General features: G+C 54.0%; 3 protein-coding genes across 3 annotated transcripts; 2 read left to right on the top strand and 1 right to left on the bottom strand.

Moving 5' to 3' along the window:
* Positions 1-13,811: 13,811 nt before the first annotated feature.
* M1AP (meiosis 1 associated protein) lies at positions 13,812-27,338 on the top strand (the record flags this gene model as incomplete). The annotated part of the gene is given in 8 exon segments (XM_080624905.1): positions 13,812-13,956; positions 22,845-23,073; positions 23,075-23,124; positions 23,738-23,888; positions 25,059-25,200; positions 25,883-26,089; positions 26,959-27,114; positions 27,198-27,338. Coding segments are annotated over 8 exon segments (1,221 nt in total).
* A 4,562-nt stretch (positions 27,339-31,900) lies between these two features.
* On the bottom strand, positions 31,901-39,867 carry DOK1 (docking protein 1). Its single transcript, XM_080631357.1, has 5 exons — positions 39,763-39,867; positions 39,087-39,380; positions 36,501-36,612; positions 36,180-36,352; positions 31,901-33,321 (listed from the first exon to the last, which is right to left on the bottom strand). The coding sequence occupies exons 1-5, from the start codon at positions 39,823-39,825 to the stop codon at positions 32,248-32,250; spliced, it is 1,716 nt and encodes a 571-aa protein (XP_080487483.1). The 5' UTR covers positions 39,826-39,867; the 3' UTR covers positions 31,901-32,247.
* A 1,694-nt stretch (positions 39,868-41,561) lies between these two features.
* LOC308228321 (protein O-GlcNAcase-like) lies at positions 41,562-58,528 on the top strand. Its single transcript, XM_080631611.1, is given in 19 exon segments — positions 41,562-41,675; positions 44,919-44,974; positions 49,335-49,428; positions 49,909-50,039; positions 50,396-50,452; positions 50,454-50,649; positions 50,961-51,059; positions 51,382-51,666; positions 51,946-52,074; positions 52,503-53,199; positions 53,356-53,605; positions 53,675-53,849; positions 54,059-54,115; positions 54,947-55,032; positions 55,296-55,400; positions 56,964-57,055; positions 57,417-57,609; positions 57,682-57,853; positions 58,194-58,528. Coding segments are annotated over 19 exon segments (3,051 nt in total). The 5' UTR covers positions 41,562-41,635; the 3' UTR covers positions 58,331-58,528.
* The last annotated feature ends 2,420 nt before the right edge of the window (positions 58,529-60,948 follow it).

Raw genomic sequence — 60,948 nt, forward strand, 5'->3', positions numbered from 1 at the left:
GAGCTCCAGCACATCACTCAGCAGTCCCCCATGACAACACGCTTTCTTCCGAGCATTCTTGATGGGTTTTATGGGTTGGCTGCATGTTCTGTAGGGGCACTTGGCCATATGCATTATGCATCAGCTTGTCCTTGGTTTGCTCTGTCTGTCAACATGCTGGTTGATGAGCATTCACAGGCATTTGCTGCATCATTTTTAGCGATTCAGAGTTAGAAAATGCCTTTTTCTAAAGTCCTGTAATGTTAAAATTCCTCTAATTTTAGGAAAACAAAAAACCATAAAGGGTATGATGAGTGATTTTAACACTATAATAAAGTGACTATTCTTACTGGGATTTAGTGATTTGTCAATAAAAGCACAAACTTAAGGCCACTTATTCATTATTGATTATAGCACTGATGTATAGAACAACATACGGTACCTTCTGTTGAATAATTTTGTTTTCATTAGCTTGATTTTGTGCTATTTTTTTGTTTGTTTTCATTCCCATGTTCACCCTGACCTGTTTAAATAAATGCCTTCCTGTCTAGGCTAGGTAGACAAAAATATGTACACCAGAGGCCACTGCACAACAGCTTCACAGCTCAGACTTCTCCTTGGCTTGCTGCTTTTTTTCTCTAGTAAACCCACTTATTTATGCAGCTTGATCTGTTTTGCATGTGAGAATATTCACATTTCCCAAGCCGGATCAGACAACGGCATGTTTGAAACTCAATGACAAACATGTGAAAACGGTGACACAGGGTGAGACCTAAGGTCCATCTCCTCCATGAACTTGTGGCCCACAGCAAATGCTTTGAGAGGAGTATAGGAAGAGGGTGAGCTCTCAATGCCTCCAATGATCAGGGACTTCCCCAGTTGAAGGTAACGCGAGCTCTTACCTTCTGCTACCTCTGCTGCTCCTGCAGCTAGCGGCATTTTTTCTAAATGCAGATCAGAATATTTATTGCACACTTATTCTGCATCATTCAAGAAAATCATACCCTTAGAAGCTAATAGCAGGTCTATACTATTTCAAGATTGTTTTCTGTTCTTGATGTGTTTAAGGAGTAGCTTTTATTTTTTCATAATTTACAGGGTTTTATTATAAAGTTTTTATTGTTCTCAAACCTGTTGACTGTCACTGTTTGTGCCTTTTGTTCACCATTTGGGTGCATTCCCTTGCCAACAGCTTGTATTTGCTTTTATCACATCTCAAGGTTTTCCTGGCTCTACTCCCTAGTTCTGTTGGGTTTAACTACCCAGCAAGGAATTCTATTACTCATTACTCACTTTTTGTGAGTAATGTTATTTGTCTTCTGAGAGTGAGGTTGGGTCCAAATTTTGCTGGTTCTTATGTTAGAAAGAAGATGGAGACTATCGTTAGTATTTTTTAACCCGTAACTTTGGTGCTGCTTCTCATTTACACGTTTTTAGACTTGGATATTCTTTAATGGTTTTGTATAATGGGAACAAATTAAGCACATAGGATAATATGCAACTGCAGAATGTCATCAGCACTCACAGGTCACTCAATGTGGCAAAGCTTTCCTTCCGTCCCTGTCTTTCTAGTTCTGCAAAATGTCTTCTGGCATTGAGCAAAATGTACACCAGCGCTGGCAACTAGCTCTGACAGCTGATACATTCGGTTGGATTGAGCAATAAGCTAATGTCTTATCAGCTGCTAGGACTAACAGTTTTCACTCATGCACACTGAATTATAGTGTAATCCCTTAGGCCGGGCTCTCTGTCAGTTACCTGCGGCTTAAATGTGAGTTTATCATAGCAACCAGTTAGACTGACACAGAATTTTCCAGTTACCCAGCCTCATCACAGCAAAGAGTAACTGGTGTAGGCTGCAAGAGAAGTGGGAAGTTTACCCTGTACAGCAGGGTTGGGACAAAGAACTGCATATAACTCCTAGCAATATTGCTAAGCAAAGATTCATTAAGATACCACAATTACAAAGAAATGAAACTCAGTCGCTAGAGAGCACAGCTGGTGAGGGATCCATTTTACTAAAGGCAGTTTGAAATAAGCGTAGTGCTGTACAGCATCAAGAACGAGAGAATTCATTCAAATGTGGGAAAACTGTGTCTTTTCCAGAATCAAGGCTCATTTTCTTCTCTGAAACTAATGCACATCCAAGACCCAAATTTTCTAGATTTCTGCCTGCTGGATGGGTTTTGTTTCCTTGCTCAGGAAAGCCCTGGGGGCTTGCAGAGCTTGGTGGTAAGCAGTCTCCTCACAAAACCCACAGACAGACAACTATTTCCCCAGGTTCAGTGGAGTAATTTAGTAAACTCTCCTCTAAACTGTAAGGCTCCAGAAGAGACACTGATTAAAGTGGCAGCTGGCAGGTTTTCATTTTCCAATGAAATTATATTGGGTTACTAGTCAAAGCAAGATACTTTCACATATCTGTGTGATCTATCTATCTATCTATCTATCTATCTGTCTATGTCTATCCATCCATCCATCCAACACATTTTCACCATTGTAACATGTTACAACAAATGTTATAACATTTCACCAGTGAAATGTTAGCCTCAAGTTTTGAAAGGCAATCTCTGATGAGCCTGTTTTGCCTTCACTGAAAAACATTCAAATCTTTTTTCTGGTGATACTTCAGTCAAATAGAAATGCATTTCTTGCTCTTTTCAAGACTCTCAGAAATTTGTACTCTGAAGTGCTGGAGGCAGTAGGAAATACAGTGGCTTGTCTCCTTGGTGAGCATAAAGGAGTTCTTTGTCTCAGCTGAGTTCCAGGAACGCATACTGGCCTGGGTTCTGAGCAGAGCCCAACTCTGTAAGCCCAGGGGCATATCAGACTTTTACCAAGCCTGCTGGGGATTTACACAGCTGTTGGAAGAAAGACTTCTTTCTAGTTCATGTTGAGAAGGTATGTGCAGTTATACAAGCACTTTCTGGGCACAGGTAGACCTGTATGGTTACACACTACTGTTATTATCAAGATCAAGACACATTTTTAAAGCGTCTTCTATATCCTCTGGAACAGCCCTAAGCGCTTTGTGCAGGTATGGTTGCATTTAGTGAAGAAGATTTTAGGCAGGGGCTTTGTTCATGAAGAAGGAAAAAAAAAAAACAACCCCAAACCAGTAAAATGCTGGCTCTTGTGCTTAGGATGTGTGCATTGAAGGGAAAGAGGGCGGGGAACAAACGTCATATTCAAGGGCTGAGAATGAGTGCATGTGAATACTTTGCCTCTAAACCTTTGCTCCTAGCTACAAGGTGTTGGCTCTGGGCTCAGGCTGAGTGGTTTCCTCTGTTCCGTATAGGTGAGTGGAGGAAGTGCACAAGGCCCAGCAGCACGTTCCTGTTTGCCCCTGGCTTCTCCTCTGCTTACCCTTTCCCAGAAGCAGCCAGATTTTCGTAAAGACTGTGGGGAATTCTCTCCATGCAGCACCAGCTGAGCCTTGTGCACACAGAGGTACGCAGTGGTGCTGCTGGGTGAAAGGCTGGCGGCTGGAAAGAAAAATACATGCACTCTGCTTGTGTGCTGAAGGGGCCCATAGTCTCGCAGGGCACTGCAGCAGGAACCACCTCTCTTCCCACACACACAGGGCCAGGAACTGCAGAGCCCTAATCCCCTAATCTTCCCTTTGCTTCCCTGAGCAAGCTGTCACCTGAACACTGACAGCACCATGGAGCTGAATCTCTGCATTGCCTGGCACAGCTCTGTGACATGTGAAGCACAAGCCACCTCTGTGCATAGCATTCCCAGCTTCTCCAGCCAGCTCTGGGAATCAAAGCTGATTTTGGCTGAAAATACTTTCTGTTAGTTTCTGGCATACAGATTTTTTCAGGCTTGCAGCCCTCCCATGTTCTTGAACAGTGTGAGATACTGGTGGCAGCCGTAGTGCTGCATTCATTGAGGCTTTTGGCAGAGCAGAGCCAACCCCAGATGTTAGAACCTTTGAAGGACGAAGGTCAGTTCTCCACCATCCTCAAAGTAAAATCTGTGTGTGTGCAGTATCTTCTTGCTGCATCATGCTGGCCTTTTCTGGCTATGACAGCTACTTGTCTCATGCTGGTCTTATGGACTGGGGGCTGTGTTCTCCTTGGGGTGTTTGGGTATAATCTTCTGGCCACTGCAGAAGTAGGAGTTCAAAGTCTTGCTGTCCACCTGCTGCTGGAGGTCACTCCTCTGCTGGAGACTGATGCCAGGCACTTGAGCCACACTGGCTGTGCATGTGAAGTGTCACAGCTCATCCTTGGGCTATGGCTAAGCTGTTAACACTTTCAGCTGCTCCAGTTGCATCTGTAAGAGAATATCTGCCATGCATTTTGTTTTCTGAATGGATGCATTTCTCCTTGTCTTTGTGTGAGTTTATCTTAGAGCATGGGCAATGATTGCTTTTGGAGAAAGCTGTAAGAGCCTTAATTCTTTACTGTCTATGTCTCAGGTTGCTTTTAAGTGAATGGGAAAATGCAAGCCTCGTTCACTGCTATTATTTGGGGTTTTTTTTGTGTTCAGATGCAGATGGATAACCGGACATCTAATGCACATCTTCAGAAGCCATGAGTTCCAGAAAATTACTCTCAGAAACACGGAGAACATTTCCTGCTACTAAAGTACACTGCCAGCAGCCATCGCGGATTCTCATTGTGGATGTCACATCACCTTCCTGGACCAACACTTGTTCTGTACTGTCTGAAGCTCTGGAAAACACACTGTGTTTGGCACACAGCTTGACTGGCCCCTGCCGTGTGCCCCTGCTGAGCCTCTACGTTGTGCAGAACCAGCAGGAGTGTCTGCTCCCCTTTACGGTAGGTGTGAAATTATGCTTGTTGGGATTTAACAAACATGAATGCAACAGATTGTTGCGGTTCAGTGAAGAAAGTTATGATTTACTCCAAATGTATATCTAAAAATCAGTCATTCTCAGAGAGCAGTTTCATAGACTTCATTGAAGAAGTGAATTTTTATGAAGAATGATGTTTAAAAGAAGTGTTATATATTTGATCTGTGAAGGTGATCGTGTGCAGAAGTTAGGTTTTGTGCTGTCCCCTCTCTGAAGCATCTGTTGTACCCCTCCCTTTCCTGTGCTGTTTTCTGCACTATCTAAACTGCTTGTCTACCAAAATTATCAAACACAGCTCTAAAGCTGTAATAATTCAGGTGGTGAAATGGTCAATAGACCTGTTGATGATACAAAAATTACCACTCTGGGAGAGGTTCCAGTCATTTAAGGGAAACGTTCAGAATTCAGAATATTTTTGCCAAAATTGAGAAATATCCTGAAATCATAGACTTGCAGAATATAGATCATTGAGGTTGGAAAAGACCCTTAAGTTCATCACGTCCAACTGTAAACCTAACGCTGCCAAGTCCACCACTAAACCATGTCCCCAAGTGCCACGTCTACATGACTTTTAAATACACAGATCTAAGGCAGTAAGAACAGGTATTTCATTCATCTGGGATATGCAGCAATATAAATATAGATGGAGAGTGACTAGCAGCTCTACAATAAAAGTTTGGAATTACAAAGCATCATGAAGTTCACAAGGGTCTGTGAATTCACACCACTATAAACAGCTGTGGTGAGCACTCTCATTTACAGCACACTGGTGTAAACACACAGGATTAACCCTTCCACTTGTGAGAACATTCTGAAAAACTCTGTCAAGTTTTCACATCTCAGGAAAGGTAGAGGCCAACTAGGAAGAAAAAAAACAGAGGCCAGTAGTAATTTAGCAAATGTGATCTGCGAGAGACTGTGGTTAATGGTGATGTTTGGTTTGTAGAATAGGTTATAGATAATGTGATAAGGAAAACTTCAGGAGATACCAAAGTGACATTTTCTGGAGATACTGTGAAGTCACTCTGATTAGGGGCTTTAAGAATAGACACTTGTCTTGCTTCCTTGCTTTTCTATTTAAGCAACAGTTTCTCATATGATAATCACAGTTTGTGCAGACAGAAGAACCCTTAGATCATTGTTTGGCTTCCTGCATATTACATATTTCACTGAAGTATCCATGTAACATTGAAGCACTTCCTCCAGAAAGACATCTAGTGTTGATCTGAAGATATTACAAGATGGAGAACCAAGCAGTTATCAAGAGAGAATTTCCTCCAGTGGTTTATCACTGTCATTGTGAAACTTGCATCTAGTTCCTAATTTGCATTTGTTGACTTCAGCTTCCAGGGATTTGTTAAAGTATTTTCTGTTTTGGCTAGGCTGAAGAACCTGCTTGTATTTTATCCTCCCTTCCTTCCTCTAAATAGAAGCAGGTTCCTAGCAGGTCTTCTAGCTGGTAAATAAAAGAGGACAAAGTCTAAGTCTAGTTGCAAGGCATTTCCATGGGCCCTTAATGATTTCCAACACTCCTCTGTTTTTTTGGATGCTACATTGATACTGCACTCAGCAACGCTGTATAGAGACCTAAAAAATACCCCCTCCTCCTCTTTGCATGACTGGTAATGACATCTTTTTTGCCAGAATATTGTGTTTCTCTGGGACTCGTCCAAGAAGCAAAGTTCCCACTTTTTTACTTCAGCCAGTAGCACACACTGGGCTGATGGCGCAAGCTCTAGCGTGAGGCCCTTCTCCTTTCTCCCCAGCTCTGCTTGGCTCTGCCTGGTGAGCCAGCTCTGTTTCAGGCAGGTGCTGAAGGCTTTTTCAGAACTGTTCTTTCTCCATTAGGAACAGTAAAGTATAGCAAGATGAGTATTTTCCCCAGTGGATCTAATTTCACTAATAACGATATCTGGTCCTCTGCAGCTTCTGGAATCGGGAGCAGTTTTACATCTGTCTGATAAAGATCTGTCCCGAGGGCTCTGTTGCTTTTCCTGCAGTCCTGAATTGCCCCTTTGTCTCAGCAGGGCATGCTGTTTACCACACTGATGTTCTCATCTAGCTGGAGGAAAACTTGATACTTCTCAGTGAGGAGCCAAGATAGATCTATATTAAAGGTTTCTTATTAGACAAATCATACTAAGTCAGGAGAGCCCCAAAGCTGAAAATAGAGACTGGGAGAATACAAGGGGAGGTGTCAGATAAAAGGTAATCCTTTTCTTAGTTTTTCCTGGGCACTTGTTTGTGGTCTCTGTTCCTGCTGGTCTCCTCTACTGGTCTGACTGACAAGTCCAAAGAGCTTTCTTGGAAAGAGCAGGGGGATGCCAAAGAAAAGGAAAGCAGGAAGAAAGTAAATAAATGTGGAAGACAACTGATGGTGAAAAGAGGGGAAGAGACCACTAAAGCACCAAAAATATAAGTATGGGACTGAGTAAGGACTCTGTGCACCTCCAGCTGATGGGTCCCGTTCCTACTGTTTTTCCTTGGGATGGGCAGCCCCCACGCACAACTCCCAGACACCGTCTGACAAAAAAGGCTAAAAAAGAAACAAGGGAGAAAGACATTAGCTACAGGGACTAGCAAACTGAGGAGGTGAAGTAGGTGAGGGTGCAACATGTGAAGGAGCCAGACGGGGCAGTGAACACAGTCCCTGTCCCAGCTCATGGCCAGCTTCAATCTCTCTTTTGGTAGCTCTTCTCTAGGAGCCATGTAGTTTTGTAGAATAAAATGTTTTGCTGTACATATGGTGTGAAATGATGAATTCTTGGAGTTCTGTACTGAAGGAGCAGGGTCACATGAAGAGACGTATCATGGCTGTGCGCCAAGGCTGGGTGTCAGCACCCAGAAGAGGGCTGCAGTCATAAATAGTTAACGCAGTTTGCGCTTAGAAGTTTAACTGATGTCCCAGGTACATTCCAGAGCTGAAACTGCAGCTTGCATAGACTCGCCTAAGTTAACATGTGAAGTAGCTGTGCATATACAAGAGAAAATACAACTCTGCTGTGCCAGCTCCAAATGACAAGTACTTAACTGGGCTTGAGGCTGCCTGCAGCCCATGCTGCGCCCTGTTCTGTCACAGTTAGGAGCAATACTTGACCTGAGAGTTCTGGTTTACATCTGTGAGAGCTGCGGCAGCCTCCTGGATTGCAGGAGAAGCATCTGTACTGCAGGGAATTTGGCTGTTGCCCTTTGAAGAGGCTCCTGGCTGCATCCACTTGGTGCATTTGTCAAAGATTGCTGAACCTCACAGCACAACTGACATACTGGGATGTCACTGCTTGCACTGTAGAGAACAAAGCGTGGTGACCACAGGTTCCAAAGGTCTACAGCTCAGTGAGTAAGGGAGTACAGATACGGCAGGGGTGACTATGGCCTGGGGATTCCACATGCCTGTCTTAAGGTCTGCATCTCTGCTGTGCACGGTCAGAGGAGAGGGCTGTGCTGAACCACTACATTTTGGCTAGCAGCAGGCAACGGGTAGGCAGCTGAAAATTGGAGGAGTGATCATGTGTGTTTTACTAGTATAAAAGCAGGCTGGTTTTAATTCCTGTCTGTGTTGCCTGCTTTATGACTCGGCTCCTGCCCCCAGTCTTAACTCAGTGCTGTGAATTCAAAAGCCTCCTTCCACATTATGGAAAATTACTTCATAGTGCTAGTTTGACACTTCCAGTCTTTCAGTTTCATTGAATACTGTTTTTACAGCAAGTGAAAGAAAACTTTGCACGAATCCAAGCCTGCATTTCGGAGCTCCGTTCGCTACCAAGAGAAGGCTGTTTCCCACAGGGGGGAAATGGAGTGGTACAAGCTGTGCAGGATGGATTGCAACAGTTCAAGCAGTACAGCAGACACACAGCAGCAGGAAGCTCAGCAAACAGTTCTGTTGAGGTAAGAAAAGATTGAGAAGGTAGCAGGAGCTGTCCACTAGACTTGTCTCTAGCCAGCACATTCTGATGACAGTCTGTGTGCTGTCAAGGTCCATGGGAGGGGGTCATGAAGAAAATAAGCCCTACCAAAAAGATCCCTCTGAGCGATCTCCGAATGTTCATGGAAAGTAGACAGGTTCAAGTTGGAGTCATTTATGGAGACTGACTTACTTTGCAGTTAGAAAAATGCATCTGATTTCAGGCATTTAGGATTGGATGTTTTTCCTGGTTTTGTTTTGCTTACTTTCACAGAACTGTGTCAAAGGCAAAGCCATTCACAGTACTTATGGACATGATTTTCCTTTCAGCCTACAGTGATATTCTGTGGTTACAGTATCAGGACCTTCCACTGATACAGCAGGACGCTTGTACAAAGGCCCACGCTAGTGGCTGTATTCGCAGCTGGGTGTGTGTCCTTGCCTAAGTGGGAGGGAAGTTGCTAAAAGCATGAGAACATTTGTGCAGATGTAGAAAGCAGAGCAAGGTTCACAGGAAGAAGTAGTTTTTTTAAAGTAGTATCGACTGATGTGAAAGGGCACAGTTGTCAAGAGGGGAGGGACTCAGAAGTGGTGTTTTCTTCTGGACGTAAGGAAACATCAACATCTTCCATTTCAGACTTCACAGGCTCAGGGTCCACCTGATTTTGGAGTTTTGTCAGTCCTATAAAGGAATCCAGACCCCCAGGAGTGAAATTTCCTCAGTCCTTCTGCTTTATTTAGATCCTTAAACCCTTCCAGAGTCATGCTTTGATTAGGCAGACTCTCCCAGCTGTAATTCAGACTCACTTCTAGTATCTACCCAGGAAGCCTCTGTGTTTTCTTAAGGCCTTGGGGTATTTTTTCCCAACTGTTTCAAATGCAATTTGTGCTTTAACTTCAAAGCTGGGGCTTGGAACAAACAGTACACTTTTGAAATCCACCATTTTTCAACACACAACAAAATCCAGGACCTCTTCTAGTATAGTTGAAGGAATGAAATGGCTACATTCAAAATTAAGTTATCCATGAATATAGAGAGTTTGTATCCACTAAGCGATCCTGTTCCTCTAGATTACGCAGCTATATTGTACTTCCCATTGCATGTGGATGCCAGACACCTGCTGCAGTGAGAGGCTGTGATATTAATATACTTATTTGAAAGGGTTGATCACCATTTGTATAACCTACTTTGATTTTCTCATAGGAACAGTGTACACAGGTGCAACACTTAATTCCCCCTCTTCTATTTACCAACTTGTATGTGCTCTCCTATACTTGGCTCAGCCTGGAAAATTGGATGTCCTCCACTCTTCTGGAATTAGTTTGACCACTTGCCACTTTGTTGATCATTTTGATAGATAACCAAATGTTTTTCTTCCTGGTACCAGAAAATAGTGAGCTCGTGTGGTTAGTCACTGCAAAGGTCCTGGATATACTCAGTTCCGTCTAAAGATGACCCCAGAGGAGAGGTCCTCATTTATTAAATGCTCAGGGCAGCTGAGTTGCCGAGCTGGAGCAGCAGTCTGACCCACATCTGTATGGTGAATTCCCCTGTACCTAAACCACAGAATGATGTAGCAGAGTTTTGTATGAAATAAAACCCAAACCAAACAAACAAAGCCCCCAAACGCAACAGCAAAACCACAACACTCAAACAAGCAGCAAACAAAAACCCACTCTCAAACATGCACAGATTCTAACTTTAGATTTCTTAGGCAGGACAAAAACTCTGTAACCCAGGAGATGTGGCTGTTCTTCAGCAGCTTCATGCAGCAAAGTGTACTTAAATTGCTGCATAGAAATCTCTGCCAGCAGACATCTCATACAGTAATAGAGAGCTCTTGCCGAGGTCAGCTGCAGGCAGAGGAGCTCCAATAGAAGCCTCTCACTGACAACTGAACACATGATCCCTTTCCCTTCACCACATTCAAACTAGCATCCACACTGGAGTTTTCCTGATTTCTATACAACAGCAAATACCACAGACATCCGTCACACTCGATGGCTCCAGTCCTCCCTCCGAGCTGCTCTATGCTAACTCTATTCAAGGCCAGGTTGGACAGAGCCTTGGGTGACCTCGTTTAGTGTGAGGTGTCCCTGCCCATGGCATTGGGGTTGGAACTGGATGATCTTAATGTCCTTTCCAGCCTTAACTATTCTATGATTCTATGATACTATTCTCTTCCCCATTTCCACTGCCTTACTTCCCTTTGAGCTGATAGTGACAGACATCAAATGTTTCTTCCAAGAAACCAAGCCTTATAAAGCAAAGGGAAAGAAAAATTAAGAATACCTTTTCTGTGGCTTCATTAGTGGGTACTATTTGTAGAGATCCCTTTTCATTTGAAAAATATCCAAAATAAAACTAGAGAGAATTCAAATAATGTAGAGACCTGAAGTACTATAGTACACTTGGTTCTAGCACAGGTACTGGAGAAGGTACTTCCAAAAGGCAACCCATCATACTTGCTTATCTTGGGGAAGCTTCAGCTCAGAGTTTAGTTCTGTAGAGAATCTCAAGGACAGAGGACTTCTCTCAAAGCTAACAATCCTTCCTGTTCTGTGTGCTGCAGAAATCCAACCTGTGGATGAAATTCACTCTTCTGGAAATCCCAACAACAGGTGTTTCAACAGTCCTAAATGGGATTTAAGGGTGGCCTTGGTATTTCGCATAAGAGTGAATAGGCACCATCAGATCACCAAGGAGCCAGGAAATGAGCAGAAGAGCACCTACAGTTCTCAGATCTTTGTTGAAAAATAAAAGCTGGTGATCTCAGAAAGGCTAAAGCATATTTCACCCTTGCAAAAGGCCAAGCCTCTTTTTTGCTTTTTGCTGTTACACTTCTAAAGCAACACAAGTTAATCCAAAAGCTTTCCACATGCTTCCATCCATGTGGAAGAGACCACTCCAGAGCTGTGCAAGGAAGACAGAGGCACTGCACTGCCTGTGGCACCAGCCCACTTGGCACCACAGTGGCGGCAAGCCAAGGGCAGCAGCCGTGGGGCAAGTTGCAGGGAGCTCAGTGGGCAGAGGCAGGATAGGACTATGAACAGCAGTCGGATGAAGAAATAGAGCATGGTGGAAGCTGTTGATGAAGTATGCTCATGTGTGAGCCAGCAGAAACACAAGCCCTTAAGGAGGTGCTAGTTATATTAGAAGCACAGTTTCTGTAGTGCGAGACAATGATAGACAATATTTATAACACAAAGGCACCTCTGGCAATTTGCTTGTGCCAATGAGATGTAGTCCTTTGGCAAATGTGCCTTTTCCTGACATTTAAACCACAGAGAGGCAAGAATATTCCTTCGTGACTAGTGAACATAGGAGGCAGGCTTTGTTACAACCAGCTGTTATTAAACCCAAATATTTGTTAGAAGTATTGAAAATACTTACTCTTTTGAGATCCTGACTTCAGAGGGAAAAAGCTGCCAGCATCAGCAAAGTCCCAGCAGCAGCTACAGTGCAGGAAGTGTGGCCAATCTGCAAGAGAATGAAAAGCATCTTTCAAGCCACCAGTAGCACATTTGTTGTTAGATTAGCAAGTATAGTGGCCTTAAGGGATTCTATCTAGAAAATGTAGTAATATGAAGGGAAGTCACAGCAGCTACCTCAGGTTCTGTATGTGTTAAAATATTTCTCCTGGTCTTTGTCTGGCATGTGCTAGTGTGACCCAGGCTGTGAAAAGGGTAAATTGGAGGTGATATGGTACAGGTGTAATGCAGCCATGGTTTTGATGATGGTTTTACATCAGTGTAGCGGATGCTCTGTCTATAGCTCTGCAAGAGATAATTGTATCTTTTAAACATCTCAGCTACCCCCAACTCCAGAACAGCCCCTGTTCCCCATTTTCATTAGTTTCTAATTAGTTCCTAGGTCAATACTTCCAATCCCTGCCACGGGCAGGGACCCCTTCCACTGGAGCAGCTTGCTCCAAGCCCCTGTGTCCAACCTGGCCTTGAACACTGCCAGGGATGGGGCAGCCACAGCTTCTCTGGGCACCCTGGGCCAGCGCCTCAGCACCCTCACCGTATATACACATTCATCTTCATATGTACTATGCGGATCCCTCCAGCAGCTGGGCTCAGACACTTGGTCAGCCCAGTAGCTGCTCCTGCATCCCAGCGTCCTCAGTTGCTGGCATCTGGGCATTCAGGCCCCAAGGCTGCAGCCCTACTCTCTGCCCTGAGAAGGCAATACTCCCTGCCCCATCCCAAGAAAAATCTTTCACTCTTGAACTGTCACTTCTGTTTGTTGGCATTAATATCTCTGGAATAGAGTTCATTTGTGAAGGTCTACTGTTAAGTTTGCCCAGATGCTCCCTACAGGATGTTTGTTAGCAACCTTGCCTAAAATACACCTTATTCTTTAGAGTTATTAGTCAGTCCTTTGGAGCAATGAGCAGATGTGCTGAGAAGACTTGGTACTTCACCATCACTAAGTAACAGGCAAGGTCAGAACTCAAAACTCTCTCAAACTACTCTTTTAGGGTAGAAGCTGGGGTCACACATGCCTGAGCTGTTTCTAGAAACTGATGCTGATTGTCAGTGATGAAGAAGGTCTTTGCAGTCATTTACTTACTTAGTATAACATCAAAACTGGAAGGTGGCAATCACACCTACTGTTGCTCTCAAGAAATATCTTTAGGATAAACCTTACTTAAAACCCCACCCAAACCCCAACCTATACACAAAAAAAAGCAACTCCCATTCAGCCCTCAGTGAGAAGGCCAGATTCATTCTACCTGAACTACAGTTGATGCAGTAATGGGAAGTGGTACTGTCCCTCAGAAAGTCTCAGGCACTAAGTCTCTCCTATACACAGACTCAATACCCTTACGCACAAAGCATAGAACATAAGACAGTTCTGGATTCTTCTTCCAGTAGTGGCACAAAATGGCACATGTTGGCTTAAATAGAGGCTAAAGAAAAATGCTTTTAAATCTGCTTTTGAATAGATATTTTAACAAGATTTCTCTTCATAGTGAGACCTGTGCTGTTCAAGCAAAGCAAGCATCATCACCTATCAAGAGAGCATTTGGGCAGAGGCAGCTCTTGCACTGATTTGTGTTTCAGATCACAGTTTTGACAAGCCAGTCCAGCCAAGAAATGGCAAAGCAGCTGGAAAAGAAGTTAAAAGATGTAGACCTGGTGAGTCTGCGAAGCATACAAGTAATTGAGGTTTTGAAGAGAGATTTTCTGCAGCCTGAGGATGTAGAACAGCAATTTCCAGCAGAAGAACCTGATAGCAATGGTGAGTATTAGACAGGCAGGATACTAAGGAAAGTTACAGCTATAGATAGCAGGGCAACCACTAGTTCTTGGTTTGGCCCACTTTCCTTTGTGCCATTTTGTATCACTCATGTAAGCAAAACTACTGTGCCTGGAGGAACAGCAACAAGTTACAAACTTGTACACTTGTTACAAACAGCACTTCTCTGAGGCTTTGTCACATTTGAGCAAAATTAGCATAGACTTGATACAGTAACTTGATACTGCATCTCTTACTATTGTCCAAAATGGATTTCATGTGCAATACAGCTTTATTGAGGGATTAAAGAGAGCCTGGAGTTTATGGGGTAACACATAAACACATAACACAGGCACACATACTGCTGAACATCACCTTGGGCAGCTGACTAGCAGATCAAAAGGTCCGTGGTGCAGACAGAGGCAACCAGAATCCTTGAAGCAGGCAGTAGGGGCAGAGAGAAGCAGGCAGGACCTTTACAGCTTCAGTGATCCTACAGAGGCAACCCCTTCCTCCCCTTGCACCAACCCAAGATCTTGTCCTTTTACAAGATGTTTGGTTCCTAGCCAATTCTTACCCTTCAGTCCTTTCCCTTAGACTACATATTGCACAATAGAGTTACATTCCCAGACCGAGCAGATACCCTGTTGATTACCTGAGCTTTGTTACTAACGCTGTTCTTAGCTGCTGCTGCTACTTCTTTTCTCTGTTCTTAGAACAGTGTTTCTTGAGCTCTTGAGGCTTTACTTCTTTAGAAACCAGTAGTTGCACACTGATAAGTTCTTTGTAGCCCTACAACCTCTACTTTTCCATCTAGGTCTCCATTTAAGAGGCCTTTACAGCTGACATTTAAACTCCCCAATCACAAGACACAGCTGGTACCAAGCTCTGATTCACACAGCAAGTCCTCAAAATGAGTTGATGACAACCTTAAATACCTGAGTCCCGATGCCTTCCAAAGTTAGCGTAAGATCTGTCACTAGCAATGACAATGTAGCTTTTACCGAGTGACAGTCAATGTTGGTTGGTGTTGGCTTACCTGTCTCTAGCTGTCCTTGGCTGTAGTAGCAAATTTGTGGTCAGCTGGCAGAGCAGGGGCTGGGAATGTTCAGGAATTGCAGGTTCCCTTTTGCCCTGTCCCTCATCTGACCATGTGCTTCATTAGTGAAAGAGCAAGTACACCCCAGACCCTGAATGTTGTTTTTCCTGGCCACATCTCTGAAAAACTCCTACCTTAATCTGACAGTTCTCAAAAGCAAGAATGTGAGCTACAGTGATGAGAAATTCAGAAACAGAAATACCTGTTAGTGCCTGGGTTGAGCCTTTTTGTTCTAAAGCAAAAGATGCTGAGCAGACTGGAAGTAAACCAGCCAGGCTGTGATTAAAAGTCCAATGCCACGGCAGCTCAGTGGTAGAAGGCTGTACATTGCAATGCTGCTGTAACTGCAACTCAAGCACTGAACTGTATAAGCGACTACGCAAAGGTTTATCAACCCTCTTACTACTTACTAAAAGCTTCCTGCCCTGAAGAGGCAGCTCCCTCAGTGAGACATGGCTGGTTATTCTGGACTCTGCCTGTTTGAAAACAGAAGCCTTGAAGAGTGCTCATATCTGCAGGCAGAAGTGCCTGGCTGAGGAAAACAAGTACCTTCTCTTCCTGTCCAGCACTGTTGCCACTAACACTGGGCTCAATGAGTCCTATGGAAGAGGATCAAGGTTCTGCTACTTTGATGTGACTTAAAATTCATTTAATACACCAAAACCACAAGTTACAAATTTGTGGAAAGAACTGGTGCCTCCAGCTCCAAGGCTGAGATGTTCTTTAAGAGCTCTGGTCATGTCCATGCGGGAGAGGGCAGTATTTTGGGTGATGCAAATGCTGGCTTCCCCAGTGAGGAGGATGGTCAGGACTGGCATAGAGCCAGTGTTGCACAGAACCCTGCGGTGGATAAAGAATTGGCTGGGTGGCCGCACGCAACCATTCTGGGTATTACTTTCCAAACAGCCTCCTGGCAGGCAGGAGGGTTGGTAGGAGGTATCTCTCCCCTTTCTTGGGTATGAAGGGGCCAAGTGCCTCAGTATCTGACTTCGGGCATTCACTGCAGTATCCTTACATGTTCTTCCCTAAGCCAAACATTCTCCAGAATCTTCTGTTAAAACAGACTTAAAATCAAGGTTTTGTTTCTCTCCTGACTTAATATCCATGACTCCTTGTTTCAGTAAGGAGAATGGGAACATGTTGTTTTCCAAGCTTCACCCATGTTTCATAAATATATTCACTGTCTGTAATGACCAGCCTGGACCTTGGTACAATAGACCAGAACAGTCTGTTTGGTGTTTCTCACTTCCTTCCCTGTTAACTTGGATGCATGAATCTTTCCTTTTTTAACAGACTGCATGTCATATTTCCTCTGGGAGACAACTCTCTCGGCCATGACAGAACTGAAGAAAAGGATTTTTTGTTTTGTTTTTTTAAATGTTGTCAGGCTTCAAGAATACAGCCTCATTCTGTTCCCTTCATAACGTGGGAGTACAGTTTTGTTAGATTTCTCAGCCAAGCCCACAGTGTCTGGAGAATAAAGACATGTAGGTTTCAGGTGAAGAAATGAGGTGAAGAAGTCTGTTACAGACCAGCAACAGCCACCTTTTAGCACAACCGCCAAGCGCAGAGGCAGCAGGGATGTGCACTGAGTGACAACGAGGGGCTGCAGCTCTTGATTATTACTAGAATTCATTTTTTATTCACCCAAGTTTTGTTGCTGGCAGAACCCCTGACTGGAAATACCAGGCAACTCCTCAGGCATAATGTTAGTGCAGTCAGTCAGTCTGCTGCATGCAATGGTAGCGGTGAGTTTCATCCTCTCCAAACCTCAAAGCCAAGCTGATCATTTCTCTCACTATGTGCGGCTACACTATTTAAGGTGACACAAAAGGGAAATTTTAAGCACAGTTAGCAAACATGCTTACAGTGTGAATCAGGAAGTGGTGAGCATCACATGTGTGTTTAAACCAAGCTGTAATAATTTAGTGACCTTCAAAATGGCACAGACTAAATAGATTAGGAAAAGGCAGGAAAAAAGAGAAAACTTACTGACAAATCCATGCAGGATACGAGATTTCCAAGAGTGGCTGATGCTGCAACATAGAGTGATTGAATTGGAAACAAAGCTTTGCCCTTATTACATTTTACCAGCACAGCATGATTCTCTTAAATGACAATTTGAAAAGCAGCACAAAGACTTGCTTTCAAAATGGAAGAGGCAAAACAGCTTACAACATGAACTGAAACATTTAGTGAACAAGCTGCTTCCCTGAAGAAACTTGCAACTGCTCCAAAATTATTTCAGCAAATCGAGCAAGAGATGTTGTGTTGCTTGAGAAGTGACTATCACAGTGCGATAGGGAAAACGAGTCCCATGCTCTCTGACGCTTATAACACAGTGGTTAAGTCTTTGATAACAAAACTAGTTATACCTATATACAAAAGCATACCGCAGGAAAACAGTTAAATTAAGAATAAAGGAGCCAGAAACTGTGTTTATGTTTAGATCTTCTGTGATCTTCTGTGTTTAGAAGATCACTGGAATAAATGCAAGTTTATGTTTTTCTATTTTAGATCAAATGATGTTTGGAACGCTGAGACTTGGTTACCATTAGGATGTGGCATTCAGGGCATGCTGGAATGAAAGAAGTTGCCAAAACTTCCAGGAACAACTAAAAATGTAATTTTGTGTAACTGTATTAAGCCGTTGTTACTGTAAGAAACAGTGCTAAATCCCTCCTCTCTATTCCATCCGTCTGTCAAAACTCTTCAATACCAGGAAGCTGGTCTGGGCTCACACTACCCTTGGGAAAGAAAAGATGAGCCTGTTTCACTTAACTCAAATCTGCTCTATAGGGTTTGTCATCCCTTTTTGTCTTTAAAGAAATCCTGCAGATCTGCAGAGCATTTATGTGAGTAACGAACGTATATAGAGATACAGCTGTTGGAATGAGATACTTGGCTTTTCTGCCTCCTCCTGCCCCAACTCTCTGAGGAATTTTGGAACTGAAATGTAAGGACATAAGACAAATTCTAATTAATGAACGCGAGGAAGAAACAGCTTTGGGGCACATTTGTGCAGCTGTTCCCTGTTTCTATGAAGCAGTTGCCCTTTGCAAATGCCAGATGCACAGGAACAGCCGTGTTAAACTGGGCTTGTTAAATACCAGGTTGAGGCTGGAAGTTTCCGTCTACACAAGAAAAAAACCCTGTGGTGTTGAATATGCTGCTGGATATTGTGTTCAAGACAGGCACCGGGGAAGGCACGGACACCAGCTGGAGGTGTTCAGCCATTCAGAGGCAGCAACTGTGGCACTTACCTCAGGCTTTCAGTGAGACATGTCACTTGCCAGATAAAATGGACTCATCTTCCAGGATTTCAGGATGTTTTTATGGATAATCCAGTGAGAAGCTTGTATTTTCTTCTTTAGACTCCCATGGAGTACATGGTATTACCCTTCTGCTTTCTTTTGGATCTTCTGTTGGACTGTAAGACCTTCAAGGCTCAGATCATCTCATTGCCTTGCTTATACTGCAACTACTGCAGTGAGATCCTAATCCACTGCAAGGGGTCGTACCAGACCATTAATGAATGTTATCCGTCTTTAGTGTACATAGCACTGGACTACAGCTTGCTTTTTCCAAAGCCCAGAAGATGTGGAGATGCAATACCTACATTCTGAGCAAGCACCTGATTTTTCAGCTCACCCAGATAATTTCCTCTCTCATTTACCACAGCAGGGGAAGAAACCCAAACCACACAGTTACAAGAAAGAAGGAAAGCAGGACCAGCATACCCCCTCTCATAGGCTCATTTCCAGGTTAATGCAGCTAGAAAAGACTCCAGTATTCTGAAGCCTCACAGTTGGCAAGTGTTAGGGTAGCTCTGAATGTGCTAAGAACAGCCTGTTGTGGATGAAAACTGCTTGCTGCTTTCCTCACAGGAGCAACCTCCTCAGGAGAGGTCATTTCTAGGCAAACAAGGGCCGTGTGACAAGCAACAAGGATTGCTTCCTCAAAACTGCAAAGCAGCTTCTCTGGGGGACAGAGACTCAATGTGCAATGTTTCCTTAATGATGAAACATCAGGGCTTGCCAGACTGCAGTCTGGAGCAGAGATCATGATATAATACAAATCCCATAGTGACAGCAAAGCTTACAGCACTTGTGGTGGGAATAGTGTGTGGGAGGAAGTGATAAGATGCAGGGGCCTCTAACTGATAACATGAGAACTATTATTATCTCCTTCCTGCCCCTACCCCATTACAAACACTTAAAGCGTCTGAGTGTTGCCAAATTATTTGCAAGTGCAGGTTAATATTTGTGTGTGACATAGATATTGGCTCTGTTTCTGGTTTGGAAAGCAAAAAGCAAGCACTGAAGATAAAGCAGTAATACATTTTTAATGAATGTAATCCATATTCTGCAAGTTTCAGGAAACCTTCCTATATGCACACTGCAGATTCCTGACCAATAAATGGCTCTGCATATCTGCTCTCCAGGAATTTTAAGACCCATTGCACAGTAGATGTTGGCATCCCAACCTGTTCTCCCTAAGAATGGACAGCAATGAATGAAGTTAATTTCTTTTTACTATTGCTGCATATTGTGCCAACTTAAGGCGTGTATTAGGCTACATATCTATTACAGAAGAGAAAATAACAAAATAGGAAAATATTTACTGAGGAAAGGACTAAAGCATTTACCAACCCCAAAAGGTTGTCTCTCAAAACACAAATAATTCCCCTTGTCACCTGTGTACACACTATTTGTCAAAGTAAATTACATGGATTTCCTGCTGCTTTGTCTTCTGAACTGTTAATGTCATCTTCAGTGCATATCCCAGGAGGAAACCCAAGTCGAATAAAGGGTAGGGAGTGTGTCACAGCGGAAACACAACCAGCATGTGCTCCAGGTACAGCGGGGCATTCCACAGGGATATGAGAGCAAGACTCACAGCATCAGTCAGAACTAACAGTAACTGACAGTGGTCACAGCTCCATGGAGAAGCAGGACATTCCCTTCTGCCAAAGAATCCTCCAGCATTGCTCCATGGGGGAGAAACTCTGATCCTCATAAGCACCAGGGAAGGCTGCGTAAGGATGGTAGCAGTGTTAAGGTACGTTTTAAAAAGCTGCAACAGAGCTAAATGAATTCTCACTTTCGTATTTAGATTTGGGAAGAACAGGATAAAATAGAAAAGAAACAAAGAAACAAGAGTGCAATGTCCTTGGCTGCAGGAGAGTCAGGCCAGACACTGGGGACAAGAGCTCAGTAGCAGGGACAGCGGGACAACAGCCTGCGTGATCTCACTGCCTTCCGACACTGGAAGGTGGAGCAGTCACAGTCATAGAATCATAGAATAGTTTGGGTTGGAAAGGACCTTAAGATCATCCAGTTCCAACCCCCTGCCATGGGCAGGGACACCCCACACTAAACCAGGTCACCCAAGGCTCTGTCCAACCTGGCCTTGAACACTGCCAGGGATGGAGCATTCACAACTTCCTTGGGCAAACCATTCCAGTGCCTCACCACCCTTACAGTAAAGAACTTCCTCCTTATATCCAATCTAAACTTCCCCTGTTTAAGTTTGAACCCATTACCCCTTGTCCTGTCACTACAGTCCCTAATGAAGAGTCCCTCCCCAGCATCCTTATAGGCCCCCTTCAGATACTGGAAGGCTGCTATGAGGTCTCCATGCAGCCTTCTCTTCTCCAGGCTGAACAGTGCCAACTTTCTCAGCCTATCTTCATACAGGAGGTGCTCCAGCCCCTGATCATCCTCGTGGCCTCCTCTGGACTTGTTCCAACAGTTCCATGTCCTTTTGATGTTGAGGACACCAGAACTGCACACAATGCTCCAAGTGAGGTCTCACGAGAGCAGAGCAGAGGGGCAGGATCACCTCCTTCGACCTGCTGGTCACGCTCCTCTTGATGCAGCCCAGGATACGGTTGCTTTCTGGGCTGCGAGCGCACACTGCAGCCGGCTCATGTTCATTTTCTCATCAGCCAATGTCCCCAAGTCCTTCTCTGCAGGGCTGCTCTGAATCTCTTCTCTGCCCAACCTGTAGCTGTGCCTGGGATTGCTCCAACCCAGGTGTAGGACCTTGCACTTGTCATGGTTAAACCTCATAAGGTTGGCATCAGCCCACCTCACAAGCGTGTCGAGGTCCCTCTGGATGGCATCCCTTCCCTCCGGCGTATCAACCCAACCACACAGCTTGGTGTCATCGGCAAACTTGCTGAGGGCGCACTCAATCCCACTGCCCATGTCACCGACAAAGATGTTGAACAAGACCGGTTCCAACACCGATCCCTGAGGGACACCACTCGTTACTGGTCTCCAGCTGGACATTGAGAAGGCCATTGAGGAATGTCCTGCTGTGCTCATGACAATGGGACCGCTGTTAGCTTAGCCCTGGCTGAGCTACCATCTTTGGGGGGGAGAGGAATGAATTTCTGTGCTTTGGGTTTTGTGGGAGCAGATGGAGAGTCATTTTTGTAAACTATAACTACTAGTGCACAAAGAACAGATTTCTCCTTGCCGATGGCTGTCGCTGTGTTGTGGTTCCCTGGGAAACACACTGGGGAAAAAAGGCAACTTCTGCTCTGTATTCATCTTCTCAGAATATGTGTTTCATCTCCTGGCTATCTGGTGCCCTGCTCGTGCTGGAGGCTCTGCTGCTGCTGTGCTTACAAATGGCAATAGTACGTCTTATGCATTTTGCAAAATCTGTTTCCCTGCCATCCTCATCTGGATGTACCTTGGAGTTATTTTTCAGGGGGAGGTTGGTTTTGCAAGGCTTGCTTATGACTTCCCTAACTGCTGCCCAGACTACGTGTCCCCATTCCTAAATGCTGCTAGATCATCACATTTTCCCTGCACCTCCAACATGGTCACTTCAGTACTTGCTATTTCCTTGCAAACAGTTTTACCTTCTCCTTGTATTCTTTGTAACAAGTCTCTAAATTTGATGCATTTCACTTTATGTAATGTAATGGTGGTGGTAGGTTTGATGTTCATCTGCAAGGGTGTTCTGCTGTGAGACTGCTATGTACCAAACAGCACTTCAACAGTAACGGGTTGAAACATGTTCTCTGCTTTGGCCAGATGCAGGTCAAGCTTCACTCCTGTTCTTCTCCGCTCTGTGACCAGCTGCTCCTTTAAACACATGCTGATGATATTTAGCAATTTGGTCCTGGGGCATGCAGCAAAGTAATGTTCACCTCCTATTTGGGGTGTAGGATTTTCCCAGCACGACACACAATTCCCCATGTATAGCATTTCAGTTTTGCAGTCTCCCTGATTTCTCAGTGTCACATATCCAGGGTCCCTTGCTTAGGGAAAAGGAGGAAATAGTTTTAAATTGTGAGAAGAGTCTCAGAGGCCAGCGCTAAGATGACCACAGCAGAGGTTTGCACCCGTCACAACTCTGAAGATGCTATAGCCCGTCCACCCACCCTGTTGATGGGAGGGGTGTTGGTGTGGCCTGTGGAACAGCTCAGCTTCTAGCAGTGTCCCTTTAAGAGGGCTGACTTCATAGTGCTGCGCTGCGATGGGCATGGTAGTGGCTTCTGAAGCACTTATGTGAAAGCACTTGAGGGACTCCATCCTTGGCGGTGTTCAAGGCCAGGTTGGATGAGGCCTTGGGTGCCATGGTTTAGTGTGGGGTGTCCCTGCCCATGGCAGGGGGGTTGGAACTGGGTGATCTTAAGGTCCTTTCCAACCCTAACTATTCTATGATTCTATGATTCTATGACTAAGGAGCTGCAGTTTTGTGGGAAGTGCAAGAGAATGTCCTTCTCTATGGCTGAAAATATTTGTGCTTTTTTCACCTTTTTTTCCTGCAGACATTGCAATACTGGGAATGGACATCGACGTGCAAACCATAGAGGACAATGTCATCAGCTTGGAGATGCTATTTAAATCATGGCTACGTGACTACAGCACAGAGAAGGAACACCTCCATCTCCTTCTCCCATCAGGAGGCTTCAGCCATGCCACTGCACTCAAGACCACTCTGAGTATTTCATTTTCTCTCCCCCTCTGCAGGGAGCTTCTGAATCCCACAGCCGTAAAGATTACCCAGGCCTGTGCTCTGGGCATGTTCCCTCATGTTTAGAAACCCAAGTAAGGTCTCTGGGTGCCTCTAAAAGCTGCTGGAGTTCTGTTGTCTCAGGCTGAGGGGCCATTTGCTTAGAATATTGCCAGGTTGCTGCCAAGTCCTGTGGCTGCTGCCACTGTAACGGCACAGGCAGTTCAGGTATTTTGTTGCAGGTAGATTTTTTCCTTCATCATAACACTGAGTTTCATACTTGATGCACAGCTAGCAAGACAAACTAAGTTACACTGCAATGAGGTATTTTCATCTTCCCACACCAAAGAAGTCTGCAGAATGCTGGAGAAATTGTATGCAGCCACATATCCTATTATACCAGAGTTAGTATCATCTTCTCTACAAACACAGGTAGAAAAGCTGGCAGGAAATGTGTGTCCCTGAGCCATGCATTGGGAAAGGTACCTGCTTCCTCTGTGGCTGGTCACCCATCACCAAAACTGGAACTTGCTGCCCAGTTACAAGTTTCCCTTGTGTATACAATGGGGATTGACTGTGGCTCTGTGCCACAGGCTTTAGCGTTGTTCTTCCCTTAGTAGTTGCTATTGCTAGAGAACATTGACAGTGTTTGTAAGTGCTTGGAGCATTTGCCATTTACCGCAATCTAAACCAATCTCCTTCTCCCAGTGTGCCTCAAGTGCGATTTGCAGGAGAGGTTGCTCGACCCAGCTCTACTTTCTGGGACAGCTGATGGCACCGTGAGAGCAGCAGATGTGAATTCACCATGTCAGATGGCAGCCTGGCCAGCTACAGCGCTGTATAAACTCCGGGTTGTAAAGTAAGTGTTATTACACTCTGCACTTGGTAACTGGAAGGCTGGTATGACAGCAGCCTTCACTCTTGGTGTGCAGTCTCATCTAGTAACAGCACCGTAAAGCACTGAGGGACTCCCAGTACTAGTGAGCAAAAGTCCTACTTAAGATCCCCTCGACACCTGTGACTCTGGGGGTTACGGACCAGCATATCCCAGCTGTGCAGGCAGAAGCGCAGCACCAAAACCGGTGTTACTGTGGCACTAGCACTTCAGGAGTGTAACACCATGGATGTTATTCATGCAGCAGTTTCTCCCTCCAGTGTGAAGTTCTGCAGATTGCAGCCATTGCTCCATATACAATTCTGCTGTTCTCCCAGTACCTTATGAGGCCCCAGCAATTAACCAGGTGTCAGAGCCTCAGCTAACTGGCTGCCTAGTACTAAAAAGCAAGAAAAGCCTCACAGTGCTCTATGACTTCACATAAGCATTTTTTCCCGTCAGCAGCCTGTGGCTGGTGAGCAGAGATCATAACAAGAGGAGTGATGCTCTCTAGTGTCTTTGCTGAGGTTTATTTATAGGAAACATTTAGTGTGATTTCTGAGCTATACAGTTGTTCTTAAAATGATTCCCACCCTGTCAGTAGCTGTAGAGTTCTCAGGAACCGTGCATGAATGGCCCACAGCCAAAGCAGTGCAGCTGCTTAATAACACCCTGTCAGGAAGCAGAAGCGTGCTGTGGACGGGCAGTGTCAAGCACTGTAAAACCTGCAGAGGTGTTTGTGGTGGGATCTTGGCTCTCTGAGCAGTAAAGCACATGCCAGTTTAAGTGAAGGATAACCATGATCCCGTAAAGATCACTGGGAAGACATGTAATGCCTGGGTGAATTACTGCCCAAAAGGCCAGATTAACAATCTGGTTTGTGTACAAAATGCACAAAGACTAGATTTGCTCCTTGGCACGCTTTTGTCAACACTGATATAAGGGAATCTGGAAATCAGCAAGAAAGCCTTATTTCACCGCAGCTGGACTTTTCAGCAGGGTTTCATGGTGTCAGGCCACAGCAGTACAGACATTAAGTGCCTGTAGCAGTACTGCAGCTGATACTGCCATAGAGACTTGAGCGAGTCAGCTGGTAGAGTCTTCTTGCTGGCTTCATGTTGGTTGTGCTTCACTAACATGAGCTGTATATTACAGGGCTCTGAAATCTGAAGGAGTCTGTGAGTCTGTACTGTATGGCCTGCCCTTCATCATCAAGCCCACAAGCTGCTGGCAGCTAGACTGGGATGAACTGGAGATAAACCAGCACAGCTTCCATGCTTTATGTCATAGTCTTCTGGTGAGTGTGTGAAAATTGCCTTCTCGTGGGGAGGAATTGCCATAGAAAGGAACAGTTGGTGCACATCTAGTAAGATCTCTCTCACCTGCACCAGAAAATGTTTCAAAGCTGCAGCTTTTGTCTTGTGGGCCAGGGTTGGGCTTGTAAATCCTTCCAGCCAATGCATCCACTGGAAAGATGCTACAGCACATCAAACCTTAGAGAGACTCAATCCTATCAGAAATCCAGTATTTGGAAGTGTGAAGTGCAGAAGTCATGGTTGGGGTTAGACATGTATCTTTAACTGTGAAAATAATCAGCCAAGGCTTCGGATGTGGGGGAGTTTCAAGGCCAGGTTGGACAAGGCTTGGAGCAAGCTGCTCTAGTGGACGGTGTCTGTGCCTGTGGCAGGGGTTGGAACTGGATGAGCTTTAAGGTCCCTTCCAACCCAAACCAGGGTGGGATTCTGTGACTTTCCATTACCGAGAAGTTGTAAAGAAAAACTGGATTTTTTTCTTAAGAACTGTCTTGCGTTCAATTAGAAACAACCACCATACTGTCCTCACCCATAATGCACGATAATGTTCGTACTCTGCTGTGTATGAACATAGCTGCCCCTGAACCCAGCAGCCCCTATAAGTGAAAGTGCTGGCGAAACGGCTATTGTCCATTATTCACATCAGGTTTGGCTTTTGCCTTTTAGAAAAGGAAGTGGATGCTTTTGGCCAGACGTGAGCCACAGAATACTGGTCCAAACTGGAATGCTGTGGTGCATTCCTACTACATCATTGTCCCTTCTGACTCTGCCACTCTACTTGTTAAAGCAATCGCCGTCAGAGAGCTCTTGCTGCCATCAACCTTCCCAGCCCTCCTTCCTGAACACCCTGAGAGAGTGCATGGCCCAGTAGAGGTAAGTCACTGACAGCCTTGTATAAACGTACATGGAAAGGATTGCAGTTGTACCATCAGGGATGAGAGTAATGATCAGCCTTTATGCACAGGACATGCAGCTGCTCTGGAAGATTAATCTTTCTCCCTCATTGCTGGGGAACACGGCTCTCAGTCTGCAGAGAGAGGTGCTTTAGGCATAGGATAAATCAATACATAAGGTGTCTCTTCGAATAGATTCAGGCTTATGCATTTCCTCTTGTGCATCCTGAGTTGTCTGCCTATGCTTCAGGTGATGCCAGGAAGGGCAGAGCCCTCACTATAGGTCTTAGCAGATGAGTAGAGGAGGAAACAGCTGTGAGAACATCTAGTGACAGCTGGAATACAATGGAGCACTCCAGAACTTGGAGTGTTAGTTAGTGCTGTTGTTAGTCCTCAGCAGCTGGTATATCCTACAGCTTTCTTCACGGAATTAAATACATGTCCTTTGAGCAATGTTGCATGTCTGTTGTGGGGAGGGGGAAGCAGCGATATGAAGCACAGAATTAAGGGGGATGGTGCCCAGAAAGGGTGCTCCAACAAGCCAACAATCCAGCTTGTTGGCTGATCCTGGGTACAGGGGAGGATAGGACTGCATTCTGCAAGGGAATGCTTAAACCCATTAAGAGCTGTTTGAACATGCCTCGTGTTTTATACACATCTAAGAGTGGTCCTTGTGGGTAGCAGCACAGCCAAAGATCCCTTCTCTCATCACTGCAGGGTGGCATGGAGCATCTGTAACACTCCTCCCTGCAAGAATAGTCCCGGACACTAAAACCAACAGCCCCCCCAAGCAAACCCTGCAGCCCCTACCTGTCACATCTCACTAGGCTCTTTCTTCTGTCTGAGCAGAGTGCCCTGGACAGCCTGGAAGTAGAAGTTGCTTATAACCCCTTGCACCTAAAAAGCAACCTCTACAAATACCTGAAGAGTACATTGTACAAACCTCTGCACAGGCAGCAGGGCCAACCCAGGGACCAGCGACCAGAGCGGCATCAGCCCAAGCAGGTACGTCCTTTGCCTTCGACTAGCCTACCTAGTGTCCGTGTTGCCCTTCTGGTGTGCATTCCTGTTCTGTCCCTGTGTTGCAGCATCAGAGCAGAGCCAAAGCCACGGTGGCACCGCTTCTGATGGCTCCTTCTCCTGCCCAAGCATTCAGGCCAGCAGCAGCCAGGAGGGATTCCTGCGAGTGCTCCCTGCTCCCCAAAGAGTATGAGGAGTTCCTGCAGTGAGCCAGGCGCTGCTCCCGACAGCCACAGCAGGGCACCCAAGGCTCGAAGCTCGGCCTTGGGCAGACCAGCACTTCCCATTGTTTGTTCCTCCTTGTTGTTATAGTTTTGTTAGTCACCAAGTCACTCAGCAGGAAGCTGCTCCAGGGCCCCCTGTCCAGAGCCTGAGCTACCCCCACAATGCCCCACATTTCCCATTTCTGTCAGCACACATCACCAACACGCCTCAAATTTGGGTTTCTGAGACTAGGCTGGGACAGGCCACAAACCACAGATTGCTGTCAGCAGGTGCAGAAAAGCTGCCTCAGGGCGGTGAGGAAGTCAGACAGGCAGAAACATGAAGCTGCCCTCATCCTGCAGGAGGAACAGGGTGTTTGAACTGGTATAAAACAGGGCTTTTGAATTTAATCTTAAAGCTCAGAGCTCTGCCCTCCTGAGAGCACTACCCATGGTGATGCCGATTTCCTTGCTCCCATAACTGGTCTCACTGCCCACTGCCCCAGCTCATGAAGGGGTTTGCAGCAAGGTGCCAAGCTGGCTCCTACACAGTGACTGCTCCCTGCAGCTGCAGCACAGCACCCAGCAGCGGCTGCTTGGATGCTCTCCTCCCTATAGCCCATCTGTGCCCATGGAGCTGTTCCACAAGCCAACACAGCAGTACTTTGGCAGTATTCAGAAGATGGGGAGAGTTGGTCTAGAGCTTTCCAGAGCTTCTGGCCAGTGCTTGCACAGCTCCTAGCCTGGTTTTCAGTGCAGACATAGGCCAGCTGCCCCTGGCAGGGCAGGAGCTGAGGGCAGCCCACTGGTCTCACTGGGCTCCCCAGATGCCCAGCACCAGCTGCCCTTTGTGTTCTACTCTGTTCTGACAAGCTGTTTCAAAATAAAGTTATCCCCTGTAACACCTACCTGGTGCCTGTAGTTTGTGATGTGCTCTGCACACAGCAACCTCAGCACCGAACTGTACTGCCCGAGAAACAGCCACAGCTGGCCAAGGTCATGATGCAAACACCATGTTCCTGGGGCCACTGCTACAGCAGGAGAGCAGAGCCAGCTTTCCCTTGGGATCCTATCTCAGAACAGGCCTCGCAGGCCACCCAGGGCATGGACTTGCTCTTCCCATGCCCTGGCAGCACTCCATGCCTGGCAGAAGGCTGCATCTCAAGCAGCTGCTTGGGGTAAGAAGTCAAGGGCAGGTACCTTGAGGACAGAGCCCCTGCAGGCACAAGGATGTGTGTTGGTTATGTTGTGCAAGCTGGGGGCATCCCTGCCCAGCAAGCTCACAGTGGGAGGAACTGGGGAAGGAGCTTAACAAAGGGCAGCAATGCAAACAAACAGCCCAGTCTGGGGCGCACAAACCAGGAACAATGACAATGAAATGACAAAGTCAGGGAAACTGGGGGGAACACGGGGCATTAGTGACTGAACTGATGGTGCAGGTGGAAATTGCTTTGGCAATCATATCATAGACATCAAACTGGGGTCCACCTTGCTGATGGGAAGAGGCAAATAAACAGGGGCCTGTGATTATTCCTGATAGAAGGAAGCTTCTAAAGGGGAAACTTGGGAAGAGGGGAAGGGAATATAAGGGGGGAAAATGACAAAACTGGGGCTGTTTGGGGTCCCTGTTGAAAAGCCCTCTATCCAATCACGACAGTGTGAAGCGGGGCAATAACTATGCTGTTACTGTGACTAATTCTTGACAGCCAGAGGGAAGGTCCATGCTTTCCCTAACACCAGCCTGACAAGAGATCCCTGGCAGATCAGTGGTTTCATGCCGGCACCATGCGAGGCCCTCAAGGGGAGGAGGTAGCAGTTATAAGAGGCTGTATCTTTTAGAATGGGGAGGAGAAAATGGCAGCCCCCAGGGGAAGCGGTTGGCTGGGCTTTGAGCAGCTCCCAGATCATTTTCTCCTGGTTCCAACTGGCACTTGGCCTGCAGAAACTGGGGCTTCTGCTTCATCCCTCCTGTGGCTCCTAGACCGGTACCGACATCGCTCAGCTCACCTGGGGCGCGTGCTTCCAGCGGAGCAGGGAGCACACAGGCTGCCTCACCGGAGGAGTCTGCTCTCAGACCAACAACGCACCACCCACAGCACCTGCCCGCGGCAGAAGCAAACAGAGCTGCCCATCCAGGGCCAGTTCTGCACTGCATCAAACAGGCAGGAGCCACACGTCCCCCGAGCACCTCCACAAAGCCTGGGGCAGGACTGGCTGCCAGGATGCACACAGGGAACATGCGCTGTACTGCCAGCCATGGCACACACCACTGTGATACACCCTGGCTGTCAGAGCAGCAGAGGAACTTCCCTGGTCAACACATGGAAATTACCTGTATGGAGACAATGAAGTGAGGCAAAGGAAAGGGAAAGGAGGAGGCCACAAAGATGATCGGGGGCTGGAGCAGCCCTGCTCTGAAGCCAGGCTGAGAGAGCTGGGCTGGGGCAGCCTGGACAAGAGAAGGCTCCTTAAGGGGAGACCTTAGAGCAGCTCCAGTGCCTAAAGGGGCTGCAGGAAACCTGGAGAGGGGCTTGGGACAAGGGCCTGTAGGGACAGGGCAAGGGGAATGGCTTGAACCTGCCAGAGGGGAGACTGAGATGAGCTCTTAGGCAGAAGCTCTTCCCTGTGAGGGTGCTGAGGCGCTGGCCCAGGGTGCCCAGAGAAGCTGTGGCTGCCCCATCCCTGGCAGTGTTCAAGGCCAGGTTGGACACAGGGGCTTGGAGCAAGCTGCTCCAGTGGAAGGGGTCCCTGCCCGTGGCAGGGGTTGGAGCTGGAGGAGCTTTAAGGTCCCTTCCAACACAAACCATCCCCATGATTCTATGAAGGCAGACAGAAGACATCCTAATCTAGGCAGAATCCAGAAAAATAATCTTCTGGTCCTAAAGCCAGGGTTCATTGCAGACTTGCTGTGGCAACAGGAAGTCTGTGGCCAGCCAAAGGCTCAGTTTGCATTTACCTTATTTCTCATGCTTCCCCAGAGCATCCATTACACCCTGAACTGCTTCCAGAAAGTCATAAGGTGGAGCATAGGGCAGCTGTCTGAGCAAGAGACAGATCTGGTCCACACACACAGTCAGAAATAACAGGCTCTCTCCTGATTAGCGAAGACCAAGAGCCTTCCCCACTGCACACACTAGGGTGCATAGATCAAGTGGGTCCTGTGCTGCACTTACCCCTTAGTCCCAAGGTGGCTGTTAGGACAGATGATGCCAATCTGAAGCAGGAAAAATCCCTGTTCTTTCCTGGCAGCTGAGGCATGCGGGGCTGTGCAGGGGCCTGGCGGGGACTGCAGCATTTGCCTTCGAACCATCACCCTCCCCGGTGAAAGCTGCATCCGCCGCTTCGCACATTGGACACCTTCAGCTCTATGGGACCGAGCAGACCTGGAGCACTGAGATACAGTGACCACAGAGCAGGAGAGACTCCGGGGCTCCACTCCCGGGGGTGGTCATCATCACTGAGCTCTTGGAGCCTCACACTGGAGTCAAGAGCAAGGATTACGGGCAGCCGGCCTGGCCCCTGCTACGCAATGCCCAGACCTCTTCTCTGGAGCAGGCAGAACTGCTCTTGGGATGAGCACATGGACCTGCCATGGACAGGAGCAGCAGCACGGGGCCACCCAGCAGCCAACCACCAGCAGCAGATGCTGCTGCTCACACCTCTCATCCCAGGCAGGAACTGCCTCAGCCTCCCTCAGATTCCCAAAGCCCCTTAGGACTTTTCCCTTCTCCTGCGGCAAAAGCCCGAAGGGAAGATTACCCAGCACAGGAGAACAGCCGCAGATTGCTCCTGTGCTGTACTGTTACAGGACTGAGGCTTCCCCCCCGCAACATGGGCATCAGACAAGTGCCCAGTCAGAGCTCCCCACCTTGCCACCATCTCACCAGTCTGGGGACCTGAACACGATGCTCCAGACTTCCCCAATGGTGTGTGGCTCCTTGGGTCTGAGCAGTGGCTGCAGAAGTCATGCTTAGTTCTCTGCAGAGGTGCACTGTAGTGATGCCTGTCCGCACAGCGTTCTGCTGCCATCTCTATCCCCAGGCTGGTGAACCTGCACAAGTCAGCAGCAGCCCAGACTCAGAGACAAGCAGTGCCGAGCCCCACAGAAGGGACACAGAATCTCTCAGAACCACTACCAGCACCAAAAACACAACCTGGTTTTTCCCTGCATAGCTTTCTGCCAAGGCTGGGCACAGCAATCCCAGCCAAACCCCTGGCCTCAGACACACAGCTGTGATCACTGGTTTGCCATTTAAGTCAGTGGGACTGAAGAGCTGAAGCCTGGCACTGCCCAGCCTGATGCTTGGAGGCCATCACATTTTCTGCTCCCATCAGCCTGTAAAGGTATCTGTGAACCTGACTCTATCCCTTACCGCCCTGGCATCTGGGCATCTTAAGCACAGCTGAACCCAGCACACACTTTCCTCCATGGTCTCCTCTTAGCTCAGTAGCTCAGGCACCGACAGGAACTTGTCACCCTGTGAACACTGCTCAGCTGTGTTCACAGATGCTCCCCATCTTGGGTACCTGACAGCACAGACATGCCACAGGCAAACGCTTCATTCCAAGATGTACAAACTTTAATATTAAAATAATTTTGTATAAAAATACTTCTGGAAAGTCTCTCATGCACCACAATAGGCATCCTAGCCCTGCGCCCGGGCACGGAGCCAGGGCAGAGCCAGAGCAGCAGGCGCAGGGGGACAGAGCCAGCTCCAGAGCAAAGTAGCATCAGCCATGGCTCTCTCGCTCTTGCTGTGGAAAGGGCTTCCAGGGAAACGCAGCCCCTGAGCATGGGTGAGCCTCAGCCAGAGCAGTCCTTGGCCACAGGCCACCCCTGGGGCCTATGGAGGACACCACTGCTCACGGCTGGGCCCCCCCAGTCCCTCCTAGTCCGGCACAGTGCAGCAGGTCGCTATATCACCCCTAAGTCCTCATAGACGGGCGACAAGCTGCACTCATCCACAGACTGCTCCTGCTTGCGCACGTGCTGGGCCTTCAGCACCTGGCTGTAGAGCACCTCCACGTTGTTGTTGTTGCTGCTGTTGAGGCTGGGTTTGACAACTGCCTGCTCAGAAGCAGCATTTCCCCGCTGCCTGCCCGGGTCCCCACTCTTCTCAGTGCCTTTAGGGATAAAGGCTGCCTGGGGCTTGGGGCCAGGCACCGGCTTGGGACCCTTGGCCTTGGCCTGGAAGACCGGTACCGAGTAGTCGTCGGTGCTGGGGCTGTAGGGGTACTCATAGCCGGCCCGGCCATCATGGCCCTGGGTGCGCCAGGCCTCGCCCGCCAGACGCGCCTCGTCGTAGATGCAGGCGTGCAGGGGCAGCGCGCGCGGAGCGCGGCCCTCGGGCTCATCGTAGATGTGCTCCCCCCGCGCGGGTGCCGTGGGGCCCTGCCCATGGGCCTCGGCCCACACCTGCTCGTACGAGCCCGAGCAGAGCAGCCGCCGCTTCCCCTCATCCGCGGGTTTGCTGTCGATGGGGTCCGAGTACAGTGGGTCCGGGTGCGGGCGGAAGCCCTTCACCGAGTCCAGGGGCTCCGAGTACACACTGCACGGGTCCTCAGCCGGCAGCAGCGCACGGGGCACCTTAGGCAGTGGGGAGCGGGGGGGGGTGCTGGGGACTGCAGGCTTGGCCTGTGCCACAGGGAGCTCTGGCAGGGTCCGTGCCTTCAGCAGAGACACTGTGTCTCTCTCCTCTGCTGCCACACTGGGCCTGGGGGCCAGTCCTCCCTTGGGTGCTGGGGGATCATCCCCCTCCGTGGGCACCTCCAGGCTCAGAGAGTCGGCCAGGGCCTGTCGGATGAGCACCACACTGGGGCTGTCCGAATCCAGCGAGCCACAGCTCTGACGGTTCTCCTCCACCTGTGCCTTCTGCTCCCTGATGGAGGCTTCCACCAGCCGGAAGATCTCGTTGCCCTGCTTGGTCTCGAAGGTGAAGTTCCCTGGGCCAGAGCTGCAGCGCCTGCCAGCTTCGAAGGAGAACATCACCTGCAGGGGAAGCGGAAGGGTCACATCCTGTCCAGCACCTGCTGACGCAGCACATCGTGCAGGCTGCGCATACTGCTGCACTGATCCTGCACATCCCACAGGAGAGACTCTATGGGACACCCAGCTCCTTCCGCTCCCTGCAGTGAGGCCACAGCTCAGTGAGCAGCTCCCCAGGGGGGGCTGTGCCCAGCAGCTGTGCTCAGCACTGTGCAGCACTGCCCAGCAGCCCAGAGCAACCTGTGAAACTGGAGCTGCGGGCACAGCTGAGGGGACGTCACTGCAAGATGCCCCAGGGCCAGAGCTGTAGGTCCTGTTGGAGACCTCCTGCCTCACCTGAGCAGCTCCAGCAGGGTCAGCAGCTGGCACCAGACAGTCTTGGAAATAACAGGCAGGTAGCACCGAGAACAGAGTGGTGTGAGATGATGAGCGACAGTTCAGCACAGGGAACTATTATGGGCAGCCTGGAAAGTCAGCTCTAGTCAGGCAGAAGGGAAGTGATCCACAAGCACAAGATACACGACGTGGAACGCAAGAGAACGGCCAGAAGCAGCAGCCTGGCTACCAATAGCAAGCAACGCATCTGCCTTAGCAGCATTACTCTGTTAATGGTTTGAAGTACTCTAAAAAGAAGTCTTGCAACAAGGCTGTGTTTCTCAGGCCTGAGCTCACGCTCATGCTCAGGTTCCCACCAGCAGATGCTCACTTCCTTCTGAATCTCAGTCTCTGAATCCAGGTGAGATTTCTGCCCCATGGGTGCTTTCTCACATGCAGCAGCAGTCCTTGGGGTTGCTACAAAAGTCGCTGGGGCCAGACTTCCTTTTGTGGGTCACAGAATCACAGAATCCCAAGGGTTGGAAGGGACCTCAAAAGCTCATCTAGTCCAACCTCGCTGCAAGAGCAGGGTAACCTAGAGTACATCACACAGGAACTTGTCCAGCCAGGCCTTGAATATCTCCAACGTCAGAGACTCCACAACCCCCCTGGGCAACCTGTTCCAGGGCTCTGTCACTCTCACAGTAAAGAAGTTTTTCCTGATGTTCACATGGAACCTCCTATGCTCCAGTTTACACCCATTACCCCTTGTCCTATCACTGGACATCACTGAGAAAAGCCCAGCTCCATCATCCTGACACTCACCCTTTACATATTTGTAACCATTGATGAGGTCACCCCTCAGTCTCCTCTTCTCCAAGCTAAAGAGCCCCAGCTCCCTCAGCCTCTCCTCATAAGGGAGATGTTCCACTCCCTTCATCATCTTTGTGGCTCTGCGCTGGACTCTTTCAAGCAATTCCCTGCCCTTCTGGAGCTGAGGGGCCCAGAACTGGACACAAGATTCCAGATGCGGTCTCACCAAGGCAGAGTAGAGGGGGAGGAGAACCTCTCTTGACCTACTGACCACAGCCTTTCTAATGCACCCTAGGATGCCATTGGCCTTCTTGGCCACAAGGGCACATTGCTGGCTCATGGCCATCCTCCCATCCACCAGGACCCCCAGGTCCCTTTCCCCTTCACTACTTTCCAGCAGGTCCAACCCCCAACCTGTACTGGTCCATGGGGTTGTTCCTCCTCAGATGCAAGACTCTACACTTGCCCTTGTTGAATTTCATCAAGTTTCTCCCCGTCCAGCTCTCGCTGAATGGCAGCACAGCCTTCTGGTGTGTCAGCCACTCCTCCCAGTTTAGTGTCATCAGCGAACTTGCTGAGGGTACATTCAGTTCCCTCATTCAGGTCGTTGATGAAAATATTAAACAGCACTGGTCCCGGCACCGACCCCTGAGGGACTCCACCAGTCACAGACCTCCAGCTAGATTCTGCCCCATTGACCACAACTCTCTGCCTTCTTCCTTTCAAACAGTTCTTGATCCACTTCACTACCTGATCATCAAGCCCACACTTCCTTAGCTTATCTATGAGGATGCTGTGGGACACAGTATCAAATGCCTTACTGAAATCAAGACATACCACATCTACCGCTCTACCATCATCGATCCACCAAACACAAGAAGGGCCAAGCCATCACTGCTTGGGACCTGTGGGTGCAGCTGCCTGCTCCTCACACTATGCAACTCCTGTCCTGCCCTGGCACAAACCCTGCAGATGAGCAGCCGGCTTCCCAAGCACAGCTGTTTCCACTTCTGTTTTGGTAAGGTGCTGCAGAAGGCACCATTCACAGACTGCAGCCAACAGCGGCGCTTCTATGAACAGCCCTGGGAGACGACTTCCTCCCCATCCAGCGCGGCAGGTACCTCTTGTGCTCAGGGGAGCAGTAAGACAGACTGGGGACCTGCTGCTGGAGGACATGGGGGAAGGGACAGACCTACACAGGTCAGGCAAGGAGCAATATGCCCAGTAAGGTGACCAAATCTAGAGGAACTGGCGTCTCAAACAGCCCCTCCTGCTCTGGCCACCATTCTACAGAAGGGATGGAGTGAATCTGGGGCAGGGCCAGGGCTGCAGGGAGCCGAGGTCTCCAGAGGCTGGGGGGAGCTTGTGCACTGCACAAAACTTGCCTGTCCCGAGCAGGAAAAGTGGGGACAAGCCAGCTGCAGGGGCTGCAATGGCCCCAGCGGGAGCGGGTCAAGGACCACATAAGAGAGGGCTCTGCACAGCCATGCCCTCACTGGGGCACGTCCTGCCAGCCCACACTTCTGCACGGTGACACGGGTGGGAGCAGAGGGCTGACGGCCTCACAGGCATCCCTGAGGGCTCTTCTGTGGCTGCTGAGGGCTGCAGCAGTCCCGGCATCCGGCAGAGCCTGCTTCCCAGCTGGCACAGGCTGCTTGGGCACATCAGCTCCTTACCCTCTGGCATGGAAAAGCCCATGGGGGAACAGCACACGGCATCCCCCGGCCCCTCACCTTGTCCCGGCCGTATCTCCGGAGCAGACGGTAGGGCCAGATGTAGAGGATTTCATTTGTCCGTGGGTCCTTCAGGACGAGGCTGTCACGCTCAGCCTTGAGCACATAGGCACCACGCAGCTTGCATCGCTCCGCGGCCTCAGTCCGCTGCACCGTCACCCAGAAGGTGTTCACTGTGGGGACAGGGAAGCTCAGGGCAGGGCAGAGGAAACCACGTCCCCAGGCAAGGCCTCGCCAGCCCAGCGAAGCCCTGGTGACAGGGCAGCAGCAGGAGAGGCCCCGCAGAAGGTAGCCCAAAGTCGGGGCAGTGGCAGATCCCACCTTCGTCTCTCGAGTAGTAGATGGAGTTCACGGCCATCTCCAGGGTTGGTGCCTCCCCGTCGCCCTCTCTGCCGCGCCGGGCCACCACGCCAGCATGGCTGGGGCCATTCCCCTGGCAAGGGAGAGAAGATCAGCCCCAGCTCCCCCATCCCACATTAGCCCCGGGTCCCCTTGCAGCCACTGCCCCCTGCCAGCCCCCCTGCCCTCCCCAAGGGGCCAGCCCAGCCTCGCACAGCTTGGCCACTCTGCAGCCACACCAAGCCCTTCCCTGCCCAGGGTCAGTGACAGATCACAGGGTGCCCACACCCAAGCTGCCATGAATGGGGCTCCCTGGGGCTCAGGGCACAACCCTGGCTATGCACTGGCCAGGGTGCATAGGACAGCAGCGTCTCCTGGCAGCCTTGCCCCGCAGACCCTGCCTCTCCATGCAGCACAAGCCAGTACGAAGACATGGTCCCATGCCCCCATCCCCTGCTGCTCCTCAACCACTGTGGTGTGCCCATGCAGGTCCCCTGGTGCTGAGACAGAGAACAGCTCTGCTCCAGCGCAGGCACACTGGTGCCCAAAGCCTAGCATGGACCCAGGTGTGCTTTCCCAGCAGTATGAGCAAGGCAGGGAGCTGATGAAATGACCCAGTAACACAAGGGTCCATGTCCTGCCTCTGCACAGGCAGGGAGCTGCTGTCAGTGTCGGTGCAGAGCCCGCAGAAGGGAAGCAAGTGCTTCTATTTTAACACATGCAGAACTGAAAGTGCATCGCACATACCCTGTCAGCAGCCCTGTCCCAGCAGCAGGGTCCTCTATGGGTTGTGTGGGGGATGCACCCTCAGTGCTACTCCCAGGTAGCAAAGATCCTCCTCCAGGGAAGGCCCACACAAACCAAAGGCTCACAGATGCCCTGCAAGAGCTGCTTCAGCAGATCCTGCACTGTCTCATGAGGGTCTGCACTTGGACAGGAGCTGGAAGCTGTTTCTCAAGGGCACGAGGGATGGGGTTGCAGCAGTGTAAGTCTTGCAGAAGCCAAGCTGTCACAGTTTCAGTTTAAAACCTGCCACATGAGCTTCTTAACAAGAAACGAGGCACAAAAAGAGGCATTGGGCCCTCTTGTTTGGCTCCTAAACAGAATGGGGACTGCTAAAACCCAGTGTCCTTAGAGCCAACAGCAGCAGCTCCTGCTCAGGTAAAGCACGGAACAGAGCAGGTGCCAGCCTGGGGTCTCAAGGGCCACCTGATCTCCCGGAGCCCTTTAGGGCCTCATTTGGCTGCGCTCTCCTTCATCTTCCAAAGAACAGAAATTCTGTTCTGAACTCCAGATCTCTCTGGCCTCGCTCCCACGCTGCTGACCCCTCTCACCCTCCACACAGCAACAGGCAACCTGACACAAAATCACGCTGTCCATGCAGACGACGAGAAACCACAACTGAGGACCTTCAGCTTGCTGCAGAGGCCACATGTGGCTCCTGTGCCTCTTGCTCCAGGCCAGGCCTTCCCAGACCACACGCTATCCTTGCAGCCTCCTGCTCACCACTTCCTAAGCCCTCAGCTTGCTTCTGGACCTCAAGCACACAACTGACCACTACTGTGCGAAGGACGGCACGAGCACACGCCTGCTCCGAGCAGACGTTCCCCTGCCTCACCACCACCCCTCACCACTTTGAAGGCATGGGCTGTGTCCCTAGCTCAGCCTCAGGCCATTTCCAGAACAAAGGCTGCAGCACTGCCTGTACCAGACAGACATAGGGATGGATATGGAGACTCTCCAATACCAGCCAGCGCCTCTTGGCCTGGTCAGCAGGACACCCGGTCAGTGGGGTGTCATTTCCCCTGCAAACACCTATGTTGTCGTGGGAAGAACCTGGGATCAGCAGTGGCGCAGCCAGAATCGGCCAGAGCACAGCCCAGAGCTCTGTAAGCATCTATTAGGAGGGAGAGCAGGGAATCCTCAGGCAGGATGAGGCCTGGAAAACCACACTTAAAGGCCACTGCTGTCCAAACTGGGACATCCCTGCCGACCCTGGCTGCAGGGGAAGGCTGCAGAGCTGCAACTGGGGCACAGGCACTAGGTGGGGGTTCCAGCAGCAAGCAGGAGCAAGCCCCAGGGCTGGGCGAGGGGGGGGCACTGGCCACTGACACCCGGAGCCAGGCAGGTCCCAGAGCTGGGCACCGGCAATGCTCTTGGGGCTCTGCTTCCGTCACTGCTGTGGCAGGAAAGGCAGCAGTGGGTGAGACAAGAGGAAATGATGCTCCTCAGCCATCACCAGTTGGTCTCTGGGGGGGGTGAGGACAGGCTCTGTGATGGGGAAAAGCCCCACCTGGAATGGTGCTGCAAGCAAGAATTACTGATGGTGTGCTGAGGAGTCCTGTAAGCCACCTGCCTCCTGGCGTGGTGGGAGCTATGGGGAGGGGACCAGAGCCTCAGCGACAGCGCTCTGACCTCTGCGACCACTCAAGGATGCTCTGCGGCATCTCTCCCTTCAGTGCCATTCCCTCCCGCTGGGTAGGAAGGGGTCACCGCCTCCCCCCGGGGCCCGCTGCCCGGCCCGGGGCCGTCTTGGCCCGAGGGCCCCTCGCTTGCCCCTCGGCTCACCGGGAAGGCGATCTCACACAGCTTCGCCACCCACTCCTCGCTCTGCTGCTTGTCAGCCGCGAAAAGGTAGCTCCTGTCGCTGGTTTCCAGGCGGAACACGGCGGTGCCGGCGCGGGGGCCGCTCTCGGGCACGGGCCCCACGCTGGTGCAGTCCGCCAGCCGCACCACCGTCTTGTCCAGCCGCCCGGTTCCCAGCCGCTCCGGCGGCACCGGATCCTTGCAGTCGAAGAACTCCAGGCGGGCGACGCCGTGTTGGCTGGCCGGGTACAGCACGAACCAGCTCCGCTTCCACTTCTGCAAGGCAGCGGGGTCACACCGGGCCCGGGCCGGGCACCAGCGAGGGCGCCCGGTACGCTCGGCCGGGCCGGGAGCTCACCGGGAGTGGCCCCGCGGCGCCGGCGATCGGCCCCGACCGCACCCAGACGGCGCCGGAGGGAGCCGAGCCTCGGCGAGGAGGGGGCAGCCGCAGGACCCCTCGGCCCAGGCGGGCCGGTGTCCCACAGAGCCCCGGCCGCGCTTCCCGTGCCGCCGGGCAGTGCTCTCGGCCTGGTAGGGGGGCGGCCGCAGGCAGGGGGGCAGAAACCTCCCCCGGCCTGCGCCTGACCCCGACCCCCGGTGCCGGCCCCCCACCAGCCCGACCCGCGGGGAGGGTAAGGGATGTGCGGCGGGAGCCCACCTTGGTGCCGAACTTGTGGCTGTGCTGCACCAGCAGCGGCCCCTCCTTGGCCGGCGGGTCCATCCCGCTCCGCGCCGCTGCCCGCGCTTCCGCCCGCCGCGAACGGCGCCGGGGCGGGGGCGGGGACAGGGAGTGCGTGCGTGCGTGCGTGCGTGCGTGCGTGAGTGTGTACGTACTGCGGGCTGAGCACGTGCGCTGCGCGCCGTGCGCCGGGACCGCTCCGCCGATACGGAGCGGGGTCTTTACATGGACCTTCGGGAGCCCGGGTGGTTCCCGCGGACCCGGCAGCTGCGGCCCCGGCTCTCCGCTCGGGACTGGCCCTACCAGAGCCCCGCTACCCGGCCCTGCACGGCGCCGCCTGGGGCCGAGGCGTGCGGAGCGCCAAGGGCTCGGGATGAGGCCGGGAGCGGGATCGTCCCACCCGGAGCCACCTCCACAGGGACAGAGCCGTGGGAGCACAGCCAGCGGCCGACCGTCCCTGGCAGGGTCAGGGAGGGAGCTGGCTCTTGCTGCTGCAGGCTCCGCTCTGCCGTGTCCTCATCCCACGGGAGAGGTCTCGGCTCCAGACCTGTTTGAGGATGTGTCCCACGCTGTCCTGAGCCCGGGGAGGAGATGGAGCCTTGGCCCTACCCCTGCCACCCTCCCCAGGCGTCAGGGCCTTCCCAGCCGGCAGCTTTGCCATCTCTGGTGGCAGCTGAGTGAGGTCAAGCTCAGCACGGGCACTGAGCTGCAGCCTGTGACCAGGGCCCACAGGGCACCCTGGGAGGTGGGTGTCCAGCACCCTGAAACAGCACGGTCCTTGCCCCACATACTGGCAATTACACGAGTGCTGCAGGGAATGAATGGCTGCAGGGAGAGATCTTTGTAGACGTCTAAAATGATGATCTGAGCAGTGCAACACCCTGGCAGGTCAGTACCTTCACCCTGGGAAGTAAGAGGGATAAAACCTGTTCTGCTCCACTCCATAAAGGACCCTCCTGCGCATCACCCCAGCCAGGCACCCTCTGGGGTGGGGAAGGCTTCAGGGGTGCTGCAGAGCACGGCTCCATCTGACACCAAAACTGACAAACAGGAAAAGTGGCCAGGAGAGGAGCACAGCAATGTCGTGACATCAAACACAGGCCTGTGGGTAGGCAGGTGCTGCGCAGGGGACTGTGGCTGCAGGACAGGGAACTAATGACATGGCAGCACTTCTGCAAGCCACAACCTGTGGGACAGACACATCACAAGCCAGACGTGTCAACAGCTCAGAGCAGTGTGGAACAGCTCCAGGACATGGGGCTATTCGGTCTTGGGAAGCTGCAAAGGCAGAAGAAATAAATGCCCTCGGCCGGTACCGGGAGAAAATCGGCATCTGGGGACACGGGGGACAAGGTGTGGGGGTGGCGGGGTCATCGGGCTGGGCCCTGGTGCCAGTGGGCGGCGGTGGCTGCAACTCTCCCGTGCAGCACCGGCCTGGGCTTGGGACCAGGCACCGCACCGGGGGGGGTGGCTCCGGCATCTCCTCCCGGGGCGATCTCCGGATCGGGCTGAACCTCCCGGGCCACTGCGGGCCCGTTTTGCCAGGAGGTTACGAGGGACCCCCCCGCCCCGCCCCGCCCCGCTCCGCCGAGGCCGCCCCTTGCGCTGCGGCGGGCGCGTTTCCGCGGGGGGAGGGCAGGCGGTGGGCCTGTCCCTCCGCGCACCCACATCCCTCCCTCCCTGCGCCCTTCCCTATGCGCAGCCCTCCACTTCTAACCGCATCCCTCCGCGCATCCCTCCGTTCCTCCGCGCATCCCTCCATCTCCTCGTGCATCCCCCCGTACCTCGCTCCCCGCATTTCCCCGCACCTCCCGCCCGCCCCAGCACCGGCAGGGCCGCTCCTGCGCCGCTTATGGCAGGGCGGCCGCGCTTCCTCTGCGGCGTGGTGGAAGGTAGGTCCGGTCTCTCCGGGGCCCCACCCGGGCATTGCAGGGGCTGGCCAGGTCACCCGGGGCGAACGGGGGTCGGGAAGGGCTCGCAGGGAGGCAGCACAGGACCAGGTCTCTGCCCGGGAGTACGGAACCAGCACCCCCGACTCTTCTCAGAGCACTGCTGCACCCTGCAGCCAGCACCGCACAGCCGACCCGCATCGCCCCGTGATGGGGATCCGCGGCTCTGCTCCCAGCTCCCTGCGATGGGTTTTCTCTGCCCTGAGTGTGCGGGAGCAGCGTCCCCCTGTGAGCCCCTTCTGCCTCCCTGCCCGCAGTGCAGCACTGCTTGGGCCGTGGTCATGGCTGGCCAGGAAAAGCCTGAGCTCTCTGCATGGTTCAGCCCCGTTCTCCTGCTTCCCAGTGCCCAATTCCTGTTTCTGCAGCAGCTCTGGGGCCAGGCCTGGCACCCACTGGGCAAAAGCATTTCTGCTTTCCCTGGCAGCACAGTGCACTGCTGAAGCCACTGCCGGTCCTGGGAGGAATCAGAAAGCACCACGCAAATAAACGCAAAATAAGTAAAAAGTGCAGGGATGGGGAAGTTGACAGTAAAAAGAAATAAGTCAGACAAGAATCATTGACATAGAAAGCTGACCTGGGAAAGAGAGGGACACATGCTGCCAGTAGAGCCGCTCCAGGAGGAGGAGGTCCCTGGACAGTGAGGAAGGACAGGCATCCCTATCTCGGTTGCACAGGCCCTGGCAGGGGCAGCAGTAGTAGTGCCAAGCCAGGCCAGGAGTGATGAGTCCTACGCAGAGCTCCTTGCTCCCTCCTGGCACCCGGGCATGGGGAACAGCAGCCAGAGAACAGACTGGTGCCTCTGGGTGACCTGCACCCAGTACAGGAGCAGGGCTGGGAACGGTTGAGTCTGCTTCCCAATGTGTTCAATAGGAATTTGCCAATAGTTATGCAGAAAGCGCTGAGGGACATCCCAGAGTTTGTCAAGTGATGGCATTGATGGGTTGTAGTGACCTGGGCAGTGGAAGAGCCAAAGTCCCAACGCACAGCATCACCCAGCAGCGCTCAGCTGTCTTTGGCAAAGCAGAGCACCACCATCACCCCTCTGGAGGTGCAGCCACAGGTACAAAGAGATTTCGCTGGTAGAGCTTCAGCCACTTTTCTGAGCTGAATGCACTGGGATGGTGTTTCCACAGAGCTGCTGCTGACAAGACACGTGTTGGGGTGAGCAGCATATGTGTCACTTGTGCCAGGTCACAGCCAAGGGTGGGCAAGGCTTGTGCAGGCAGGCACTGTACAGGGACTCCTGGGGCCGAGCAGGAGTTTTTATGGATTGGGAAGTGGAAAATCTATTTATCATGGAAATACCTTTTTCGGGTGAAATGTTTGCAGGATCCCTGAGTAGCCACAGTGGGGTGGGTGATGAGGTGATGGGATCACCATGTAGGTGTTCACCCAGGTAGAACTCTCTGCAAAGGAGATAATGTTCAGTGTGTGCTGTGGTACCACCAACCACAGCACTGGCCAAGGTTGGGGTTGGGGGTTGCAGGGTGGGTTTCTGCCAAAGGGAGCAGGGCATGGGGGTCCTCTCGCAGGCCAACCCACCTCAGTGCACTCAGGAACCTTGGGGAAATGGGATGTTTTCTGGGGAATGCTGCTTCATGCCGGATTCTGGGAGCTGGGTCTTTCTCCCAGACCAGCAAAGTCATTGTGATGTGCCCTTGTGTGCTGCTCAGCCCAGGGAATGCATTCATTCCGCTGAGCATCTGCTCCTCTCAGAAAGTGTACTGATGAATTTAGAAGCTGCCCATCCAAAACTGGGAAGCTGCCTTGATGGTTCATTGCCATCACTGTTCAAGGGGTGTTTTCTGTGAGACTTCACACTGCAGCTGTTGGATCTTGCAGAGACATAAAGTGATGGAAGATTCTTCTCTTGCTGAAGTTCAGGTCTGTTCTGGGCCACTTACAGGCTCCCCTTAACCTCTTCTTGTTGAAGCTGTCAAATCTGCCTCTTTGCAACCCACTTACCTGCCTGTCCACTGTCCCCAGGTGAACTGGCTTGCTTTCCACTGGGTATTCTCTGCACCTCCCAGGTCTTCCTTCATGCAGGAATAGGAAGGGTCCCTCCTCAAAAGCATTCCCAACAGGGGAGTGGGTGCTGTGTATCCAGCAATGCCCCTGCTCCCTATGTCCAGCCACAGACAGTTCCCTGCCATGCAGGGCACAGGGCAGCCCATCCGCTGCTGTGGTGCTGCAGTTTGGGTCACACACTGGTGCTCAGCAGCCACCTAAAGCAGCAGCACAAGTGCAAATCTTAAGAAACACTTGAGAATTTGCTGACTCCGGATCTGTATTTCCTGCATTCGGTTTTGTTGATGTGAACCTTCTGGAAGGGCGATGTCCTTCGGGCCAGCCTGGGCGCTCTTTGCTGAGTGCCTTTGGTGGCAGACAGCTGGTGTGGTTGCTCCCCGTTGTGCTTTCCCTCTCTGGGCTGTTCCTATGTAAGCTTATGGGGATGGTGTTTTCCAGTGGGGGACAGACAAGGTGTCTGAACCGCCTTGTGCAGCCCCAGCCCCTGTGGGCAGCCCTTCAGGCTGTTTGTGTGCCCTGAGCTGAGCAGCTCTGCCATGGGCCAGGGACACTGCCCCAGGGCCCTGTCCTGCTGCAGGGCAGGGTCCTGGGTGCAGGGTGTGGGGGAGCTGCATCAATGCGGTTTTGCTGCAGTTTGAGTTGTGCAGCGGTTAAAGACAGGGCGAGCAGCTCCTACAGCGCCTGCAGGAGCAGTGATGCTCTGCTTGACTCAGCTCACACAGGCACAGCGAGATGCAGGGGGCAGCAGAGCTGGTCTCTGTAAAGAGAAAATCCGCAGGCAGAAACCTGTGCGGTGGCTGTACCACAGCTCTGCCCCTGTGAACCCCACATGCGAGCCAGCCCGCAGCCATCTCCTCTAGGCTTAGCTTTTACTGTGCAGATTCCCCATTCTGGGTTAAGAGTGCTACCCTGTGCAATCCTTCCCAGCTGCCTCCTTCTGGGAAGGATGGAAGCACAGACATTACACCCACTTGCTTGAGTACCAGCGCCCAGCAAGATCATAGCTCGGTAACAGACGTTTGAAGTGCTCAAAGCTGAACAATGGGAGGATCTCTGGATTAAGAGCAGCCACCTGGGGATAGTACAGAGAGAGGCTGTTTTAAGGCAGTTACTGACACCTGCATTTCGGCTTTTCCCTCTCCCCACTCCCCTTTACAGGCTTCTACGGGAGACCGTGGTCTATGGAGCAAAGGAAACTCCTCTTTGATTGGCAAGTACCCTGCATTTTCCTCTCTGAAGGTTGTAGCCTGTGGCAGAGGGACAAGGTGGAAGCAGGGCGCTGTGGAGGCAGGAGCAGTGAAGGAAAATGCTGGTGGGAGACTCCTGGGGCTGACCTGCCTTTGGGACACTGGGGCGATGCCAGTGAAGGGGCCCATGCTTTTCCTAGGGCAGCTCCTGCAGTGTCCCCTATCCCACCCCATCCCACCCAACCTCACCCCATCCCACCCCACCCCATCCCACCCCATCCCATCTCACCCCATCCCATCCAACCTCACCCCATCCCATCCCACCCCATCCCATTCCATCCCATCCCATCCCACTCCATCCCATCCCATCTGATCCCACCCCACCCCATCTCATCCCACCCCACCCCATCCCATCTCATCACACCCTACACCATCTCATCCCACCCCATCCCATTTCAGCGCTCTGGCACCCCCAGATGCAGCCCACGGGAAAGCTCCCCGGCCCTGGGCTGGGTGTGGAGGCTGTGGATGGAGGGACAGCCTAGGGACAGCCTAGGGACAGCCTAGGGACAGCCCAGGGACAGCCCAGGGACAGACGTGGCTGTGCTGCCGGCAGATGGTGCTGGGGCTCTGCTGCAGCCCAGCTGCAGCCAGATGTGCCTGGCTGGGGCCTGGGCACATCAAGGGAAGAGGGTCTGGGGCCCGGGTCTGGCTGGGTGGGCACTAGCCCCCGTGTGCTGGCACCCACAGCTGGCACGGGTGCTGCAGTGAGGGTGCAGACCCACGGGGAGCTGCCAGTGGGGCAGGGCTGGCCCATGGGAGGAGTGAGGGCAGCCGGGGAGGGTTTGGAGAGGAGCAGGAACGTGCCTTGGGAAGCAGCAGCAAAGCTGCTCTGTGCTGCTGCACCGTGGTGAGGATCGGCTGGGGCAGGAGGGGGCTGGGGAGCTGGAAATGGGAACTCTGAGCCGTATGAAGGTGAACTCGGGGTGTTCAGTGGGCTGGAAGTCCACCTCAGGCGCTGACCTGGCAGGATGAGCACTCATCTCGTACCCTCTGAGCTGTGTGGGCCTGGGCAGCGCCATGTGGCAACAGCCCCCGTGGGTGCCTGGCTGCAGAGTGCGCTGTGTGACCACTGCCACGAGCAGCAAGTGACCAGCTCCCTCTGGCCAGGGCCACCATCCTGGAGGCTCATCACTGTGGAAACAGGGCACAGCAAACCCACATCACTCCACTGTGACTCCATCACTTTATCCTGAGGCTGCCATTCCTGCCCAGCTGGAGGTGGCCCTTGTGTCCCTGTGAGTCCCCATGTATGTCTGTGTGTCACCAGGTGTCCCTGTGACAGGAGGATGTGGGCCGTGTGCTGGTCACTGCACGGGCAGTGCACTGGGAACAGCAGGGCCATGTGCTGGTCACTGCACGGGCAGTGCACTGGGGACAGCAGGGCCATGTGCTGGTCACTGCACGGGCAGTGCACTGGGGACAGCAGGGCCATGTGCTGGTCACTGCACGGGCAGTGCACTGGGGACAGCAGGGCCATGTGCTGGTCACTGCACGGGCAGTGCACTGGGGACAGCAGGGCCATGTGCTGGTCACTGCACGGGCAGTGCACTGGGGACAGCAGGGCCATGTGCTGGTCACTGTGCTGATGATGGCACTGGCAGCCTTGCACTGCATGGGGAATGTGCCACTCATGCTGTGAGAGTGCCCTGGTGACAGTGGGGAGCTGCAAGCACAGGGAAGGAGCAGAGGTGCAGAAAAACATAGCTTAGAAAACAAGAGGCAGTGGTTTCTGTGGTGTTTGGAAGCACGTGAGGAATGAGTCGGTCTGGTACTGAACAGGGATTTATGTTCTCATGTTTGTAAATGTCAGCGGTGTGTTCATCAGTGGTGTTCTTCTCCAGAAAGAAACAAGATGAGGCACTTGTATCACGTGTCCATGAAGTGCTTCCAGCCTGCTCCTCGTGGGAAAATGGGAAATATCATCTCCTAGGGCGGATAAATACAAACAAATGACTACCTCAGATGGCTTTCCCAGTGCCAGGAGAGCTGTCCAGGGAGGTGTCTGTCCCATCCGGGTAATTCCCAGTGAGTCTTGGATTGCTGGGGAGACTCTGGAAAGGATTTGTGCTTTCTGAAGCCAGCAAGGGCCTGGTGATAGTGCAGCCGGATCTGCTGAAGCAGGCAGGCTCTAATCTCTCTCAGATCTGCTTCCCTTCAGCTCTGACTGCGGTGCAGCTTCGGGAGAGATGGAGACCTTTCCTCTCCCATCTCATGGAATGTGTGTCCCTAAGGGTTTCCCTGCACCCCTGCATATCCCGACTCCTGGGTGAGGGTTTTCACCGGGGAGATGAGCACACTGGGCTCCAAGGCTTGCTCAGAGGCTTCCCTCCTGTGTCTGTGTGTGGGGCTTCTTGTCAGACTCACTCCAGTTTATCAGTGTCCTTCCCACGCTGTGGCCACTGCTCTGGCAGCATCTGTAGCCAGCACAGGGGTCACTGAACCTCTCTCGTCCCGCTGCACATTCTGCAGTGATTCATCTGGGGCTCTCTTCTGCTGAGCTACCAGTGGCATTGTCGAGGAACAGTCATATTCAACTGACCACTCCTTATGCTGGCACGTCAGACACCCTACCTTCTGTATTCTTTCACCTAGGCAGGACTTTATGCTTGGCTGCATTAAGAAGCATACTGCTTGCTGAAGCGCAGCTTAACAGCTATCTCCCATCACCCCCAGTGCTGTGTTTCTTCCTGTATTCTCCACTTACTTGGTCTCCACTGCCTGCAAACGGCACAGTCGCAGCGTCTGGCCATGGTTCACTCTTGTCCTGCTTCCTTGCCTGCCCAGCCCAAGCTCTTCATGAGCACTCGCCCTGCTTCCGAGAGCTCTGGAGCTCTTTGACAATGCTCCTGCAGTGCCAAAGGGTTCCTCTGGCTGGCCTTGTGATGTCTGTGTATTAGTGCTGCTGTGACCCCCTATGCCCAGAGGATTCCTGCTGGTCCCTGTGGGGAGCTGCAGGGTTTGTGCAGGGCTGAAGGGGGAGCTGGAGCTGGCCTGGAGAAGCAGCGCATGGGGTCGGGTCCAAATACACCACACGGTGTTAGATGGGCAGGAGGGTAATTTGGTACCTTCAGCCCTTGAGCCTCTTGGCTTGAGGAATGAAGAAGCTGGTGCAGGATTCAACCTGTAGGAAGCACAGGAAGGGGCAGTGTATAAGTAGTGCATGTTAGTGCTCATGGATGAGGAGTTGGTGGGTGGCAGCATCAAAGAGTTGCGGTCCCTAGCTCAAGGTGCAAATGGAAACCAGTAACAAGTGGTGTCCCATAGGGGTCCATATTGGGACCAATGCTATTTAATACCTTCATCACTGATGTAGTGGGATCAGGCACTAACCCTCAGCGAGTTAGCAGAGGTCACCAAGCTGAATGGTGTAGTTACCACCCGGAGGGAAGGGATGGGATCCAGAGGGACCTGGACAGCTTGGAGAGGTGGGGCCATGAAAATCTCATGAAGTTCAACAACGTCAAGTGCAAGGTCAGGTCAATCCCCAATATCAACACAGGCTGGGGATGCAGGGGTTGAGAGCAGCCTGGGGAGAAGGACTTGGGGGTGTTGGGTGAGGAGAAGCTCCCCATGACTCATCTTCAGTGTGCGCTTGAGCCCAGAACCCTGACGTCTGCTGGGCTGCACCCCCAGAGTGTGAGCAGCAGCTCAGGGCAGGGATCCTGCCCCCACTGCACTCTGCTGTGCTCTGGGGAGAACCCCCTGCAGTCCTGATCCAGCTCTAGGGCAGCAGCACAAGCCCTGGAAGAGCTGCTGCAGACTGCAGGGTTGGTTTGTCCTGATGGAGCCCCCCAGCAGGACTGCAGGACTGGGGCCGCCTGCAGCCATGGGGCTGTGTGAAGCAGCAGACCAGGAGCTGCTCTTCCCAGTGCTCCCCAAGAATCTCCCTCTTCCTCCCCCGGGAGGCTGGTCTGGCCTCTCACTCTCCTCCGTGCCTTGGGCTCTTTCACCACAGGACTTTGTGGAGCAGCTGGAACAGGCTGCTCAGGTTAAGTTGATCCCTCCCACCCACCTTTCCTTGCAGCAAGGTTGGTCACCTGTCTCCGGAGAGGCAGCATCCTCCTGGTCCCCAAGACCTCATCTGGAGGTCCCCAAACACCACCAATGGTTCGCCTTAGCACCGGGAGCACTGGTTTATGTCTCTGTGTCTGTGTCCAACGTGCGCCTGCGCAGGGCTCCCAGAGCCGGGCATTGCTCTGGCTCGGGCAGGGGGCTGCGTGCAAGCAGGGCTGGAAGCCTGCAGGACACGGTGCAGCTCTGGGGCAGGAGAGGGCACCGTGTGCGGAGCAGCTCTTGCTGAGCCCAGTCCTTGCTGCGCAGGCTGAGGCGCTGGGGGCTGAACTGCTACATGTACGCACCCAAGGATGAGCTGAAGCACCGGCTGCTCTGGAGAGAGCCCTACACGGAGCATGAGGCAGGTACCGGCTCTGCGGGCCCACGTGAGCGGGCTGCTGGCGTCCCGGTTCCTCGGGGGAAGCGAGGTCTGCAGCTCAGCCGGGGCCAGGCTGGTGTTACCGCTTCAGCCGGGAACCTGCCCATTGCAGGGAGCCCACGAGCGAGGGGACCCCCAGATCCTGCCCAGCACAAGGAGCCTTCCCAGCCCCTGCCCATCAGGAATCCCTTGGAGCCCCCAGCGTGGGGAGCTCCTCACGTGGGTCTCACAATGTGCTCAAATACACCAGGGCCCAGATCCTTGCGGAAAGTCCTCTGTGTCCCAAGGGACTGGGACTCACTCTCCTGGCCCCCCCCCCCCGGATGCTCTGGTATCTCCCGCTGTCCTCAGCTCCTTCCTTGTGGGTCACTGTGGTTTCCTCTCCCCTCACCCCTTGTCTCTCCCCACCCCTCTTCTCCCCACACGCCTCGCCTCCCACCGCTCACAGCCCCTTCCCTGTCCCTAGCCCACATGCGTTCTCTTATCGAGGCTGCCCAAGAGCAGGGTGTGCAGTTTGTTTTCGCCATCTCTGCTGGCCAGGACATGGTGTTTTCAAGTGCTGGGGATCGGCTCCTGCTGCAGCAAAAACTCAGGCAGGTACCGTGGGCCATTCCTTCATCCCACTGCTCTCAGGCGAGGGGCATAGTACGTGTGTGGGGCTGTGCTGCTGCTGCTGCACAGGGAGCAGGTCAGGGGGTGCCCATGCAGATGAGCTGTCCCTGTCACGCTGTGACCCTGTCACCAATGGGCTCTGTGAGTGCCTGACTGCGGCGCTGGGGCAGCAGAGGAGCCGGAGCTTGCAGGGCAGCACTGGTGGCCAGTGCAGGCCGGTGCTGAGCCCCATCCCCAGGAGGGTAAAGAGCTGCTGGCACAGGGGGTTTGCTCCATAGCATGGGCAGCTCTGCCCGTCCCGTCCCCACGGGTACCCCAGACCTCACTGTCCTCAGTAGCACGGGGGTTGTCAGGGACTCGCTGCTGCCTTTCCTCTGCAGCGCAGGGGTCCAACAGCAACCGTGTCCATGCCGGTGCCTGCAGGTGGCTGCCATGGGGTGCCGGGCCTTTGCACTGCTCTTCGATGACATCGACCCTTGCATGTGCCAAGCTGACAGAGAAGCCTTCCCCTCCCTGGCGCAGGCTCAGGCCTCTGTGGCCAACGAGGTGTACCAGGAGCTGGGCCAGCCCCCCGTCTTCCTCTTCTGTCCTACAGGTACTGCCTGCAGCCCCCGGTGCTCAGCCAGCCGCAGCACCCTCAGCAGAGCAGGGTGCCCTTTGGCTGCCTTTACCCATGTGCACTAAGAGCTGCCTGCCCCGACAGCTCCCACAGCTCCCCCCACACCCCTCATGCTCTTGAGGGAGCCCTGGAGATGCAGTACTAGGGCAGGACAAGGCTGCAGACAGGCTGGTGCTCCAGCACCTGTGGATGCAGCACCCCCTGCACCGCGCATCTCCCCAGCCCCTGGGGAGCTCATCCTCTCCCGGTCTCTGCCCTTCAGGGGATGCTCTGTGCTCTCTCCCTAGAGTACTGCAGCTCTCTGTGCTCTCCCAGCCCCAGCCAGTCCTGCTACCTGCTGACCATCGGCCGGGAGCTGCTCCCAGGGATCGGTGTCATCTGGACCGGTGAGCACCCAGCCCGGCAATGTGGGATCTGTGGCCCCGTGCAGCTGCTCAGCGAGAGCCCAGTCTGCGAACCCCGCAGCCACGGGCTCGCTCCTGGGAGAGGCAGCAGCAAACAAACAGCCCCATCATGGAGCCTTCCAGCTCCGGGGTGTGCAGCCGCGGGCGGGCAGGCAGCAGGGCTGTGGGTGTCCTGGCTGCAGAGGGGGAGGTGGGGTGACTCGACCCTCCTCCCCCTGCTCAGCACCCAGGTGTGCGTGTCCCTGCTGTGAGCGTGCACGATGGCCCCTGCGTGCCCACACACACCTGTGCTGTGCTGCTCCAGGGCCCAAGGTGGTGTCACAGGAGCTCTCGGCCATGCTGCTGGAGGAGGTGGAGGGTGTCCTGCAGCGCCAGCCCATCATCTGGGACAACCTGTACGCCAATGACTATGACTGCAGACGTGTCTTCCTAGGCCCCTACACGGGACGTGCCCCTGGCCTCATGGCCAGGCTCCATGGGCTGCTCCTCAACCCCAACTGCGAGCTCCAGGCCAACTTCATCCCCATACACACGCTGGGCAGCTGGTTTCAGAGTGAGCTGGGGAGCTGTGCCCACCCTGACCACACAGGTACCTGCTCCCAGCACCCCAGGCAGCTCTGAACGTGGGGTCTCGGTACAGGCAGCGAGCTCGTGCAGCCAGGGCACAGCCATGGGTCTCTGCCATGGTCCTGCAGGCTGTCCCGCATGGCAGCCTGGGTGAAGTGCTTACCTGGCTGGGCACATCCCAGGGCTTGGGATCCATCCAGGGCCATCTCCTTGCAGGGGGCTGCTGCCCTCCGCATGCCATGGGGTAGCTCTGCCAGGCAAAGAGTGGGGCTGCCCAGATTGATGAGCTCCAGTTCCTTAGGGATGGAGCCTGCGGCGGCACAGGGAGACAGCCAAGGCCTGCAGGATGGAAGCTACAGCCCCCAGGAAGCCTTGGAGCTGGCGCTGCATGACTGGGTGGCTGAGATAAACCGGCAAGCCTCGGAGCCAGGTAGGTGATGAGCTCACACCGTGCAGCATCCACCAATCCCTCAGGCCCTCTGGAGTGGCTCTGCTGGGAGGTTGGTGGGTGGCAGAGCCCTATGTCTGTGTGCTGTGGGTGCTGTGGTCAGCGCAGCAGCAGGTCTGTGGTCCATGTGCCGCATCCCAGCTTTGGTCTCCTCAGCTGGCAGCGTGGGAGCTGGGCCATGATTCGGCTCTGGATGAGAAACTGAGCCAGAGCCAAGCTCGGTGCTGTGCGGTGTTTTCCCCTTCAGAGCCTGTGGCCTCCCCACCCCAGAGTTGTGGGCTCCCGAGCATAGAGCCATGCAAAGCCCATGATGCTGCGGCTCAGAGGTGGAGCTGCCCAGCGTGGCCACCCCAGGGTGCTACGTGCGGGCAGCAGGTTCTATGTGGGTGCCCCCTGCTCCTTCCCGCCAGGAGCAAGGAGCCCGGGACACGCCAGCGTCAGCCTCAAGGGAGGAGCAGAGCTGGAGCCTGGCACAGCGGGAGGGGACGTCCTGCCTGACCCCCGGCCCCACGGTTCTGTTCCCGGTGGGACAGACCAGCATGGCCCTGAGCCCTGTGGCAAGGTACCAGGGGAGAGAAGGAAGAAGGTGACCTTGGAGCCCAAGCAGGACAGCGGGAGCAGGGCCCATGCTGGTGGTCAGCAAAGCCCTGCCGGGGACAGGGACCAGCTCACTGCGGAGAGCACAGAGCGCTGCGAGCCCGCCTCTGCAGTGCCCAGCTCAGCTCAGACTTCCCAGCCCACAGGAGCACCGGCGGCTGCCGAGACCCTGCACAGCCCAGGGACCCCCACGTGCTACAGCGATGGGACCAGCGCTGCCCAGAACCTTCTGCCCACTGGTGATGCCAGGACGGGGGCTGGCAGCTCCCACCAGCTCTGCAGCAGCATCCAGCCTGAGCCCAGTAGGGCTGATACACCTCAGACACCCCCAGGGCCTGGGGCTGGTGCCAGCCCTGGCCCCACAGCACCGCTCATTGATGGGGCCGGTGCCAGCCCTGGCCCCACAGCACCAGTGACCCCAGAGGAGGCCAGGTCTAGCCCCATGTCCCTGCTGATCATGGAGGAGGCCAGGACCAGCCCCACAGCACCAGTGACCTCAGAGAAACCCGGGTCCAGCCCCACGGCACCATTGACCCTAGAGGAGCTCAGGTCCAGCCCCACGGCACCATTGACCCTAGAGGAGCTCAGGTCCAGCCCCACGGCACCACTGACCCCAGAGGAGCCCAGGTCCAGCCCCACGGCACCATTGACCCCAGAGGAGCCCAGGTCCAGCCCCACAGCACCGCTGACCCCAGAGGAGCCCAGTTCCAGCCCCACAGCACCGCTGACCCCAGAGGAGCCCAGGTCCAGCCCCACAGCACCGCTGACTCTGGGGGAAGTTCGGATGCTGGTGGAGCTTTTCTACCTGCCCTATCATCACGGGCCGCTGGCGCAGCGTCTGCTGGAGCACTTTCGGTGGCTCCGGGCAAACAGCCTCAGCGTGGGGGTCTCTGCCGTGGCGCCCGATGCCGGTGTGGTGAGTGCTGGGGCTGCTGCCTGTCACAGCTCTGTGCCACGGCCGCGGTGACGCCCGCTGTGCCCGCAGGGCCGGTGCTGGCGTGGCCGAGCTCAGTCCTTTACGCAGCTCTGCGCCCAGACCTGCTACCTGCACACGCGCCTGGTGGGTGCTGCGGGACGGGCGCTGCTCTATGACCTGCACCCCTACCTCTGGGACATCCGCAACGTGCTGCTGGCTGCCAGTGCCTTCGTCCAATGGCTCGGTGCGTGCTGCGGGTCTGCGGGGTCCCTGGGCACTGCGGCACCGGAGCTTGTTCTGCGATGCTCCACTGCTCCCCCATAGGGGTGACAGTGCCTGGGGCTCCCCCCAGAGGTTCGGGGTCCCTGTGTCCAGCCAGGGTCCCTCCTGGGGTGCACCTCCCATGGAGACCCTCCCCTCTGTCCCCTGCTCAGCGCCTCTCTTCCTTTGCAGATGGCCATCTCCTCTGCGAGCCTGGCCCCACGGGTGCCTGGGGGAGCTGCTTTGGCTGTAAGTACCGATGCTCCCTTGCTCTGCCCCTGGTGAGGGGCCCTGGTGCTGCCCTCGGGCCCCCAAGCCCCGCAGCAGCAGCAGCACTCGCCATCGAGCTGCCCTGTCCCATGCTCTGCCTGCCGAGTGCAGCGGGAATGGCCATGGGAAGGCTGGCACCCCCCGTGCCCTGCACACCGAGGCAGGACGGGGCACAGCTGCTGGGGACAGGGCAGATAGGGGAGCAGCTCTGCACCACCTCTCATAGTCCTGAAGGAGTGCCCATTTCTAGGACATGGTTCCTCGGCCCTTTGGATCCAAGGACCTCTCAGCCTTTCCAGTAAAAGGGATCCATGGGCTATTAGGAGCAGAAACGTCCTTGGTGTCATAGGCGAGGTTGGATTTTGAATATCTGGGCCTCACTTTGGAAGCCCCTGCTCTGCTGATTCAGGTTTTCCTGGTTGTTCTGTGGCTCTCGTGACCTCTTACATACCAAGAGCTGTCACCAGGTGACAACCTGAGAGGGTCTCCAGTTCACTGTGCAATGGGGCCATGTGCCTTGAGCCGCTTCCACAGGGCAGCACACAGGGCGAGCTCCCGCAGGCACTGCAGAGCTGGCTGGGCAGCAGTAGCCAGGAGCTGTCTTTACCTGACACATTCATGGGCAAGATCGTTCCCCATTCCCACTCCAAGCCCTGTTGCGGAGGGTGTGCTGTACCCCAGTCATGGCGAGGTCCCTGGGCTGCACAGTGACCAGTGGGGATCGTGATGGTGCTGTGTGGCAGAGGCTGATCTCCTCCCAGCCCCGCAGGGTTTTGTTCACCTCGTGTGTCTGTTCCCTGTTGCCTCCAGGGTGCCAGAGCATCACAGCCCCAATCCTGCTGCAGGGGGACGCTGAGCCCTGGGCACGGCGTGGTGGCCTCTTTGGAGAGCTGCAGGTGAGAGGATCAGCACTGGGGGGCTGGAGGAGCCTTGGGAAGCAGGATCCCAGCTGCTGCTCCTGCCTGGAGCCTTGGGAAGCGGGGTCCCAGCTGCTGCTCCTGGCCTGGCACTGGGTTACTGCAAGGGAAGGCAGAGCTGCCCTGGGCCTCTGCACCTTGCCTGCAGCTGCCAGGGTTCCAGGTGCTCAGAGGAACCCTCCTGCTGCTGCTCAGGATGAGGTTTGGAGCCAGGAGGACTCCCCTGGAACTGTCTCTTCCAGGCGCTGCTGCCCGTGGGGAACAGCTCTGACCTCTTCTATCAGCCACCTCCGCTCTTCCCGTCCCGCCAGCTGTACGTCCTGCGCCCGCTGCGGCCCCGGGACAAGGTGGGAGCTGCAGCACAAGGGGCAGGCAGGGCCCAGCTCTGGGAGCCTGTGCTGCACGTGTCCAATGCGAGACGCTCGCCTGCTGCGAGTGGGGCTGAGCTGCAGCGCAGGCTCTGCGGGTGGAAGGGGCCTTCAAGCAGGCCAGGGCTGGGGCAGGGCAGCTCCCAGGACGCAGAGCGGGTGTTGTGGCCAGGGTAGAGCAGGGAGACCCAGCTCGGGAGTGAGCCCCAGTTGAACTGGCTCCAGTGGGATGCCAGGAATCACAGGCGGTCTCCAGAGCACCCCCAGTGCTGAGCTCCAGCGGTGGCTGCGAGCAGATGCCAGGAAAGATCCAGAGCAGGGCAAGTCTGGATGGTGACCTCCTGCAGCCTTCACCAGCCTGCAGCTCTGGCACTGCCTGAGCCTGTTGAGGTTCAGCTCCGAATCAGCCCTTCTTCAGATGCGCACCCAGTTGAAAGGATGATTCCCCGCTGGAGGGGCTGCAGCCTCTGTCAGCTGTGAGCAGCGTGCTGCCAGCCCCCTCTCTCCATTTCCATCCCAGCAGTTCGAAGGCACGCTGAGGGAAAGGGAGAACTTGGAGGTGGGTGGACGTCCCGGTTAAACTGCTGCCAAGTGCAGCAGAGCACTGGGCTCCCCACGCAGCACAGAGCCTGCAGCAGCCCCCGACTCCCTTGCCCTGCTGCCTCTGCCAGCAAAAGGAAATGCAATCGCTGCAAATCCAGCATCATGAACACAAGCACAGGACCCAGCGGTGCTCAGCTGAGCTCTTGTAAACAGCAGAGGAGGAGCTGCCAGCTCACGAGAGCTGATCACAAGAGCAGACTGCCCCTGTCAGCATGGCCCATTGCAAGAGCTGCTTTCCAACTGCCTGTTGTCAGATTTCATCTGACCGGGCTGAACTTCACCAACCTGAATCTGTGTTCAGTGAAACGGAGGGAGAAAGTGCAGCTGAACTGCCCGTGGTGGGAATGGTGCTGGGAAGCGCGCTCGCTGTCCTGCCGTGTCGCTCAGTGCTGGGGCAGCCCTTCCCTGGGGAAGCAATGCTTCCATCGGGATGTGCCTTTCACTGGTCCTGTGTGCAGTGGTGGTCTTGAGTCTGGCCGAGATAGGAGGTCCTGAGATGTCCCATGTTGAGCATGCTCTGAGCAGACTCGAGCTCCAGTCCTGTTTTCGCTGCTGCTCTGAGCATGCTCCATCCCTGGCGAGCCACGTTTCCGTCAGCTGCTCCCCTGGGATGCCTGCCTGGAATGGCAGTTTCCCATTCTGAAGTGTTTCTGTGCTGGGATAAGCAGCCTCGGAGGCCAGCAGAAGGTGGTGCGCTGTGCATCGCTGCATGCAGACCCCAGCACCCTTGAGTGCTGATGCACATACCTGCATGTACCTTCCCTGGGTCAGGACACGCTGGAGGGCTGGGCCCTGGTCACGGTCCCTCTCTCTGGTCAGTTTGGGAAGCTGATGGCACACGATGCTCTGTCGGGGGCTGTGGTGGGGCAGCAGAGGAGCAGCAGTGGGGCAGGGACCAGGCAGGCAGAGCCAGCGCTGAGCTGGATCTGACTCTTCCAGGGAGAGCTTTACCACATGTGCCGGGAGAGTCTGGACTGTGACCCCAAAGTCACAGAGATCCTTGTGGCCCACCCCGACCTGCTCGGTGACAGGTAAGATGTGGTCCCTCTGAGTGTGCCCAGCCCGGCCATGTGCTGAGTGATGCTGGACTGTGGTGTGGTGTGGTTGCCTCTTGCATCCCTGCAGGGCCCAGCTCTGCCTGCACCATGGCTGGCAGTGGCCTCACCAGGGGCTGGGAGAGCCGTCGCTGTGCCAATGTCCAGATGGGTTGTGGGGATGGACCTGCTGCCATGACTCCCCTTGGCTGGGAGCTTCGGCTGGGGGTCTCAGGGAAGTTCTGGGGTGGGGGGTGCTGTCCTGTGGGGCAGGAGGGAGGAGTTTGGCTGGTCTGAGCTCTCCCCAGGGCAGGCTGAGCTCCAGTGGCAGCTCAGTGCAGCTCTGCTCTGGCCGCAGGCTGCTGGGCAGCTTCCTCAGCCTGAGCCCCGAGTACACGTTTGTGCTGGAGGATGAGGCTGGTCTCTGTGGCTACGCTGCCGGCGTGCTGTGCGCTGAAGGCTTCCTGCAGCAGCGAGACAGTGGCTGGCTGCCGGCCATGCGACACAAGTACCCCCGGGACCTGGCCGCAGGAGCCCCGGCGCTGGGCCAGGTGAGGGAGCTCCTGGAGCTGAAGTGAGCGGGTTTGGGGATGGGGGCCCCTCACCGCGCTTGTCTCCTGCAGGAAGCCCTGGAGGAAGCGCTGCTCTTCTTCCACACAGAGCCAGTGGCAGTGCCCCTGCCTGTGCTGCGGCGGTTCCCCTCCCTGGTGCAGCTGGGCACAGCCGCCCGCACGCTGGACGTGGGGGCCAGCCACAGCCTGGCCCTCTGCCTGCTGAGCGCGCTCAGGGCCAATGGTGAGCATCTCCCTGTATGCCCTCATCCAACCCCATCCCCACTGCTCCCTGGCCCATCCCGGAGCCGGGAGCTGGCCTCACCTGCACCCCACCTCTCAGCACCACCGGGGTGCCCCCACCAGGGCTCCCCATCCCCTCAGTGACAGTCTGGCCCCAGCTCCCAGGCACCATGCCCTCTCCTTGCACCAAGGGACCTGTGCCTTGGGGCATCGCACAGGCACCCAGTACCGAGGGGCAGTGCAGAAGTCGACCTTCTCATGGAGGGGGTCCCAGTCACTAGCCCCTAGCCCCAGTGCTGGGATCCTGGTGCCAGGGGCCTCACCCCACACCTCCCTTCCAGGGTCACGGGGAGTGTTTTGCCAGGTCAGTGCCACCGACCAGCAGCAGCTGAGCTTCTACAGCAAGCTGGGCTTCGTCGCCCTGCCAGTGGCCTGGGACAGCTGTCCCGGTGCTCGGCTCCTGGGACGTCTCCTCTGAACACTCTGCATTGGGTGTGGGTGTGGGGAGGCAGTGCCAGAGACAGGCTGGTACCCGTCCCGCACCGAGGGAGCAGGAGCAGAGGGGCACCTTGATCAGAGCAGGTACATGTGATGAGGACATGGCTTGGGGGAAAGCAGGAAGCTACAGGGATGCACGCAGGGGACAGTCCTCGGGCGACAGAGGTATTTCTGCTATCTCAGGAGAGAGGCATCAGGGCCCCTCCACTCTGCCCCCAACTGTTTCTGCTTGCTGACTGCCCTCCACCTCTGCTGGGGGGCCAGAAGCATCCCTGGGCTGGCTGCAGATCTCCAGGCCTGACAGGAACCACTTGGCCAGCATTTAGGGTGGCGGTCTGGAAGCGTGGCACAGTGCATTAGTGTGCAGGGAGCGTCCCTGTCCTGCAGGCTGGGCTGTCCAGATCGCTCCATCCCCGGTGTGGCCCTAAGCTGGGCAGCTGGGGCTGGGGCTGGCTCTCGGCATCGAGGATCTTTCTGCCTGTATCTTCCTGACCTGTATGGGATACAGTGAGGCAGCCTCCATCTCTGCCACCTGGGGGCTGAGGGAAGTGCTGTCCATGGCAATAAAGCATTTGCTGGGCTCTCACCGTGGTTTGTCTCCCGGTGGAAACAATTGGGGTATCAGCATGTCTCGCTCACACCCTCATCCCCACCCCTCAGCCAGCCCTGGCTGTCTGCCTCACCCCTGCTGTCGCTATATCTGGTCCTGTGCAACCTCAAACGAAGTAGCTCCCACACATCCATGTCTCCAGGCACTCATCAGCTCTTGGCCTCTCCTGGCAACATGCAGGGGGTTGGGACTGGATGAGCTTAAGGCCCTTCCAACCCAAACCAGTTTGGGGTTCTGGGACCCTGCTGCGGCCTCTGGAAGAGTGCTGGGAGGAAGAGATGGAAGGATCAATCCATCATTGAGGGTTTCTCTTCTGTGCCCCAGCCCCAGAGGTGAGGAGGAGGTTGGGGCAGGGGTGGCCAAGAGACTGGAGTGGGGGATCTCGTCCGGCCCGGCCCGGCCCGGCCCCGCGCTGCCGTGGGTACGGGGCTGAGCAGGCGGTCGCTGCTCCCGGGATGGCTCCCAGTGCCCGCGGCTCCGCGGGTGGGACGGCAGCGCGGGGCCGCTCCGTGGCCGGGCGGGGCTGTCTGGAGGAGGGACCCGCAGCGGGCAGCCCCCCCGAGGCTCTGTCCCGGGCCTGGCGCGGTGCCCAGCCGGGCCGGGGGCCCCACCCCGGGGGCGCGGGGCCCGTCTTTGCTGTACCGGCAGCGGAGCCGCTCGGCGCGGGCCGGCCCCGGACACTTGAGCGCGGGGCGGGCCGGGGCGGAGAGGGGCGGCTCGGCTCAGCGCGGCACGGCTCGGCTCAGCGCGGCACGGCTCGGCTCAGCTGGACGTTCTCGCTCGGCGCTGCCGGAGCCGCGCATCCCGCGGGGAACAGAGGTACCGCATGGGGCAGCCGAGCGGGCGCGGCGCCGGCGCGGCTCCATCCCGGCTCCATCCCGGCACGTCCCGTCAGCGGTGGGGCTGGGTGCGTCGGGCCGGGCCCGGCAGCGGGGGCCGGTGGGGCAGCGGGGGTAGGGCCGGTGTGCAGTGGCTGTGCCGCCGCCGGCGGGGCAGGAGCAGCGGCGCGGGGGGCCGTTGACAGTGGCTGTCGTGCTGTGCCGGGGGAGCCGGGGCTGCCGGAAGCCCGGCGGTGGAAGATGGGAGCGTGTCCCGCAGGGCAGGGTGCGGGTGCGGGCAGTGCAGGCAGCGGTGCGGGAAGAGGTACCCGCAGACCCGGCAGTTTGAGGGTGCCCCGTTGGGTCTGTGCAGCCCCACTGCATCCCCACGTGCGGGCTCCGGCTGGTTGTTCCGAGCTGTGGTTAGCAAAGGGCGGTGCACACTCAGGGTGTCCATGAAGATGGAATTTACTGTAGCCCTTGGAAGAGAGAACGGATGAAGGAGTGTGAGGCATGGGGCTGGGGGGACAGCGTCACTTGGCTGCTGGCCATGCATCTTTCCAGCAGCTCCCCAGAGGAGCAGGCAGGTCACCTATCTCCCAGTATCTTCAAGTTTGATGCCTCTGCTCCAGGGTGCCCGGGACCCACCCCCCAGACCCGCCGCCTGCTGATGGCTCCAGCCTCTGCGCATTCCTCAGGGTCTTTCCTTCCTGCCTGCAGCTGGTTCCTGCCAGGGCTGCCCCTTCAGAGCCGCGGGGCCCTGGGCAGAGCCGAGCACCGTGGTGTGTCCTGGGGAATCTGGGTGGTGCTGGGAATTGCAGGCAGCTGTGCTGTGACCTGTTCTGGCTTGGAGGGTGACAGCAGGACAGGGGGGCACCAGGCCCCCCAATGAGGCTGGACCGAGAGTCAGCAGGGAAGTGCAGCATCAGTGTGTGCTCCATGCTCTGCACACCCTGGAGAGCCCCAGGAGCCAGGATGTGCTGCCCGCAGCAGTATCCCTGTCACTGCCTGGGTGTTGGGAAGTGTCACTAAACCTGCTGGGATGGCCAAGCGCCTGTGGTGGCCCTGGGCTGCTCCCCAGTGCTTCTGGGACCAGTTCATCTGCAGAGCCCTGTGACCCTCCAGCTGCTGGCTGTGCTCACCCCAGAGCTCTGATCCCATGGGATCCCT

This window comes from Psittacula echo, assembly GCF_963264785.1.
Source record: "Psittacula echo genome assembly, chromosome: 1".
NCBI lineage: Eukaryota > Metazoa > Chordata > Aves > Psittaciformes > Psittacidae > Psittacula > Psittacula echo.

Excerpts from the sequence above, each read along its gene's own strand:
- DOK1 (XM_080631357.1), bottom strand. The coding sequence starts at position 39,825 with ATGGACCCGCCGGCCAAGGAGGGGCCGCTGCTGGTGCAGCACAGCCAC. Across the intron at positions 36,613-39,086 it reads TGTGTGAGATCGCCTTCCCG|GGGAATGGCCCCAGCCATGC; the intron begins GTGAGCCGAGGG and ends CTCCCTTGCCAG. Across the intron at positions 33,322-36,179 it reads GGAGATACGGCCGGGACAAG|GTGATGTTCTCCTTCGAAGC; the intron begins GTGAGGGGCCGG and ends CTTCCCCTGCAG.